General features: G+C 43.9%; 1 protein-coding gene across 3 annotated transcripts; it reads left to right on the top strand.

Annotated features, from left to right (window-relative positions):
* The first annotated feature begins 13,928 nt into the window (after window positions 1-13,928).
* On the top strand, window positions 13,929-69,777 carry SNRPB2 (small nuclear ribonucleoprotein polypeptide B2). Of its 3 annotated transcripts, XM_069234092.1 has the most exons (8): window positions 13,929-14,205; window positions 14,691-14,832; window positions 37,734-37,821; window positions 40,185-40,357; window positions 66,358-66,486; window positions 67,458-67,514; window positions 67,793-67,881; window positions 69,413-69,777. In XM_069234092.1, exons 3-8 carry the CDS (start codon window positions 37,758-37,760, stop codon window positions 69,570-69,572), a joined length of 672 nt encoding a protein of 223 aa, XP_069090193.1. In that variant the 5' UTR covers window positions 13,929-14,205; window positions 14,691-14,832; window positions 37,734-37,757; the 3' UTR covers window positions 69,573-69,777. The 3 variants fall into 3 exon arrangements, with proteins under 3 accessions (XP_069090193.1, XP_069090192.1, XP_069090191.1); XM_069234091.1 differs by lacking the exon at window positions 14,691-14,832; XM_069234090.1 differs by lacking the exons at window positions 13,929-14,205; window positions 14,691-14,832 and adding an exon at window positions 14,307-14,443.
* The last annotated feature ends 2,312 nt before the right edge of the window (window positions 69,778-72,089 follow it).

Below are 72,089 nucleotides of genomic sequence, written 5' to 3'. Positions count from 1 at the left end.
GACAGGGTGACAGAGTGGGACACAAGGGTGACAATCAGGAGAGTCTTATTTCCTGGCAGGGGTCTTGGCAACAGTCTCTGGCTTCTGCCTGGATCGCAAGGAATGTTTGCGGGGTGGTTCTTCTTCTGCAGGGGAGGGGTGCTGGTGGTCTGTTGGTCCTGTGGCGGGCCTCCTGTCTACTAGCAGCAGCGGAGATGGAGGGAAGTTCAGTAGTCTGGCTAGTGGCAGGGGCCCACTGTTGTACGACTGCCTCCCTCATAATGTTGGCCATGTCTGCCAGCACCCCTGCAATGGAGACCACGGTGGTGTTAATGGCCTTCAGTCCTCCCTGATCCCCTGGTACTGTCCCTCCTGAAGCCGCCTGTTCTCCTGCACGTTGGCCAGGATCTGGTCCAGCGTATCCTGGGAATGTTGGTATGCTCCCAGGATCTCAGTGAGTGCCCCCTGGAGAGTCGGTTCCCTGGGCCTGTCCTCCCCCTGATGCACAGGAGTCCTCCTAGCTTTCCTGTTGTCCTGTGCCTCTGTCCCCTGAACTGTGTGCCCACTGCCACTGATCTCAGGTCCCTGATTGTCTTAGGTATGGGGTGTGCCCTGGGGTCCCTGTAGTGGTGGACACACTGCTGATTGACGTGTCCTGGGGACAGAGGTATGGGTCCGCTGGGTGGGTGCTGTGGTAGTGTTTCCTGAGGGGGGAGGCTCTGTGGTGGTGTGTGACTGTGGCTGGGTAACCGACTGTCCGGAGGTCCCTGATGGACCAGGATGGTCATCCAGATTCAGGCGAGCAGATTCGCTGTCATCACTGTGGGTCTCTTCTGTGGGGGGACTGGATAGTGCTGCACCTCATCTCCGGTGACATCGGCTGGGATACCTGTGGGGATGTAAATGCAGTGTCATTGTTTCTGTGTGTGACATTTTGTGCATGGGTGGCTTACTCTCTATGGTTGCAATTGCCCTGGCAGCTTTACCTTGTCTGAGTTGTTTTGTGGTGGGCTCACCGATTATCTCTATTGTGCATGCTTTAGTGATAGGTGTTCATGCAGGTCTGTGAGTGGTGTCCATGCATTGGTAGTGCGTGTAGGGCTTGGCATTGGATTGAGTGGGATGTGATGGTGGGGTGTGTGGGAGGTGGTGGGGTGATGGGGGTGAGGGTATGTCATGGCATGCAGGTAGGGGGCTGATAGTAGTAAAGAGTTGACTTACCAGAGTCCAGTCCTCCTCCAACTCCGGCCAGGCCCTCAGGATGCATGATTGCCAAGACGTGCTCCTCCCATGTTTTTAGTTTTGGGGGAGGAGGCGGGGGTCCACCGCCAGTCCTCTGTACTGTGAGGTGGTGTCTTGCAGCAATGGAACGCACCTTCCCCCGTAGGTCGTTCCACCTCTTCCTGATGTCATCCTTTGTTCTGGGGTGCTGCCCCACGGCGTTGACCCTGTCCATGATCCTCCGCCATAGCTCCATCTTCTTAGCAATGGATATCTGCTGCACCTGTGCTCCAAATAACTGTAGCTCTACCCGGATGATTTCCTCCACCATGACCCTTAGCTCCTTCTCAGCGAATCTGAAGTGTTGTTGTGGTGCCATGGGAGTTGTGTGAGTAGTGTGGGTGAGGGTGTGTAGGGTCATGTGTTGGGGTGTGGGTTGTGAGGTGCGTAGGTGGTGTATAGGTGATGGTGGTGTGTGTCTCTGATCTTGTCTGTGGTTGTGGTGTCTGTCTCGTGCCAATGGTTTCTAATGGTAAAGGGTTGTGGGCAATGTGGGTGTGTGTTTTATGGTGTGTGGGTGTGGTGTGTGTATGAGTGTCAGGTGTGTGTAGTTTGAATTGTCCAATGTGGTGTTGTTTTGTTTGAGTGTGTGTATTTTGAGCACAGCGGTATGCACTGCCAATGGTTTACCGCTATTGAATGTCCACCGTGGTGATTCGTGGGTCATAATGTGATGGGCATAGTTCTCTTGGCATAACGGTGTGGGTTTTGATACTGCCAGTTTATCACTGACCTTTGGTGTGGCGGACTTGTGTGTGTGGCTGAATAGTGACGGATTGGTGTGTGTGTGTCATAATATGGTGAACAGATATCCGCGGCGGCATGTTGATGGCAGTCACATGACGGTAAGTGGGATTTACCGCCAGTGTCATAATGAGGGCCTTCATCTTTTCTGCCTTTTGTTTACTCAAAATCAAACCAGGAAATTACTTTTACTCCCAAGATTCCTTTCACCCACTGTAGGATAGTACCATCTTGCCTGGCATGTTACCCCCATTTTTACTGTATGTATGTTTGTATTTGCCTATGTGTCACTGGGATCCTGCTAGTCAGAACCCCAGTGCTCATAAAGTATGCCCTGTATGTGTTCCCTGTGTAGTCCCTAACTGTATCACTGAGGCTCTGCAAACCAGAACCTCAGTGTTTATGCTCTCTCTGCTTTTAAAATTGTCACTGCAGGCTAGTGACTAATTTTACCAATTCTGATTGGCACACTGGAACACCCTTATAATTCCCTAGTATATGGTACCTAAGTACCCAGGGTATTGGGGTTCCAGGAGATCCCTATGGCCTGCAGCATTTCTTTTGACAGCCATAGGGAGCTCAGACAATTCTTACATAGGACTGCCACTGCAGCCTGAGTGAAATAACGTCCACGTTATTTCACAGCCATTTTACACTGCACTTAAGTAACTTATAAGTCACCTCTATGTCTAACTCTCACTTAGTGAAGGTTAGGTGCAAAGGTACTTAGTGTGTGGGCACCCTGGCACTAGCCAAGGTGCCCCCACATTGTTTAGGGCAAATTCCCCGGACTTTGTGAGTGCGGGGACACCATTAGACGCGTGCACTACATATAGGTCAACACCTATATGTTGCACATAATGGTAACTCTGAACATGGCCATGTAACATGTCTAAGATCATGGAATTGTCACCCCAGTACTATTCTGGTATTGGGGGGACAATTCCATGCAACCACGGGTCTCCAGCATAGAACCCGGGTACTGCCAAACTAACTTTCCGGGGTCTCCTCTGAAGCTACCGCTGCTGCCAACCCCTCGGACAGGTTTCTGCCCCCCTGGGGCCTGGGCAGCCAAGTCCCAGGAAGGCAGAACAAAGGATTTCCTCTAAGAGACGGTTTTACACCCTCTCCCTTTGAAAATAGGCGTGGTGCCCTCCTTGCATAAGCCAGTCTACACCGGTTCAGGGATCCCCCCAGCCCTGCTCTGGTGCGAAACTGGACACAGGAAAGGGGAGTGACCACTCCCATGACCAGAACCTCCCAGGGGAGGTGCCCAGAGCTCTTCCAGTGTGTCCCAGACCCCTTCCAATGTATCCCAGACTTCTTCCATCTTGGATGCAGAGTTGTAAGGGCACAATAGACACCTCTGAGTGGCCAGTACCAGAAGGTGACGTCAGAGACCCCTCCTGATAGGTGCTTACCTTTCTCTGTAGCCAATCCTCCTCTGAGGGATATTTAGGGTCTCTCCTGTGGGTATCTCACCAGATAACGAATGCAAGAGCTCACCAGAGTTCCTCTGCACTTCCCTCTTTGACTCCTGCCAAGGATCGACCGCTGACTGCTCCAGGATGCCTGCATAACCGCAACAAAGTAGCAAGAAGACTACCAGCAACATTGTAGCGCCTCATCCTGCCGGATTTCTCGACTGTTTCCTGGTGGTGCATGCTCTGAGCGCTGTCTGCCTTCACTCTGCACTGGAAGCCAAGAAGAAATCTCCCGTGGGTCGACGGAATCTTCCCCCTGCCAACGCAGGCACCAAACTTCTGCATCACTGGTCCTCATCCTGATGAGCATGGTCCCTGGGACACAGGAGCTGGGTCCAAGTGTCTTCAACAGTCCAGTGGCCCTTTTGCCCAAATTTGGTGGAGGTAAGTCCTTGCCTCCGCACGCCAGACAGTGTACTGCGTGAACTGCAGCTGCTCGGGCTTCTGTGCACTTTTGCAAGACTTCCTATGTGCACAGCCTAGCCCAGGTCCCCAGCACTCCGTCCTGCATTGCCCAACTCGCTGAGTTGGACACCGACGTCGTGGGACCCTCTTTTATTGTTCTGAGTAGACCGTCGTCCTCAGATCTTCTAAGTGCCTGCTCAGGTACTTCTGCGGGTGCTACCTGCTTCTGCGTGGGCTCTCCGTGTTGCTGGGCGCCACCTCTGTCTCCTCCTCCATGGGGCGACCTCCTGGTCCTTCCTGGGCCCTGGCAGCACCCAAAATCCTCAACCGCAACTCTTGCAGCTAGCAAGGCTTGTTTGCAGTCTTTTTGCGTGGAAACAACACTGCATCCAAAACCATGTAATGCACAGGGTCCCTAGACCAATACGGAGAGAGATTTAGGGAAAAGTACCACAAGTAAGAAGTATATCGCTCTCCTGAACCTTAAGAAAATCAGCTCAATCGAGGAAGGACAGAGACTGATAGCTTTTTTCTTCTTTTATAACAGTCAAAATGTATTCACAATATATATATATCTTCAAAATCATATATACTAATTTGATCATTAATCAATTAACCCCCCTTCCCCAGAACTTGTTAAAACAATACAAACAAGACCATAAACAATTCACTATACACAACACCACATATCACATACAAATACAACATTACATCAAATAACACTAAAATCACCAATATTGTCCATGTGTATATACAACTCGTGACTGAGTGAAATCAAAAAAGATCTCCCAATGATTATCAGTAGATCGAAAAGTTCCTTATTGAAATGAATGTCACATAGATCAGTGCTGGTAATGTCAGTTCACGTGTTCACTGGCACTACTCAATCCAGTTAATCTTTGGAATATAGTCCATTTCCAGGACATTTCATTCACTTCAATTATGTGCCATCAAACTTGCCGATGCGCGTTTCGGTGGACTTATGCGTCAGAGTCAATACCCCTTATTCACAGCCACCTTCATCAGGGCAGTTCATCCTTAGTGATGCACAAAGTCTTCTCTTCAAATTGAGTATCAAATGCCCAACATTACTAAACTCTTCCCCTATTTAATCAAGAGGGGCTGCAGCTTGTCGTCCTGATAGCGGGGGCCAACCAAATTGAGAAACTGTCTCGGCATCCTCCAGCACGCCGTGGGACATCTTCTGACCAAAGAAGAAGTTCCTGGCAACTTCCGTTGTTGCAGAATCTTCGGCTTCTTCCACCCGGAGGCAGCCCTTTTGCACCTTCATCCGGGGTTTAGTGGGCTCCTGCCCACCCTGGACACTTGCGTGACTCTTGGACTTGGTCCCCTTCCTTTACAGGTCCAAGAATCAGTCTTCAGTGTTTTGTAGTCAGTTGTTGTCCTTGCAGAATCCCCTAACTCGACTTTACTGTCTTTCTGGGGTAGTAGGGTAACTTTACTCCTACTTTTCAGGGTCTTGGGGTGGGGTATCTTGGACACCCTTAGTGTTTTCTTACACTCCCAGCGACCCTCTACACACTACACTACACTAGGCCTGGGGTCCATTTGTGGTTCGCATTCCACTTTTGGAGTATATGGTTTGTGTTGCCCTTAGGCCTATTTCTCCCTATTGCATTCTATTGTATGCTACAGTGTTTGACCTACTTCTCTAACTGTTACTTACCTGATTTTGTTTGTGTGTATATATTTTGTGTATATTACTTACCTCCTAAGGGAGTATATCCTCTGAGATACTTTTGGCATATTGTCACTAAAATAAAGTACCTTTATTTTTAGCAACTCTGAGTATTGTGTTTTCTTATGATATAGTACTAAGTGATATAAGTGGTATAGTAGGAGCTTTGCATGACTCCTAGTTTAGCCTAAGCTGCTCTGTAACAGCTACCTCTATCAGCCTAAGCTGCTAGAACACCTCTAATGTACTAATAAGGGATAACTGGACCTGGCACAGGGTGTAAGTACCACAAGGTACCCACTATAAGCCAAGCCAGCCTCCTACACCCACGTTCTCAACCAATTACCTCTCACGGACGGCTGCCAATCCGTGCTCGACTCTTCTCACTAACCAACTGTAGAGAAAATAGGTAGGTTTGACCACTGACTTTGTGTTTTACCACTGTACATATTAGTTGCTCAATGTTCACCAGTTGCAGATTACATTTTATATTCAGTTTAAGCTGCCTATTGGCTTTATCGTGGTGTTAGACATTACATTTTGTATTCAGTTTAGCTGCCTATTGGCTTTATCGTGGTGTTAGACATTGCAGTTGAGACACTGCAGATGAGCTGTGTTTTTCCACATGGTAAACTAAACTTGTGTTCTTTGTATATTCTCTTACCGAACACAATAGCATGATAAGGAAGCGCATATTTTTTGTTTTTCTTCAGAGCAGGGAACAGATTGGCCTTGGAAGAGGGAGCCTTGAAATGTTGGCCAATTTTCGACATTTTTCTTCCAACTCTGACCTACGGTAGCCAGCATGTTTTGAATATTTACATCTGACAGGGAATGGCCTTTCAGAAGGCTTTTTCCATGATTGTTTAGGATATAAAAAGGTGGCTCTGGTCAGTAGCGAGGGGAATTTCCGAGACTTCGGTCAGGATTGGACGTCAAATGCCTAACACAGACACTTGTCCAGTGAGGGTGGATATCTCTTTCTCGCAGTTGAACAGGGGTCATCAACTTGCTGACATGAGAAAGATGAAGAGCCTTGGCACAGGCCCTACGGTGATTAATTTTGACTTTATCCTTTGTTTTGCATCTATGCTATAATATAATCACATATATTTGCTGTGTACATTGCAGTTGAGAATCACTTTGATATATTTTCATTTCATTGCTGTGACTATTTTTAAACGTGTGCCTCCAACCTACTAATCCCTTTTTAGGTACCTGGTGGTGAAATAATGATAAATGTCTTCTTTAAACTAAGAAGTGCATTCCAGAGATTTTTGTCAGCTCGGTCATTAGTGAAAGCAAAACTCCAACCTATCCCAGCGCGACTCCAATGACGTCACACTCACAGGTACTACGGCTGACAAAGTCTTGCAGCTCGTCCTCCAAAACTTCAATTCACACTAAAACTAATGCAAATATTGCGAGCACTAACCAAAAACCAATAACCAAAAACAAATCTGCTGGTTTACTACAGGAAGGTAACACAATCGCTTCAGAAACCTTACGGATTTTCACTGATGGCCCTTTTCGCTCATGCAGCTATTCCTCTTTCTCAGTCTCCCAGATTCGCAAGCAAAATTCGACCTACAAATTTTACTCTCAACTGATCAATGGGTCTGTCCTGGTGCACAAAGGACTCGCCAAATCTCAGTCTAAATTTTCTCTCATCCACTTTACTCACACCCTCACCACGTTGACCACACCCGATCAACCTACTAAACCAGACAGATTACAACATATAACCAAGTGTCTTGTACACTTTTCCAATATACTCCAGAGTCTTAGACCACGCAGGGTCCGTACATCAACAACCACGTGGACAAATTATTTGCACAAAGCACCACACACATATGAAGTTCGACGACTTCCCTACTCTCATACTGCGGAGAACACACACTCCAACTAAAACTTCATTTGGAGTACGCAAACTCCCTAAATCCTCCCATAAGTCACAATTCACCTGCGATTTGCATAAACTGTGCAAGCGCAACCTATCTCTCTCACTCTATCACTGGAACGTTGGGAACATACCCAACACTACTAACAGGATACAGGATCTGGGAAAAGTCATTTCTGGGCTCAAGGGAACATCATTCTCTCCACAAATGCCATTTTGAAAAACAAAATCCAGATTTCAATAAAACCCGGACACCTATGACAAGCCTGCGAAGAGACTTACCATCGGTCTCCTCACCGTAATTATTAACACCTGCCACTCTGTACCAAACACCTATGGCAAGCCCTTAAAGAGACAAACCATCAGTCTGCTACCATAACTGTTAGCACGTAGGTCCTTAATAAGTAAACTTACACGGGTACGAGTATAGGTCGATGAACCTTTTGATTCGTTTAAGGTGTTCTTACCATGGTTCCAGTACAGAGACAATAATCAATGCACAATAATCAATAATCATTAGTCAATTCAATAATCAACGGAGTCAGTAATTTTCAGACACCATGACTTCATAGCCATGAATAAACCACACCTTTAATTATAAGTTTAGTAAGTTTTATTTCCCTTATATTAACAATACTAAAGTCATGAAATCTTAATCATCAACTTAAATCAAACTAATTTAATAATGCTTGTTAATCCACAAGTCGCAAGAAACATGATCTAATCAAAGCTTGAATCAAAAGACATTCCAACGTAGCAGCACAAAACATTAGTAAAACCCATTTAAGCAGGGCTAAGATGGCCATAAAGTTCAACAAAATAGTCTGTTAACCACTTGTCTTTTGTAATTGGTCATGTGAATAACCTCAACTAACCCAGATTAGCATCAGCATGTGGGGCTTCATGCAAAACAATTTAGAACACAAATTTGGAAAACATCTACGTAAATAAAGTATTAAGACAGCGCAGTTGATACCTAGAAAGAAAAGGCATAAAAATGCAATTCAGTCATTGTCATATCTACCTCTCCACGGTAGAGGTCAGCAAGCAGAATCAGTCTTCTTCCTCAGGTCATCAATCGATCAGCAAAACATCAGGCTCTCAGTCAGAGTGTATGAGCCCAATAACAGAATCTCAAATCTCTTCTAAGTCTCTTCTCCTTGACAGCGGTCTGCCTAAAACTCTCCTCAAATCTGAATCTGGTCTCCTCTGTCACATTGTTATATCAAAGTCACCCAAACTATCCCCTAATTTCCAATTGGTCAATTAATCATACGTTATTACTATGTCCAATAGTGTCCATATACCAAATCTATGAATTCTAATATTTCACACTTCACACGTCGTTGATTGGTCTGCCTTACGATGTTCTCATCATCCGGCTCATCAGGTATTAAATTTGTTGCATCTTCGTCTCCAGTCAGTGTCTTCATTTTTTGTGTCCTGGGAAAGAACCCTTTGCACATCTTACACAAAACTGGTTACTTTGCGAGAGTCCTCATCTCCTGTCTGTCGGTTCCCATAGAAAGCTTCTGCTAAGCATTTTATTAAAACAATGAGCATTTCACAGTTAGTTCATTCTGTCAGCATTTTCCATTAAACGCTAAGAAATACAGCCTCTTCATGAGGCCTGGCACCTAGGCCAAGACATTCACTAAGTTAAGGCCTACAATTAATAAGCAAAACATAATTCATAACCCTTAATACGACATATTACTACATTAATCTAATAGATTTTTCAATATTTTATATGGATTTATAAATTAGTACATTTCACGAACATTGGTGGCCATTCTTCGAGGTCACATTTTCAAACGTGCACATTATTTTTCTACGTTATTCATTTTTCTACCTAAGTCATTATTCAAAATACGTAAACATTCATTAATAATCTCTAATTAAGACATCTGCTTCAGCACTAGATAAAAATCATACCCAGCTTTCACGCCCCACCACTGTCAAATTTCACCAGCTGCCACTGCTTATCAGGTGGAGAAAGTCAGCAGAGATGGGAGTGCGGAGAAATTGCAGAATGGGCAATGGCGAAATGGTGCACGATTGGTGATAGTGAGAGGGCCTGTGAGTGCACACACAAATCCCTCAAAGGAAAAGACAAATGTAATGGTTTCTTCAAGAAAATGTATGTGTAAAAGGTCTGGAGGATTCAAAGATTTTATTGTCGAGCCTGCTGTTGTTTTACATTTCTAGGTCTAATGTTAAAAGCATGTTAGCTGTATTGTGTGTATTTGCTATGTGCTGGGGGCTCACATTGTAATTGTAAATTGTAATTGTAATTGTATTGTAATCGTATTTATATAGCGCTTACTACCCCTGATGAGGCGTCGAAGCGCTTTTCGATGAGTAGCACGCTACTCCGGTACCCAACAAGAATTAGTGATGGATTAGTATAATTTAATAAGGAGTACAGTTTTAGTATTATTATGAGTTAATTTGAGTTGCGGATATGAGAGTTTGTTAGTTAGATTGACTGGAGTAATGGAGGGGTGGAGGAGGAATGAAATCCAGAAGTGTTAATTGGGAGTTTATCCTTCATTTACTCAATCCAAAGGTTTGAGATGAATAAAAGGGGAGCGGAGGGGAAAGAGGATGTGGAAGGGTTAGGGAGAGCATAGTAGCAGGGTGAGATGAATGCAGGAAAATTTAGTAGGGTTGTGTGGGAGGTCACAGAGGTAGAGTGAGGTTTGGTGAGTTAGATGTGGAGGTGGAGGGAAGAGCTTAGGTAGAGATATTTAGGAGATGAAAGTGGTCGAAGGGATTTGGGATGAGTCCGAGTGAGAATGGAGGATAGTTTGATAGAGACATGACATACGAGTGATGAGTAGATAAGTGTGATAAAAAGAGAGCAGAAATTCATAGATATCTAGTATAACAACCCAAAAATAAAAAAAAAAACAGGAGCCATTCAATGATCCGCAAACATGCCAGGCACAGAAACAACATATACACATACATACACATATATATATATATTTATACACACACACACACATGAATACACACACATATGCACATACAATACATAATTAGAATCATGGGTAAAAAATACTTAGTCAGACAGGTTTAAAAGAGTGTGTGTGTATTTTATTGTTATTGGTTTAGTTTCTGTAAAATGAGCATCGTGGCCTACCCAACTGGAGTATTTTCTACGAGTATGTCAGTAAGCGTTACCTAGCATGTTTTATACGCCCCGTTTATATTGTACACTAAGGGTACGTGATGGGCCACGGGGTAAACGTCTCCAGCAACCTTGTGTGCCTTTGGCAATGTGATTGTTACTAGTGCGTCTTTGTGGAGATGTCCTTGTGCTTCTGAGCATCAACAACGCACCACCGGAATCGGCGGTAAACGCATTGGGGTCGTTTTGGAAAGCTGTCCATCATTCTGGTAAAAGGCGGGAATTCCTTTACCTACTTCGAGGGTGGACGGGGCGTGGCTCAGCGGGCGGAGCTTACAGGTGCTTTATAAAGGGAGAACCTTCTACTCTGTGTCTCCAGCAGAGGAAGATAGAACCCGGGCGTCTCAGTCAGATACAGATTACGCTCCAGTACATCATCAGTTCACCTCCCGGATGGATTCTAGATCTTTTTCTGCTATGGGATCTCTGAGCGCACAGGCTTGCTTTATCTTTGCCAAGCCCAAGAGTTAGGGTGGCTTGTCCTTTCCAGAAGCTGAGCTTCAACTGCGGCACCTGCTACGATTATATTTGTAAGTGCTTCCTTTGAGGTTTAGTTTCTGTAAAATGAGCATTGTGGTCTACCCAACCAGAGTATTTTCTACGAGTATGTCAGTAAGCGTAACCTAGCATGTTTTATACGCCCCGTTTATATTGTACACTAAGGGTACGTGATGGGCCACGGGGTAAAAACGTCTCCAGCAACCTTGTGTGCCTTTGGCAATGTGATTGTTACTAGTGCGTCTTTGTGGAGATGTCCTTGTGCTTCTGAGCATCAACAACGCACCACCGGAATCGGTGGTAAACGCATTGGGGTCGTTTTGGAAAGCTGTCCATCATCCTGGTAAAAGGCGGGAATTCCTTTACCTACTTCGAGGGTGGACGGGGCGTGGCTCAGCGGGCGGAGCTTACAGGTGCTTTATAAAGGGAGAACCTTCTACTCTGTGTCTCCAGCAGAGGAAGATAGAACCCGCGCGTCACAGTCAGATACAGATTACGCTCCAGTACATAATCAGTTCACCTCCAGGAAGGATTCTAGATCTTTTTCTGCTATGGGATCTCTGAGCGCACAGGCTTGCTTTATCTTTGCCAAGCCCAAGAGTTAGGGTGGCTTGTCCTTTCCAGAAGCTGAGCTTCAACTGCGGCACCTGCTACGTTTATATTTCTAAGTGCTTCCTTTGAGGTTTAGTTTCTGTAAAATGAGCATCGTGGTCTACCCAACCGGAGTATTTTCTACGAGTATGTCAGTAGCCGTTACCTAGCATGTTTTATACGCCCCGTTTATATTGTACACTAAGGGTACGTGATGGGCCACGGGGTAAAAATGTCTCCAGCAACCTTGTGTGCCTTTGGCAATGTGATTGTTACTAGTGCGTCTTTGTGGAGATGTCCTCGTGCTTCTGCGCAACAACAACGCACCACCTGAATCGGCGGTAAACGCAGTGGGGTCGTTTTGGAAAGCTGTCCATCATCGTGGTAAAAGGCGGGAATTCCTTTACCTACTTCGAGGGTGGACGGGGCGTGGCTCAGCGGGCGGAGCTTACAGGTGCTTTATAAAGGGAGAACCTTCTACTCTGTGTCTCCAGCAGAGGAAGATAGAACCCGCGCGTCACAGTCAGATACAGATTACGCTCCAGTACATCATCAGTTCACCTCCAGGATGGATTCTAGATCTTTTTCTGCTATGGGATCTCTGAGCGCACAGCCTTGCTTTATCTTTGCCAAGCCCAAGAGTTAGGGTGGCTTGTCCTTTCCAGAAGCTGAGCTTCAACTGCGGCACCTGCTACGATTATATTTGTAAGTGCTTCCTTTGAGGTTTAGTTTCTGTAAAAAGAGCATCGTGGCCTACCCAACCGGAGTATTTTCTACGAGTATGTCAGTAAGCGTAACCTAGCATGTTTTATACGCCCCGTTTATATTGTACACTAAGGGTAGGTGATGGGCCACGGGGTAAACGTCTCCAGCAACCTTGTGTTCCTTTGGCAATATGATTGTTACTAGTGCGTCTTTGTGGAGATGTCCTCGTGCTTCTGAGCATCAACAACGCACCACCGGAATCGGCGGTAAACGCATTGGGGTCGTTTTGAAAAGCTGTCCATCATCCTGGTAAAAGGCGGGAATTCCTTTACCTACTTCGAGGGTGGACGGGGCGTGGCTCAGCAGGCGGAGCTTACAGGGGCTTTATAAAGGGAGAACCTTCTACTCTGTGTCTCCAGCAGAGGAAGATAGAACCCGAGCGTCGCAGTCAGATACAGATTACGCTCCAGTACATCATCAGTTCACCTCCAGGAAGGATTCTAGATCTTTTTCTGCTATGGGATCTCTGAGCGCACAGCCTTGCTTTATCTTTGCCAAGCCCAAGAGTTAGGGTGGCTTGTCCTTTCCAGAAGCTGAGCTTCAACTGCGGCACCTGCTACGTTTATATTTCTAAGTGCTTTCTGTTGAGGTTTAGTTTCTGTAAAATGAGCATCGTGGTCTACCCAACCGGAGTATTTTCTACGAGTATGTCAGTAAGCGTTACCTATCATGTTTTATACGCCCTGTTTATATTGTACTCTAGGGGTACGTGATGGGCCACGGGGTAAACGTCTCCAGCAACCTTGTGTGCCTTTGGCAATGTTATTGTTACTAGTGCGTCTTTGTGGAGATGTCCTCATGCGTCTGCGCATCAACAACGCACCACCTGAATCGGCGGTAAACGCAGTGGGGTCGTTTTGGAAAGCTGTCCATCATCCTGGTAAGAGGCGGGAATTCCTTTACCTACTTCGAGGGTGGACGGGGCGTGGCTCAGCGGGCGGAGCTTACAGGTGCTTTATGAAGGGAGAACCTTCTATTCTGTGTCTCCAGGAGACATTGGTGTTATCTATTCTGTATGACATATTTTTTCAATACATACTCTCTGGCATTTTGTTGTAAAAGGTGAAAATGTGAGAGAGTTATTCCTTACGAAGCTGAGGTAAGTGCAAGCAGCTATCAGCACACACCAACGGCTCAGCACCACTCACAATGGTTGTCTGCCCGCTACCTTTCTAAAACGTTGGTATCAACATTTCATAAAGGCACAGAAGCCACGAGCACTGCCTTGCTACATTGCACTCATATTTCGATGCTGGGACGCTCTCTCACAGACTGGAGGGCGAACCCACTTGTCCCTCCTACACGAGGCTACGTAAACAGCTCCGCACAACGAGTCAACTTCAGCAGCAGGAGCGCCGGCTCTCGTGCGACTGGGCCAGAATTTCCGGGGCAATGTAGATGTGTTTCCGGCACAGCTTCCTGGGCAATTTCTCGGACGACTTGTGGGCCGTCTTGTTTGAGGCGGGCCGTTCTTTTTTTAACCAATCTCTGGGTTTCCTGGGAAGTACAGACGCGAAGGTTTTCGTAGCAAGGCTGATTCCCTTGTCAATCACTTTTGATTCCGGCATTCTGGTTCCTTTCCTTCTTTTTCGCAGTTTGGAAGTAGTGATATCGAAGTGAAGTAAAGGAAAGCTGATGTTTGCGTTCTGCATGAAGACGGAAGGTAAGGTCAACTATCGGAAATCTCCTGCTTAATTCTAGAGAAGCGGGAAGCATGCTGAACCGCCTTCAGTGTCTGGCACAGCCATGGGGGTGCTTTAAAGCCATGTGCAGATTTTCCTCGCAAATTTCAAACAGAGCCTGTAATCTAAGGATTGGAATTGATGTTACTGTGTAGAGGGAGGACATTAGTTTTTTTGATAGCCCACGACATCTGGTTAGAAACGAAGCTGGAGTTACAGGTAAGGCATTGTTTCGAATTTGCCAGTGGAGTCTCTCTTTTTTGTAATTTTTTTTTTGCTTTTCGTGATGCCAATTTTCTCTACATTAAATACGTTAATCACGACATCGGAGACGGGTTTGCTAATAAAAAACCTTCTTGTTTTTGTTTGGCATGTAGTAGGGGCTGGTACAATTTTAATGTCTTGATTTCTTACCAGTAAACTTCACTACCTTTTGGCAATAATTGTTTTTCTTTGTATTTGTAAGAGATCAGGGTGGAATCAGATTCTGGATCTGGAAGGAAACATTTTCTAGTTGTTTGCTCCAGGTATGAGCATTAGAAAACGACATGTGAAGATCACAATGATGCATAAACGGTGCAATAACGGAACAGAATATCCTTTCTAAGGTACTTAGACAAACACCCCGACGCCCGCATATTATTGCCGCAGCGACTTTTGCTAACCTCTTACACCTATGATTGGAGAGAACATACCGCCAGACATGTCATGTAGGATGTCCAAAAAGTCTGATGGATTCGGAATGGTGTCACCTACAGAGGACAGGTTGGTCAATTTCTCCTGGCAGTTTTGTTTAAAACCAGCACATCCCCAAACGATGTTGACAAGATTGCAGCCAGACAGTTAATTGCACCAGCATGCGACGGAGCAAGAACTGAGGTCTTTGTTACTTTAGGAGGTAATTATAGAACACAGATGGGTGGGACAATCTTTCAGACTTCTCTTCCAGTAGAGCGTATAAGACCACTGTGCATCTTACAGCTTCCCAAAACTTATCTTCCTTTTTAGGTCGAGCTTGGCAGCGAGTAGAACCGTCTGCAAGATTTGTTGTATTCATTATGGGTTTTTAGCCATGCCCACTCTTGCCATTCGTGCATTGTTGTGTTTATCTCAAGTGCTTCACTTTTGCCACCACGCCCGGTCCTTGGTAAGTAAACTTACAAGGGGATGTGAATAGGCCGATGAGCCTTTTGATTCGCCTAGAGTATTTTAGCTATGTAGTAACCAACGTCCATCAATAAACAATACACAAATCAATAATCATTAAGCAAGTCATTAATCGGCAGTTAATAGCATCACAGCATGACATTTCAGTCATGAATAAACACAACTCAATGTACGTTTTAACAGTTTTATTTCCCTATTAGTTACAATACTAAATCATGAGATTCATTAAATTTTTATTCAGTAAACTTCAGATTAATTCATTAGTGACTACCAATAACACGATCAAATCAGAATTTGAGGAAAACATACATGCTACTGCTTCAGCATAAGCCAACATATGAATCACAGAAAAGTACATCAGCAGAGTTCAGTAAACCAGCCCGTCAGTCATTTGTTACTGTATATGTCAATGTCCTAGAATAGGAACCTCATCTAACCCAGATTAGCATGAGCATGTGGGACTTCATGCGAAAACAATTTAGGACACTGATTTGAAAAATCTAGCTAAAAGGAAAACTATTTAAACAGCGCAGTTGGTACCTAGAAAGGAAAGGCACAAAAGGTAATTCAGTCACATTGTCGTATCTACCTATCCTCGGTATGGATCAGCAACTAAGTCAGTCTTCGTCTTCAAGTCATCAATCGATGAGCATTACATCAGGGTCTCAAGAGCATGAGCCCAATGACAGAATCTCTCCATCAGTTCTTCGCCTAGCATCTCCCTCCGTCCATCTCCCTAACATCTGAACTCTCCCTTTCTGTCACGTCATTATATCAAAGCCACCCAGACTATCCCCCAATTGCTAATTGGTCAGTTAATCATTAGCTATGACTCCATCCAATAAATGTAAGTTTTCGAATCTATGAATTCTAATATTACACCGTTAGCAATGTGTTGATTGGTTCACTGTACGATGTCCTCATCATTCGGCTCATCAGGTTTCGAAAATGTTGCATCTTCTCCTCCAGTCAGTGGCTCTATTGTTTGAGTCCTGGGAAAGTACATACAGTCTCCCTTACACAGTCCTTGTTACAATTTTGATTCCATCATCTCCTGTCCGTTGGTTCATCGCAGAGAATGCTAGCAAAGCAGACTTAATTAAACAATAAGCATTAGCTCCTCTGCATTGCATGTTAATAATTCAGCTTCTGCATGAGACCTGGCAACTAGGTCACAACTTCGACTAAGTTAAATCTATAATATAATGCAAAACATGTTATATATCTCAATATGACGTATTACATCGTTATTATACATTCTCAACATTTCACATTTTTAGTCACTTTTTAATATAATTCGTGAATCTTGATGACCACTCTCCGTGGGCACATTTTCAAACGTGCACATTAATTTTCCCTGTTAATTGGATTTCTAAACATTTTCTTTATTCAAATACATAAACATTCATTAATAATTTTTAATTAATATATTTGCTTCAGCACTTTTAATGGTGTATTGTGCTGAATGTTCCTCCTTTGGTGTGCTAAGTTCCTGTCAAGGGAGTTCTACCACTAAGAGAACATTTTTGTTGGCCATCCCTCTACATCACACTTCCTCCTGTTCCAGCGTATGATGGCCCCTCCTCCCATCTGGTTTCGGTTTTCCCTTTAATCTGAGCCGTGATCCTTTCTCCTTGCGGCTCAGCGCCATGCTTTTATTATTTTACTGTGAGTTGTAGAGTCTTTATTTTTTATTTTTTTAAATTATTTCCGTTCTAAATGTGGTACCAAAATTAACCGAAAACGTAGGAGAAGGAAATTGGAGACTAGCACCAGGCGTGGGTGAGTGGGAGTTCAGTGCAAGTACAGCTCTGTATTTCATTGATTGGGCCATAATAAGCTGCATAGTACTCAGTGCCCACAGTCTAGGTTTTTTTTTTTTTGCAATTGGCAGTACAGTATCGTTCACTACTGGATCTTCAATTTTTCTCATTGTAAATTGCTCCAATACCTTTGGGTCTTCTACGCACTATGTGTAATTAAAAATAAAAGTAAATAGCCCTGTGCCGTGCCACTGTCCTGTTAGGCTTGGCTTCCAAGATGTGTTTTGCCTTCCCCCTGTAAGCATAACAGGCCATATGCCACCACGAGAGGTGGGTGAGGTGGCAGTTAGTTTCGGCTAGAGATGACCCTCTTGTCAAAGTGGTCAGCAGATGTGTTCAAATGCGACTTTGCCCTACAGAATAACTTAATCTGACCCATTGAGTCAGTTCTTATATGTCCTGTACACACCCCCACCGCCAACCCCTCCTTACTGTTGGTGTGAGTGAACCTTGACTGTCGGACTTTGTAGACTTGCTATTTAAGTGTTCATTAAATTGTGGTACTTGAAAAATATTTTTGTAGGCAGCATTTGGCTTTACTGGGTTCCACAGAATTCTGGTTGATTGTCAGAGGGTTAGGCACATTTTTTATTTATGTAGGGAGAGCATTTACTTTTCGTCACTTGATTTTTTTTTTTTTTGTCCTTTACAAAGTCACGACCCTGTATACCTAGCACCACCACCACCTGCTTTGACACAAAACTCAAAGCTGCATTTGACGCTTTAATAACTTGCCTGTGCTCCGGGCTTCCCTTTCTAAGTGCGGATGTGACTGACTCCCAGTTTAATGGTGAAGGATGAAAGGGTGAGTCAGCTGTGCATGGATGGAATTGAACTTGTGACCTTCAGATCAGCGAATGTTCTCAAGACTCTGAACGCTTGTGTGTTCTTCAGGCATCACAACATGCCTATTGTGCCACATGCGTGTGTGTGTGTGTTCTAGGGCTGTTCGAACTGCTAACACGTCCCTTTTATGACTAATTTACTCACTTTGGGACTCGTTTTAGGCCAATGAATCTTTTGACCCTGATTGAAGACACCTTAGGACGAGATAGCTAATCAGCATGTCAATCAATATGACAATAATGTCATCAGAGTTCACAGTAATGCATCAATTCAAATTAATCAAAGACATTTATTAAACTCGGAAACAACCATGACCTTGCTGTCATGAATAACCACACCAGTTTTAGTATGATTTTGTGAAGTTTATTCCCTATTGACTACAATTCTACTAGCAAGTTTATTAGTCTCAAAACCAAGAAACACATTAGCATAGTCACAATATGGCAACTCTGATAAGATTTCATCAAAGCAAGAATCACAAACATTAGAATATAACACGGCGTCAGCATAGGTAATCTTTAACAGAGTATCATCATCACGTTATTTAACAAAGCATAGATTTGGTCATTTGTCTATTTGCGTCAGTTTAGTGAACCCCTTAACTAACCACGAATTAGCATTGGCATGTTGGGCTTCATGCAAAACAATTTAGTAACACCAATTTAGAAAAAATCTAGCTATGGTCTCTGTCAAAAGAAGCAGTTGGTACCTAGAAAGGAAAAGCAAACAGACAATTACAATTTCATTGTCATATAGTTACCCTCCGTATTGGGTCAGCACTCAGGTTCGGCCTTCATCCTCAGGACATCAGTTGATTCGCCATCAGGAATTCAGCAATCTGGTAAAAAGGGGCACTTCCCTCATAAGGAGGTAAAGTGTAAACAGGCAATATAAGGCAAGAATGGTTTTAAGAACCAAACAGCAAAGTCTCTATGCAAAGTGACAAAGTGTGTGGGTCATAGCAAATCGTATCAGCATCTCCCTAAATCTTTCCTAGTCTCCTAATCTCTCCTGTTCTCATTTACTTCCTGGTGTCAAGGGTTTTTATCCCATTTTTGTTGTACATTCCCCTAAAATTTGGTTGGATAAGGGGTTGCACCCCACTATCTCCCTCCAATAGAATTTTAATTATCTCATCAAATTTGTCACCCCATAACAGTTCTCACGTAGTTTATTGCTCCTTATGATTGACGTCTTTAGCGGGTGGAATGTCTGGTATGATTTCATACTCTCGTGGTCCTTTGCGCATCTTCAGTCAGTGGCTCCATTGTCTGTACCGGTTCAGGCGACCTTGTACCTGCAAGTGGTTTACACTGTTGCAATCAGCTAAAATGTTTCTACAAGCAAGTCGAATTTCATGAGAACGGATCTACTACAGTTACATTCATCTTCTAGTTTGGAAAAACAAAAGTTCATGTCCTTCAGCAAGTCAGCACACTGCACGTTAGAAAAACACATTTAATATGACAGCCAGGCAGCTAGGCCTCAACTTATGCCAACTAAGGCCTAATGATTTATTAGCAAAACTTTACATATAACCTATTATTATTAGTGCAAAATCGTATCATAATATAACATTTCAACATTATTAGTCAGTTTCATTAGTCCCCGTATATATTGGCGGCCACTCCCCGTGGGCACATTTCAAGCGCACGTTTTAGCAAGATACATTAATACATTTTCTTTGCGGCATTATTACACATTAGTTCATAAGCATTTCATGTTAATATAGAATATATAAGCTACGCTCTCTCAGTCCATCCTCTGATGACACTTGTCCTCACACAAAACCTTAACCTTTCATTTTTCTCAATATACGCATTTCAACATCATCCCCGTGTGATTTTTCCCATATTTCTTTGAACATTTTCTCTTTTTCTTCATTTCTTTTGTTTTGTTTTGCCAAATTTCTTTTGATTCTTTCATTAACTTTGCATGATAACCATAATCCCAATAAACATATCCGGACAATCAATAGACCCCCTAATATTTTTGCAAGAACCCCATTCCAAATACTACTAAACCAGTTCCCTACTTTTGTAATCCGTTTCCCAACTCTTTCCCAAACTCCAGGTTCCTTCAAATCTGCACTATCTCTTGTTAGGTTAGTAAGCATACCTCTAATCTTTTTACTATTGTCAGGAATGAACGCACAGCAATGGCGCTCATTAAGCATTTTACAGACTCCGCCACTCTTCGCTAAAAGAATGTCTAAAGCAAGCCGGTTTTGAAGAGTCGTAGCTCTTTCCGCAGCAAGTTCAGTATCGGGAGTATAGCCCCTGTGAAGTTTGTCAGCATGTTATCCACAATAGTAGACAACTTTCGAATCTTTATGGAGTTTAAGATAACCCCTACTGAAGGAATTATGGCTCCAAATATGTCACCAACGACAGCAGCCGCTGTCTTTCTCTTTTGTCTAGTATGTTGTAATTCAGACATTTTAGGAATTTGCTTTAAGTCATCAATCTGGTAGATCTTTGGGAAAACTATTCCCAAATAACATGTCCCATACCATCCCTTTGGAAGACGGTAATAAGCATTAAGCCCACATATATAATAGATCCCAGGGATCGCTGGATCCTGTCTAATTAACATGAATGTCCATTTACTCTGAAAGAAAAACACATGCCTGCACTCACTCGTTCCCACAAATAAAGTGTCATGCTCAGATTTCGGCCTATATATACACAGTCTACCTACATGTAATGCATCTATAGCTAATTTGCCCTGTGTCTTTATAGCAGTGTAAGCATAATCATTTGCAAACGTGCGTTTTTCTAATCCTCTTTCTAGCCTTTCTTTAATTGCTTTTCGTCTCATCAGTGTGATCTAAGAAGCCCTTTTCTACAGGTGTTAGTAAGCAGGTTATATTATTGCGGTGCGCATAAGCTGTCCCAAATGTCAGTGTCGGCTCAAAGAAACCCCTAACTAATTTTATGCTATGTTCTTTAGCTAGTTTATTTAGAAACTCAATCACAGGCACAAAGGAAAACACTACATCTAAGTTAGAGTAGAAGTATTGCACATGTTCTTGATCATAGAATCTAGTTAACAGCAAACTACAACTTATCTCGTACGTTAATGGCAGACTATGATAAGTAACCCCTTCTTGTACTGATGAAGGAATCTTCGTGCACACATAGCAATTCTTTGCCTCCATTGTGTCAACGTACTAATTCAGCAAGCGATAGAAGACATTAGTAGATCGTACCCCTTTTGGAAGTGTTCACTCATGCAAGTATTTTGCATCCTCCTCAAACTTCTCCCATGGTGTTAGTGGAGCAGTTTCAGGATTTGAAGCATTGTTAGTCACTTTCTTATCCACCAATGGCATTCCCACAATCACGCCTATAATTATTATTGCACACACAATAGCCAGAATAGCACTCAACCAACCACACAACCTACCCCTATTACTATTACCTCTAGTGTAACTCATGATCTGTAAAGGATCAGATAGCAGAATAATACAACGCAAACAATCAACTTGAGGACGATATAAAAGCTTGTTTCTTTTTTTTTTTCTCGTGCAAAGTCTCTCTCTCTCTCTCTCTCTCTCTCTCTCTCTCTCTCTCTCTCTCTCTCTGCGAGTATTTTCAGCGTTTCACTCACTCCAGGACACTTTTGTCAAATCAGGTTAACAGTTTGTCATAACCGGTTTTTCAGTGTCAATTCAGGTTATCAGTGTCACATCCGGTAATTTATCAGTCTCTTTTTTCAGCTTCTCAGCTTTCGATTTTAATTTCAACTTAACACAGTCTCTTTCTAGAGTTGAATTCAGGTGCCGTAGTATTGATCTGGTACCTCTTGATCAAAACATAACGCCAAGAATTCTTGTTGCCATTCAGCTGATGTCGCATACGCCCATTCAGGACCTGCGTAACTTCTGTTTGCAACTTTTTCTTTTCAATTTACGTTCACTTTGCAACTCTCCTTCACTGAGATGAACTGGGTGTGTCAACTTCTTCTATTGTTTCACTAGGGACCACTTTCTCTCCTGCAGCGTGTGGCTTTGGCCAGTTATCTCCTTTATGTGTTTTCTTCCTGCTTATCCTTTTAAAATGTTGAACAGCGCCCTCCTCTTGTGCTATGGTGTTTTCTCTTGATGGCTCTGCAAGTGGCTCAGGAAGAGTCAGAACACCTTGACTTCCCTCTGCCTCTTCCCCCTCGCCTTCTGGGTCTGTTACGGGCTCAACTTCAAACCAGTATCCGTCTGCTTCTGGGAGATCCTCTCTTTGCGTCGGTTCCCCTGTTACCTCAGCTGAGATAGGCTCATTGTCACTCCTCTGGAACTTGCTTTGAGTGACTAAGCCGTCCTCAGCATACTCTCCTTCAGTCTCAGTTCCCCTTTGAATACTCTCCGTCCCGGAGACTTCCTTCTCTGCAGCTGTTGTGCTGGACACTTCAAGTTCCTCATCAGTAGGACACGTCGCCTTCTTTGTGTGACTGGCATGTATCCAATTCGGAAGGCCTGCACATTTCACAGCAGTAGTTGTTGTCAGTATTACTTGATATAGTCTCTTCCAACACGGCTCCAAACACTATTTCCTCACGTGTTTCTTGACAACCACCCACTCACCGGCTTTCAGGGTGTGACCTGGATCGCTTATCGGTGGCAATGTGGTAGCCTCCATCTGGTGAGAAAAAGAGCGGACCACATCAGCCAGACACTTGCAGTAGTCCAACACATATCATCCATGATATTCACAAGAGCATTTGCAGGCAATCGCATAGCTCGACCCATTAGAATCTCGTGTGGAGATAGTCCTGTTTTCTTGTCAGGTGTGTTTCTCATTGACATCCGTACTAAGGGCAATGTATCTGGCCACTTCAAATTGGTAACTGCGCACATTTTTGCCATTCTCGACTTCAAAGTACCATTCATCTGTTCCACTAGTCCTGATGCTTCAGGGCGATAGCTACAATGCAGCTTCTGCTCAATGTTCAATGCAGCACACAAGAGCTTAATCACCTCATTGTCGAAGTGTCTGCCCCTATCTGATTCTAAAGAGATCGGGAATCCGAAGCGGGGTATTAACTCTAAGCAACAGCTTTGCTACTGTGAGACTGTCATTCTTACGTGTAGGGTAAGCTTCAATCTAGTGGCTGAAAATGCACACAATCACCAACACGTACCTCAGACCTCCACACATGAGCATCTCGATAAAATCCATCTGCATTCTGCTGAACGAACCACCAGCTCTCCCAACATGGCTCATATTCACCACAGTCCCTTTTCCTGCATTTATCTGCTGACAGATAATACACCTGTGACAGATAACCTCTGCAGCTTGTCTGAATTTTGGATTGAACCAATCGATTTTGAACAATCTGATCATTGCATCTCTCCCTGCATGTGCTTGCCCATAGTAAAACCTCGCAAACTGTGACAGAAGACTGTTTGGCAAAACCAATTTTCCCTCCTCTGAGACCTATAAGTCGTCAGACCTCTGTACGCATTGCATCCTCTGCCAGGAGCGTTTCTCCTCTTTGCTGGCATGTCCCTGCAGTGATTTGAGCTCCTCTAACGTGTCAACCACCCTTAACGCAAAGTTTAAGCATGTCTCATTTTCAATTTCAGGTAACAATTCCCACTGATCTCGAAACGATATACAGTTCAATGCACAAAATCCTGCGACTTGATCTGCATATCCATTTCCCATTGACACAAAGTCTTGTGACTTAACATGAGCATTGTATTTCACCACGGCAATTTCAAGAGGTAACTGAATCGCGTGCAACAAATCCTTAATCTTTTCGCCATTTTCCCCTGGTGAACCAGAAAACGTCATGAAACCCCTTTGTGACCATAACTGGCCAAAGTCATGTACAATTCCAAATCCGTATCCGCTGTCAGTGTAGATAGTGTCTTTCAAGTTTTCAGCTGGGTGGCATGCCTTGGTAAGGGCAATTAATTCAGCCACTTGAGCAGAGTACACTCTTTCGAGCCAGGAAGCTTCTAAAATACTGGTGATTGTACACACGGCATATCCAGCTCTCAGTATTCCTACTGAGTCTCTCAAGCATGAACCATCAACAAACATAATGTAATCATTTTCTTCCAATTGGGTATCTTTAATGTCAGGTCTCGGTTTGGTGCATAGTTCTGTTACCTCAAGACCATCATGTTCTACTTCCTCGGTATTGTCAATGTCTGCATTATCAATAGGAAGTAAAGTTGCCGGGTTCAATACAGTACATCTCTTAAGGGAAACATTAGGAGACCCCAGTATAATGGTCTCATATTTTGTCAACTGCGCATTTGTCATGTGCTGCGTTTTAGTTCGGGTCAACAGAATTTCAACTGAATGGGGGACCATTACTGTTAAAGGATGTCCCATCACTATGCCCTCACATTGGATGAGGCTTTGACCAACTTCTGTAACTGCACGCAAACAACCCGGTAAGGCTGCTGCGACTGGGTCCAAAGTAGCTGAAAAAAATGCTACTGGGCGGTTTGCACCTCCATTGACCTGTGTTAAAACTGACAAAGAAGAAGCATCACGTTCATGACAAAACAGTAGGAAAGGCTTCGTTTAATCAGGCATACCTAAAGCTGGTGCCCTGCACATGCTTTCCCTCAATTCCATGAATGCCTCCATCTCTTTCTCGGGCATGGTTATGGTACCCGGGTCCTTAACTGTCAGTTTCACCAATGGTTTTGAGATAATCGAGAAGTTGGGAATCCACTGACGACAGTAGCCCATCATTCCCAAAAACATTCTGACATCTCTCTTGGTTGTCGGGGGATTCATCTGCAGTATGGCTGTCAATCTTTCTTTGGATATTTTTCTCGATCCCTTTTCAATTAGGTGACCTAAGTAATTCACCTCTCTCTGACAGTATTGTAGCTTCTTTGGGGACACTTTATGTCCATTCTTTCCCAAATGGTTCAGTAAGGCAATGGTGTCATACCTGCAGTCGTCTTTTGTTCTGGACACAATCAACAAATCATCAATATACTGTACTAGATTCGAACTGAAACGCAGTTCTAATGACTCCAAATTCTTCTTCAATATCTGATTGAAGATGACTCAGAAAACCCTTGAGGAATTCTACACCAACTGTACACCTTATCCAAGAATTTGAAACTGAAGAGAAATTGTCTGTCCTCATGAAGAGGCACTGAAAAGAATGCTTGAGACAGGTCCACAACTGTGAACCACTCTGCATCACACGGAACCTGAAACATGATCACAGCTGGGTTTGGCACTATGGGGCAGCATTTTACCACAATTTCGTTTATTTTCCTCAAGTCCTGCACAATTCGAACTTTCCCACAAGGCTTTTTCAAACCCATTATTGGTGAATTACACGGGCTACTCATCACTTCCTTCAGAACCCCTTGCTTCACAAAGTCCGCAATTATCTGTGCTACCTGAATGAGGACATCATGTGCCATGTGGTACTGCGGTACCTTAGGAACACTGCATTCGGCTTTACCTGTACCTTAACCGGTTCTACTCCCTTTATCAATCCCACTTCTTTTCCTGTCCGGTCCCACACTTTCTCTGTCACTGTTCCCTGCTACTCAGGTGGCAAGTCTGTTACTGTAAGCATTGGGAATAAGGTTATCAAAGGATATTCCTCATTTGCAGTATCCATCTCCAACTCTGGAAACTGAGCATCGTCCCCTTCATCATCACTGTTTGTCTGCACCTCAATCCCTTCATTGGAACAGGTAATCGAACACCTCGTTTTACATAGTAAGTCTCTTCCCAGTAGGGATACAGGACTAGAATCACAGACTACAAATTTGTGTAGTCCCTGGAAGTTGCCAATCTCAACTTGGACCGGATCTGTAATTGGATTTGTCAGTAAATGATTTGTTACTCCTACCCCTCTTATGGTACGCCCTGAAAGTGGCAATTTCGGAACCTCTGCACTTCTGACTGTAGAGCGTGTAGCTCCTGTATCAACTAGGAACTAAACCTTATGACCCATCACCTTCCCCTCTACATAGGGGCCCCTCTGATCTACTTCTAGGGACGCTGCAAGCCTGCACTCCTCACTGTCTGAACAATCATCCGACCATTAACCGTTTATTCCATCCTCACCACGCAATGGGAACTGTTGTACTGTGTTATTTTGACTCATTGTTTGGCCTGTGACCTGTTGAGGAAGCATCACCTGTTGCTGTCCCATTGGAGCCAACGGTATTTGTATTTGCTGTCTAGGTACCATGGGAACCTGCTGTTGTACCTGCTGCATTTGTGCTGTTTGAACACGCGGCATTTGCTGCATGGGCTGTAACCCCTGCATCTGAACCATGTTACTCTGGAAGTTCTGATTTTGGCCCCTCATCTTTGGACCCCTCACATTTTGGAATGTACCGACGACATTGCTTTGTTGAACAAAACCATCCTGCACCACCATTGGCTATTCCCGCTTCCAATGCCCACGCCCCCGCAAGCGTGACATGGTGACACCTTTTTCATCCCCTGCACATCATTTTGAACCACAACAGTGTTCAAGTCTGGGCCACAGTTCACAAAACCTCCTCGACCTCTCGGTTGTGCCTGAAAAATGCCATTCCGTTGCGGTTGCTGTTGTACCACCTGTTGTATTCCATTCCCCTGCATTCCTGCATGTGCTGCCTTAATCTGCATCACCATCACTTTCTCTTTCAACTTTCTCTGCTTCAACTCAATCTCATCACTACAGTATTTAGCATACTGCAATACCTCCTCAATCGGCTTTGCTTGCCAACAGATCAAATGATTCTTAATCATCTGGCTAATCTCTGGTCTCAGCCCTTCAACAAACCTGAACACAAGGTGATTTATGTCTTTCGGCTCAATGACCTCGCTGCCACTGTAATGTTTGAATGCTTTCAACAATCTCTCATAGTAAGCATGAATTGACTCTTTGGCTTCCTGTGAGGTTCGATCAATTTTCTGCCAATCAGTCACTTTCGGCGACACTTTCTGCTTCAAAAACTCAATCACTTTATGATAATATTTCATCACCTCTTCAGACGGTGCTCCGGTAACTTTATCCCTAGCCAGCTCCTCTGTTGGCCAGTCTATGCCCCTCTTGCACTCAAGCCATAAGTCAGGTGGAACTATAATTTCAAACAGGGTATTCAAGTCCTCCCAGAGACATTTTGCAAGCTTCACAAACCTGTCCGTCTGCTGATACCATTCAATCTGCTTCTCCATCAACCTGGGATAGTCATTTGTGAATGACAGAATGTCACCCCTAGAGCACGGTACATGGACTAGAACCCCTCCGGCTGTTTCTTTCATTGGTAACATTTTTATTGTCCCCGTGTCCGGTGCGGCTTTAGCCTGTTTTGGTTCCGGACTTTCGCCTTTCTCTTTATCTCTCCTTCGCCCATCTGCTTTCCCATTTCTCTAAGGCTCCCCAAATTTGAACACTCTGCAGTATTTCTTTAAGATGCGCTTTCATCCCAGTAGATATCATAAGCTCGAAGTCTTTAGACTCAAATTCTAATCTGTAGCTTCTTTTCAAATGTTTAGTATTTTCAATGTCTATGCCGTATTTATCTGCCAGGTTTTCCAACCTCTGAAGCACCTTGCCCACTTCTTTAGTGATCTTGGGGCACAGATACCTCAATTCTGCTTCTGTGTACGACTCTAGTCTCTTAACCCCCATTGTTCCTTCCACTAGTTCCATGGCTTCTACACCCAGTCTCACAAAATTCAGGTATTCTTCCCTTTCTGACCTCTCTGCGGTCACTGCAGTAGTTTGCGGAGTGTTGAGTTTGTCTAACCACTCGTTCAATTGTTGCGCTGTTAAGCCCTGCACCAAAATATTTTCCAGACTGCACCATTGGTGTCTGTGTCGTATTGGTACTCATTACCTGTGGGGTTAGTGTTCCCAACCCTGCTTGCCTCATTGTCTCCAAAGGAACCCCAATCGGTCTAAAGTCTAACAAGGATCTAGTCCTTTCGACTCTCTGTTCTCCCTGCAGGTGTCCTATGGACCCTCCTCTTATCGCCTCTTGGGTCATTTTTCCCTGATCACATACGCCAGGCTTACCCTGCGCGTACAGCGGTACTGGTGGACCAACAGTAATTGGTAATGATATGGCAGCTGGTGTCTGACCTGGTCCCAAACTCTGGGGAGCATTAACTCCCATAGCTTGATTCATCATTGGTGCTGTAGCTACTGACTGCGGTCCTGCAACTGAAGTGTAACTCAGAACCAGCTGTTGCTGGGGCAGCAATTGCGGAGTTGGCTCACTCTGCACTAATTTTTATCTCGTATATATCTGATCAGGCGGCACCATCAGACTCGTATTTGTCTCCAGTACTGGCACATCTGGAGAAATCATTTGAATCTGTGGTGGCTGCAACTGTATCTGTGTCTCTGGCGCAGTGGGTACACTGACACCATTCTGTATCAGAACTGTATCACTTGTCTGCACTGTACTTTAGACCCCCTTACTCTGTGCTGGTACTTCAGAACTCACACTAGTGCTCTGCGTGTTATCATTTATAGCATATGGTGGCGTGCGATCATAAAACAACTGGTTAAGAAACTCTTCATTGTCTGAATCATCTTCATCTACCCAAGATCTCTGAGTCTCTTTTGGCCTACTAGAGCCTTTGTCTGTCTTACAAGTGGCTTTGTTTCCCTGTGTCTCATCTTCTTGTGTTATTGCCGGGAACAATTTAAGTCCATCAACTATTCCCCTTCTACACGTCTTGGTCTCATTGTCCCATCTAGCTTCAGCTAAAGTCTTATCCGCTTTTTTCATTCTCCTTTACAATTTCTGCTGTCTCTGTTGTATGGCCATCAAATCCCAAATTGCTAATGCCTCATACTGAGCTGGTCTCGGAGGTGGGTTTGCACACTTAACATCCACCTCAAGTTCTCTAAAATTCTTGTATTAAACGTTCCGTACTCTGGAAACGCTAAACATCCCTCCTTCTCTGTTAATTTTTGCCTCTGCTTCATCCAAAGACATGGCGCGACTCCCTTTTCCTCCATTACGATATAAGCTGGAGTACCCTCAGGCGGTGTAGGCTCCCCTTCACTCGCCATAATATATGTATCTCCCTTCCAAGCACTCTTTATAGCCTTGAAAAACTTCATTGTTGCGTCTTTTATTTTGTTTAGAATTTGATAAGAAAGTGACTTTAATTCCCAGAACACTCTTCACCCACCTTTCTTAACCAATTGCCTCTCACGGACGGCTGCCAATCCGTGTGCGACCCCTATCAGCAACTGACCTATCCCAGCGCGGCGCTACTGACGTCATACTCACACACACTGAAGCTGACAAAGCTTTGCGGCTTGTGCTCCTCACACAAACTAATGCGATATATTGCGAGCACCTTTTGACTACAAAAACCCAAATTTGCTGGTTTACTTCAGGAAGGGTAACACATTCGCTTCAGAACTTTACACAGATTTCACTTGAAGCCTCTGTCGCTACTCTCTCCTTCTCAGCTCCCGCACTCGCAAGCAGAATTCAACCTGCAAATCCTACTCTCGACTTGTCAATGGTTCGTTCTAGTGCACTTTAGAACTTGCCAAATCTCCATCGAAGGTTTCATTCACACAATTTGACTCAAACTCGACTTGTCAACCACGCCCGATTGACCTACTAAACCGCACAAATTACAACACAAACCCATGTGTCTCCTACACTTGTCAATATACTCTGGAGTCTTAGACCATGACGGGTCCGTACATCACCAACAGCCACGTGGATAATTTTTTGAGCACAAAGCGCCACACTCACATGAAGTTCGCCGACTTCCCTACTCTCATACTGCGGAGTACACCCACTCCTACTAAAACAACATTACCTGGCCTAAATTCACACAAACTTCACAAAACACCTGCAATATGCATAAGCTGAGCAAGCGCAAATTTTACACCACACATGCTAAAACGCCGAGAACATACCCAACTCACTTAAGCGAGCTCCGAGATTCCGGGAAAGTCATGGGGAATTTAGAAACTCATCATACCTCCAATTTGCATTATCTCGAAAAACTATTTAAACAATAGTCCTCCGTCCTAGGGCCCTAAAGGGCCTAAACCGTCGCTCTGCTACCAGAACTGCTAACGCGTCCCTTTTATGACTAATTTACTCACTTTGGGACTCGTTTTAGGCCAATGAATCTTTTGACCTTGATTGAAGACACCTTAGGACGAGATAGCTAATCAGCATGTCAATCAATATGTCAATAATGTCATCAGAGTTCACAGTAATGCATCAATTCAAATTAATCAAAGACATTTAATAAACTCGGAAACCACCATGACCTTGCAGTCATGAATAACCACACCAGTTTTAGTATGATTTTGTGAAGTTTATTCCCTATTAATTACAATTCTACTAGCAAGTTTATTAGTCTCAAAACCAAGAAACACATTAGCATAGTCACAATATGGCAACTCTGATAAGATTTCATCAAAGCAAGAATCACAAACATTAGAATATAACACGGCGTCAGCATAGGTAATCTTTAGCAGAGTATCATCATCACGTTATTTAACAAAGCATAGATTTGGTCATTTGTCTATATGCGTCAGTTTAGTGAACCCCTTAACTAACCACGAATTAGCATTGGCATGTTGGGCTTCATGCAAAACAATTTAGTAACACCAATTTAGAAAAAATCTAGCTATGGTCTCAGTCAAAAGAAGCAGTTGGTACCTAGAAAGGAAAAGCAAACGGACAATTACAATTTCATTGTCATATAGTTACCCTCCGTATTGGGTCAGCACTCGGGTTCGGCCTTCGTCCTCAGGACATCAGTTGATTCGCCATCAGGAATTCAGCAATCTGGTAAAAAGGGGCACTTCCCTCATAAGGAGGTAAAGTGTAAACAGGCAATATAAGGCAAGAATGGTTTTAAGAACCAAACAGCAAAGTCTCTATGCAAAGTGACAAAGTGTCTGGGTCATAGCAAATCGCATCAGCACCTCCCTAACTCTTTCCTAGTCTCCTATTCTCTCCTGTTCTCATTTACTTCCTGGTGTCAAGGGTTTTTATCCCATTTTTGTTGTACATTCCCTTAAAATTTGGTTGGATAAGGGGTTGCACCCCACTATCTCCCTCCAATAGAATTTTTATTATCTCATCAAATTTGTCACCCCATAACAGTTCTCACGTAGTTTATTGTTCCTTATGATTGACGTATTTAGCGGGTGGAATATCTGGTATGATTTTATACTCTCGTGGTCCTTTGCGCATCTTCAGTCAGTGGCTCCATTGTCTGTACTGGTTCAGGCGACCTTGTACCTGCAAGTGGTTTACACTGTTGCATTCAGCTAAAATGTTTCTACAAGCAAGTCGAATTTCATGAGAACGGATCTACTACAGTTACATTCATCTTCTAGTTTGGAAAAACAAAAGTTCATGTCCTTCAGCAAGTCAGCACACTGCACGTTAGAAAAACACATTTAATATGAAAGGCAGGCAGCTAGACCTCAACTTATGCCAACTAAGGCCTAATGATTTATTAGCAAAACTTTACATATAACCTATTATTATTAGTGCAAAATCGTATCATAATATAACATTTCAACATTATTAGTCAGCTTCATTAGTCCCCGTATATATTGGCGGCACTCCCCATGGGCACTTTTCAAGTGCACGTTTTAGCAAGATACATTAATACATTTTCTATGCGCATTATTACACATTAGTTCATAAACATTTCATGTTAATATAGAATATATAAGCTACGCTTTCTCAATGCCACTCTGCTGCGCCCAGAGGCCTGCGGCTGTGAAGGCACTGGGCCAAGGAGGAGACCAGTCTTGATGTTCCGGACTTCTTGGCACATTGAGACTCTGCTATCTGCAACTGTCACCCCGATTCCAGTTGGCCCGGAGGTGGCTGAGATATTGCTCACCCTGATACATCAATATGAACTTACTGGGCGCAACAAATGGCACCAAATACTATTGTTACCCAAAAGTGTGGCACAGCATGCATATTTAGGTGCTTTCCACATTAAAAACCGCATGTCTAAAATGTACTGGCTATGTTCTCCCTTGCTAAGTTTCAGGAGGTCTGACCTGCCCAAATTTACTTTAGGAAACTGAGGTAGGTGCGGTTCATACTACACAAATTTTTATTCAGTATTTACCATAACTATAGTTATAGCACGTGTACGGGAAACAACCCAGCCTTCAGTTACCTGGGATTATACATCTTAAGCTTCTATAAATTAATCTGCCTGGGTCCAGCATTAATTTGTTGTCCAAGAACTTTCTGTGCCTCTGTCTTGATTGAAGTCTTTTCACCCCAGAATCAAAGTGTGACAGAAGCTGAGTGCACCCAGGATTTCACTAGGATACTCTCCCTTTAGCCTTTCAGGGCTTTGGGACGGGATCTAGTGGACATCATCTCCCAGTAAAGCAGTGAGCTGTTCCTGACAAGAAGTCGCGTCTGACAGCCAGCAGTCTGGCTGCGGTGTTGAACGTCGGCCCCAATGCATCACCACCTGACGCTTCGCTAGTAAAAAGAGGGGGGCTGCCACTTTATGCATGTCTAGTGGGATAGCCTAGTAACGCAATAAGTGGTGATTGTTCTAGTGCATACCCAGTGATTTCCTCCACTGCGTCCAATGCTTCCATGCCAGGGCAATGCCACGCAAGATGCAGGTGGTCGGACGCAACTCAGTTCCTTGATTAGTCCTATTCTGTGCATCCTTTCTGGGGTACAGTATAGTTTATGCAAGTATTTAAAGTGCACCAGTCACATTCTATAGTTAGGGGATAGCGCTTGGGACTGTGTGCAACAATATTTTAACTTGCCCTCTGTAAGGGGGGGGTTGTCAAATCTTCGTTTCATTCCTGCCTGCTGCTGGGGGTATGTACCAGTACGGTCTCCTGCATCCCAGCAAAAAGTCTAGTGGCTAGCTTGCATGAAGAAATATTTGTAAGGGGTGCCTCAAGCACACAAAATGCACAGGGCGCCAGGAAGCATTACTGGGCAGTGCGGTTGGCTGCTTGAGGTTGATGGTAGGTGAATGTGTCCAGTTGAGTCGCATTTTGGCCTTGAAATGCCTTAAGCGATGTAAAAAGCTGCCGCCGTGGTAGACTGCACCCCTGGTAGTTAGCTCCAAGCCATTTAGCCATGCATGGGTGCCAGAGTCCATGGTAATTGGAAGGGCAGGGTGCCCTAAAATTGGTACTGAAGAGGCAAATAGCCCAGCCCGGCTCACTGTCTGAGTTCATTCCATGTCCACACTGTTCATGCCATGGTGCCATCTGTGCTCATGGGTTCTTGGGAGCCAGCTATAACGCTTGAGGGGGGGGGGGCATGGCATGATCATATTCCGGTACCGTGTGTTCCTGAAATTGCGTAGGGCAAAGCCAATAATATACAAACTGCGCCTGAGAGCCATAATAGTATAAGTCCATATCCGGAGCGCGCAGTCTACCCGCTAACGCAAGAGATACAAGACGCAAGCAGAGCTGTTTGCAGAAGTGCAGCAGCAGTGGGAGCAGCAAGTCAATGAATACATAAAGGAATTTGGCAAGGATCACCATCTAAGCGATGGCCAGCCTCCCAGTTCAGGAAAGTGAGAGCTTTAGCCAACTTTCCATCCGCTTGTCTAGCCAGGTCAGCAAGTGCCCATAGTTAGCTTTCTACAGTTTGTCCTGGTCTCTGCTTATCCACATCTCCAGATACCGCACCTACTCTCTCGCCCACTGTAGCGGGAGTTCTGAGATTAATTCCTTTGTCATGTTTGTCAGTGGGAATATAGGCTATACTTCCCTTTTGCATGTGCATTGGCACTTGGAGATGGCAGTCTGGTGTGACGGAACTCTAATTACGCTATTCAGGAAACCTCGTGTCTTTGAGGCACATGTATCAAGTGGCTCGATGCGGCCCATTGTTGGAGGTTTTTGGGCCCAGGAACACTTAGCGAAATTGCATCCTTTTTGGCTACTAAGGCGACTTTAAAAATTTGATTCATATGCATTTTTGTCAACATGTTAAACGAACTGATGGCAGGAGGTGAAATGTGATCTGAATATTCAGCGTGAGCGGGAAGAAAAGGTGAGGTGGTTTTTGTCAACAATACTGAAACATGTGAAGCACTGAGCTGTATTAATATGCAGACTTTGAAAGATAACTAATTGGTGCACTTTTCACGCTGATTTATAACACCTTTAATCTGTCGTAATGCATATGCAACATCATCTCCCAGAATGCATTGTCACAGGTGGAGAATATAAATTGCCTAATTAAGAGAAGGAATGCATTCGCCATGAACAAAACAATCTGTCGAAACGCATCAGGGATGCTGTTCGTTTGTTTAACATGGATGCAATTCGGTATTAAAAGTTTGGAAATGCAAGTTCCTTGAGAGTTATAGAGCTGGTCAATCCCTGTACGTCTACACCAGCAGTTGAGTGTGCTGCAATTCCTTGACAAAGTGTTGTGGATAAATATATAAAATATATTCACTTAAAGAACAAAGGTTACAGGGCCGTTATAGTTAGGATCACATTTAAAATGTACGAAACCATATAAATTCACCAGTTACAGTTAGTTACCTCAAGTAACTATAACTCATGCCCTAAGGTATCTATAACTCACGCCCCTGCCATGCAGTTTTTGTTTTTTTTGCACAAAAATTTTACTACAAATAATAAATTGATAATATCAAAGATGGTCATGAGTGCCATAATTTTTTTTTTTTAATCTTACAGTAGTTTTCATTATTTTACGTTAATCCAACCACCGCCTCTGAAAATGAAGCGGTTTCAGGAAGTACAGATCCAGTCTTAAAGTCCTTTAGGTACTCTATCATGTCTCCTTTCTTGAGCTGTATGGGACTCCAAACAGAAGGGTGTTCTCGTTGAACAGTCCTCCATGTCTTTAAATTTGCACCTCCGGTGCCTAGTTTTTTTTTACCTAGTCCGGTTGAGAAAGCTTTTGTTTTTCAGCGTCTTGCAGGCTCTTGTCTGTGGATTCCAAACATTTGTGCACGGATGCAAAATCATCTGTCATGGATTTAATCTCTGTGGAAACCTCAGCTATTGTGGTGTTGAACAAGTCTATCTTGTTTCATGTGGCTGAGCTCTCCTTCATGACTGTTGAGTGTCCCCTCAGGCATTTTGGAAGAGGCCTGCTTACCACTACATAAAACCTCTAATAAGAGAAGTTGTCTGGCTGTCTTTGAATACAACATAAGTGAGCAAAAATGTAACAGTTCAGACATAGGAGAGCTGGCTTGGTAGGATTCTGTTTGCAGTGCATAGGAACATTTGCCAGGCATCAGTAAGTAATGCAGTGCCTGAGAGGATAGGACCTTCTCAGCTGTACCAGACAGCAGCTTAGGTAGTCAACAAACCTCATCTCTGAACAATTACTCACAAGTGGAATCTTCGCTGTCTAAGAACCACTCTTAGTTAACCAGTGGGAATGGAAAGCCAGTTCCACATGATAGCAGACACAGTACCGACAGGTGTTAGATGTAGGACCTGATTTAGATCTTGGCGGTGGGAATACTCGGTCACAAATGTGACCAGTATCCCATCCGCCATATTACGATCTTCCTAGGCTATAATGAGATCGTAATATGGCGGACGGGGTATCCGTCACATGTGTGACAGAGGATTCCCTCTGCCAAGGCCCATAGTTTGTGGGAAAGATCCTATAACATCGTACAGCCTCCCCAGGTGCCCTGTTGGAGACTAAGTCAGAATGAGATTACAGTGATGGCTGACGTCTCTCTCTACACCAAGACGTCCTCACCTAATAAAGTGGTGAGTTTCTGAATCTTTGGATATGAAATGCCGATCACACCCGAGCCAGTGAAGGTGTCCAGTGAGCAAATGGGCACAGTTGATAGACTGGAAGCCCTCTTGAGTGCCTATCTGCACAGTTCTCTGGAAGTTTGTGTCACCACATGTGGGCAACACCCCAGCACCCTTACATCTAGCTTAGTTATGAAAGACCCATTATTTAGGCACCAGCAGGATGGCATGAGGAGCAGTTTCCATTGCTCTTCTCTGGTGTTGGGATCAGGTCAGCACGCCCCCATGGTACAGTACAGAATCCCCTGGAGTGTCCCCTAACCATCAGAGAGATTTTACATAGTGGCCATCTTGCTCTGTTGCTGGTTGCACCCTCCTACTCTTCAATACTCAGTCCTACTTCTCATCCTTTATGAGGTAAATCTCACATCCAGACACGTATACAATCTTCAGGAAATAATTGCCAATACAAACTCCTGCCTCCCTTATCTGGGTGTTATAAAGCGGCTTGCTTTTCTGCCTTGTCCTGTCACTAACCAGCATTTGTCAAGAAAATGATACTGAGGGAGGATGGGTGAGGCATTAAGACTGGGATGAGGGTGAGAAAGACTACGAGTATTGAAGATTACCTGTAAATATCTTGACATTACTTAGATCCTACATCTTAGCCGTTACTTAATGAGATACACTAAAACCTGCAGACCTTGATAATCAGTATATTGAAAGGACACCTCATGAAGTAATGACTGGGACACTGACGTAGCGGTCATGCAAATAATACAAATTCACGAGCACCTCTTGACCACCTCCCTTCTGCTTCACTGGAATATTTTAGTCCTACTTAAGTGTTTATGTCCTTTTCACGGTTTTTTGGAGTTGAAAATCTGGTCGTCCTAGTTAATGTGGGAGTGGAGCCTAGTTTTATTATGGAAGACTGATGATTCAGGTTCTTTTCTTTATGTTCAGAGCATGTACTATCAAGTCAAATGTAGAAGGAATCGCTGTAGTCTTCTGTTACGTAGCAACTGCCTAACCACCCCTTTATCATGTTGCTCAATTTACACCTTGTCTGGTGCGTGTACGTTTCCACCCTGCACAAAAAGATATCTATTTCCACTATGATGGAACATCCTACCCTAAAAACCCGAAATGTGAGAGCAAGGCAAACCATTTCAGCACTGTTTGACTAGCGTAGTTCATGCTGTGTACTTAAGAATGCTCCTGTATAGGCATGGGATTTCACAGGTGGAAAGATTCTGCAAGAATGCTGATGTCCATATGGTGACTGCAGCCACGTGAAGATAGAATCATTGCTAATTAGATTGGTATTTGGGGGAAGTAGAGTGCAGCATGGTGCAACAATTCTTGTTGGGTTGTGGCATTTGAAGTTTGGTACTTCCACTGACTGAAAGACACTTGGAGCAGACAGCATTTCTGGGTTTCATGGTTACAGATTAGAATTGTTGGAGCACCAATGTGCAAAGTCGGGTATTGACATAAGTGAGGGAGCAGGGCCTTGTGTTGTGTGGCTATAGACTGGGTGGGTTCAGCTTCTACTCTGTGGCATAGCCAAGCACTCTTGCTTAGTGGAGTTTGGGGGGATTGTTTTTGTAAATTATTATGATATTACTATCCTTTAATGCATTGAAGAGGAACATTGTTCATTGACAGTAGAGCAGAACATCGTCTACTTAGACTATTTTGAAAATGTTATAAAGTGCATGGTAAAGGTCTGTTTACTGTCTCATGAAAATTGCCTATGCTTGATTCATATCTTTCCACAATGCATATAGGTTTCCCCAATGGTGATTTACAAAGAAATGGGTGAGGCTGTTTTGTCGATCATTCTGACATAACTGCCTCGAAAGCTTGAGTCTTATGGTGAAGCACTGACATTTCCCAGTCATTAAAGACATGTTACCTGTCACTGTCAATGCTTACTAATATTTGTTTCTCTCTTTCAGACAATTAAAGAAGCGAATTACACCATGGACATCCGGCCGAATCACACAGTGTACATCAATAACATCAATGATAAGATCAAGAAAGAAGGTGTGTTTTTGGTCAGGGTCAGTTGTTAACTAATTATGAACTAAGGATGTAGAGCTTGTGTGTGCTTTGCAGTGTAATAATGAGATGGGGGTGCAGTTTATAATATTTAGGGTGCCTTTTGTGCTATGTTCAAGGATGTGATTAACATCTGTTTTTGGTTTTAAAGGAGGAGAATTGTAAAGTGTATCAGAGAAGAACATCACCAGAGATGGCCTTTGGCTTTACCCATATGTTGTGAACCAGTAGTACATGTTTTGTATACTTGTCCTCCATACAGCTGTGATCATCTTGTTTATCCAGCTGTCTGTATTTGAACTTTCAAGAACATACACATAACACTGTAATGCTATCAGGTATCTTAGGAATCTAGATAATTTATGGTTGTCTCCGTCAACAGCACAGATAGGAGGAGGGCGGTCATTAACCCACATGGATGTTTAGGCCTGGCTTGACAGTCTGTCCCTTGACTTTTTAACCTACATGTGTATTAGTCTACAGTTTTTTGCCTCCACGCAAATATATATCCATTACCATGCCATTTACTTGTAATGCTTGACATTACCATACAATATTAATTGTTGAAAGACTTGTAAGAGTCTTCAACCATAGCCTTTCCTTGTCCCCAAGAGCTTTTCGAAAGTAGTGAGGCTTCAAGGGCAGCTCTTACTTGTTTCTTTTGTTACATGCAAATGCTTTTCTGTTTTGGGGAAAGTCTTATGAGGCCTCTTGGTTTAGGGCGTGGGAGTATTTAATCTGTGTGGCTGTCTGTAGTGATACCATAGAGGCTGTTGTTTCCATTTCTCCTGAGTAGACCTTTTTGCAGAATCCATGTAGAGCTCTGCAGCCCATCTTACTTGTAAACAGCAATATCTAATATTGTGTAGCCCCTCACACAACCTCTGTTCATATAAAATAGAGGTGCTGGAATGGGGAGTTCTCAAGATATACATAAAAACTCAGTTGGATTCCGCAGAGCCCCGTCAACGGGCAGAAATAAGCATATTATGCTGCTTGCGCTGTGATTTAGCGCCAGAAGCACATTCTGCACTGACAATTAAGCTCGAACAGCACCACGCAGCGCTAGAGGGTGCAACTACAAGAGTTGATTTTGCTGCCCCTCTAGTAGATTTTCTACTCTAGCAACAGCCTTCTGACTGTGCTTGGTTGTGACCGCCCATGTTGGTAAAATCTTTAGGCATGTCCTAGCAACCAAAAATCACACTAGGGGATGCCAAATCTCACTCATCGGCTTACAGTTTTGTAGCTGGGTGCAAGAAAAAAATCAGCCACGCAGCAATTGGCAGACACTTTCCAGAACTCTGTGCCACAGACGTAAAAGGTAGTCAGCAAAATTCTGCCAATTCTGCCACCGGACAGAATATTTCGCTCACCCCTAGTATACTCACAACACAAAATCTCGTTTCCTTCCCAAACATGCAGCAATTAACCATAAACAAATTCTGTGCACTCTGTTTGCCCTGAAGTTGCAATAATGAAAGACCTGCTTTGCTTGTGCTCAACTGTGCTCCTTTTCCATACTAACATCAGTTATTTTCATTGCCATGGAACTGCCACTCAACAGTAGACAGTACTATAGAATACATATATTGTTCTTGGGAGATGAGTATAGCTAGTGATTAGAGAGCTTCCTCCAGCTAATCCGTTCACAGCATAGTTTTTTGTTCTTTGCTAGTTTATATGTGTTGCTGTTTTTAGTGCAGATGGCTGACAGTATCTCCTACAGCTGTTCCAATATGACAACTTCACCTACTTATAGAAAAGTCTTCTGGACACAAGTAAGAAATAATACTGGAGCACGTGAGTTATTTCACTCGAATAGCCAATTTAGAGCTCTCCACTGACACTATATGTTCTGCCTATGGATATTCCTGTAAGGTCAGTAAGAATAAAGCTAGCACAGTCTCTATAAAGGAGGGATGTGAATTGAAGGGTCACTATTTCTTTTAATTTATCATGAGGCACCTGGGAGGACTAGTGCTTATTTGCTGGCACCCTGATCGCGCCCCCTGTAATTGATTTTTATAATGGAGTCCCAGGAAAGTATAACAACGACTGCCATATTTAGCAGTATGTTGTTACAAAGCATAAGCTGCTTAAATGTACAATCTGACTTTACAGTATATGCATTTTTTGTTATTGTGAAGAATTGTCATATTTTCTTGTGGTGTCCATGACAGATCATTGAGCTATATCAAAAGGCAGCATTTCTAGAAAGTATTTTAGGTTTGACTAATTTGTCTGGTTTGTTTTAATTGAATGATCACAATATGTTTTAGACTACTTTGCAGTTTTACTTCACAGAAGAATGTCCAGGATGCTTTAATATGTTTTTTTCCCCACAGAATTGAAGAGGTCATTGTATGCACTTTTTTCCCAGTTTGGTCATGTGGTTGACATAGTGGCTTTGAAGACAATGAAGATGAGAGGACAGGCTTTTGTTGTATATAAAGAACTGAGCTCAGCCACAAGTGCGTTAAGGCAGTTGCAAGGATTTCCCTTTTATAGTAAACCAATGGTAAGTATTACCTTAATTTTTTTAACTGTTTTCTGCTCATGAAAATGTTGTGGAAGTTTGAATTTGTTGAGGCACAAATCATAGCTCACCATCCGATGAAGTTCTGTACATACATATTTATAGCCCTTGTTGTCCTAATTAAGAATAGGACTGATTCCAAGCACAGTATCTGGGGCAACAGGAGTGTTCTTAATAATTTATAGTTGCATTACCCCTTACGTTATTCTGGAGAGTGGCCCTTTATGCAGGGTCATCCCCAGATGCTTTGCCTTTTCCCTCCACTTTTTGCTGAGTTCATTTTTGTTGGCTCTAGGACTCTGGGCACTTTACCACTGTTAACCCGTGCTAAAGGGCCTGTGCTTTCTGCTTAAAACAAGGTAACACTGGCTTAATCACAGTTGGCATATTTAATTTACTTGTAGGTTCCTAGCAAAGTGCACTTCATGTGCCCAGGGCCTGTAAATTAAATGCTACCAGTGGGCCTGCAGCACGGATTGTGCCATTGCTGTCGTAACACTTTAAAAATGACTCTGGCCTGCCACTGCGTAGCCTTTGTGTGAAGTTTTGAACTGCCATTTCGACCTGGTAAGTGCGGCCATTTGCCAGGCCCAAACATTGCTTTTTATCATATGTAACTCACCCCTAATGTAGGCATAGTTAGCCCCAAGGGCATGGTGAAGTGCATTTAAAATATTGGAGATGTAAGTTTAAGTTTAACATGTCAAGGTAGTGAAAAACTGTTACATTCGTTTTTCACTATTGCAAGGCCTATCTCTCCCATAGTATAACAGTGAGGCTACCTTAAAATATCTTTTAAGTGTAGCTCCCATTTGGGAAAATATAGAAATGTGGAGGTTGGTGTCTCTGTACTCAAAATGTAAAATTACCACTTATTGTGAAGTCAGATTTTAAATTACAAGTCTGAAAATGCCACTTTTAGAAAGTTGGAATTTTCTTACCTGCCTTAGAATACTCACCTGGGTTGGGTGACTGCTGGGCTTTGTGCAGTCTGTCTAGACAGCCACACACAATAGTTTAGGTGTGACTTGATGGGCCTTACCACCGCCTCACTCACACCTGAATAGACTTGTCCTGTCAACCCAAAATAGGCCTTAACAACCCTGTATTGTCTGTATTGTCACTCCAGCAAGCTTGGAGCCAGAAAAGGGGAGGCAGGGCATCTGTACATTTCAAAGCAAGGTCTGAAAGTTTCTCCCACCTTCCAGACCCAAACCCCAGTCACAACACAACCTAAATTATCCTGTGCTCACCCTCCAGTAGCTTGGCACAGAGCAGACAGGCTTAACTTAGAATACAATGTGTAAAGTATTTGTGCAGTAACTCATACAGGAACACAGTGAAAACACCACAAAACGTACCCCACACCAGTTTAGGAAAATGGATATTATTTATCTGACAAAAATAATACCAGAATGACAAAAATTCAGTATGCGCAAGTCAAGATATCAATTTCTAGAGGTGTATGTAAGTTTTAATCCATAGGAATTAATGGATGTAGCTCTTTAACACAAAGTACCTGGGATGTGTCAAAAATAACGTCACTGTGGGCCGCAGAGGAGGTGAGGCATCGGAAAGGAAAGCGATTTATTGATTTTTTCCAGCGCGGCGGCGATGATGCATTGATTCTTTCCTTGCATGCAAGGTGATGGGTCAGTTTCTTGGCACGCAGCCTTGGTTCCTCACTGCACTGTGGGACAAACTGACCCCCAGGGACGATGCGTGGAAAATCCAAATGTGCTGTGATGGTGAAACAGGTGCTGCGTTGATTCTGCAGGCGCTGCATCGCTTTCCATCCGCGAGACAGACGCTCTGATTCTGCTGAAGTTGTGCCGATGTTACCGGCGCCATGTATTTTTCTCTCTTAGGTGAAGTTTGTGATGGCCCTAGGACTTCTTAATAGGAGGAAAGCTGACAAGCCCTTGGAGATCACTTGTGGTGAGAAGACTAAGTCCTTCCAGCAGAGTTGGGGAGCAGCAGGCAGCAGTGCAACAAGCAGGAGAGCAGTCCATCCAGAAAAGCAGTCCAGATGAGTCCTTTGGGTAGCACAGCAGTCCTTCTGACAGAGTCCATTTGTAGGTCCAGAAGTGTCTGATTTGAGGGGTTCGCAGACCCAGTATATATACCCAAATGTGCCTTTGAAGTGGAGGAGACTACAAAGAGTGGATTTGAAGCGCACTAGTTCCCCTTTCAACCCAGTCCTGTCTGCCAAGAGATCTGCGGGGGTTATCAGTCCTTTGTGTGGGGTCAGGCCACAAGCCTTTGAAGTGTAGGTGAGAGTCCCTCCACCCTTCCTGCCCAGGAAGACCCATCAGTATACAGATAAAAACAGATGGAACTGAGTCGCCTGTGTTTATGGCTGTCTGGGTGAAATGCACAAGGGGATCCGTCAACCAGCAAAGAGCAGACATGGATAAGAGACAGGCTGTATGGCACAGAAAGCAGTAAGTGTAGAGAAATGCCTACTTTCTTAAAGTGGCATTTGTAAAATAGTAATGTTGAATCCAACCTCACCAGTAAGTAGGATTTCTCTCATCCATTCCAACCATACCAAACATGACAATGCAACTCCTTTCAGATCAGAAATTACCACTTAAAGGTGCATATAAGGGAATTTCCAATGTGGGCCTATGAGAGGAGCAGGCTTCACAATAGTGAAAACAACTTTGGGAGTTTTTCACTACCAGGACATGTAAAACTTACAAGTACATGTCCTGCCTTTTACTTACATAGCACCTTACACTATGGACTACCTTGGGCCTACCTTAGGGGTGACTTATATACAATAAAAGGGGAGTTTAAGGCTTGGCAAGTAATTTTAAATGCCAGGTCGAAGTGGCAATGTATCTGCACACACATGCCTTGCAATGGCACGCCTGAGACATGATTAAGGGAATACTTATGTGGGTGGCACAATCAGTGCTGCGGGCCCACTACTGGCATTTAATTTACAGGCCCTGGACACATGTTGTACACTTTACTAGGGACTTACAAGTAAATTAAATATGCCAATTGGGTATGAGCCAATGTTACCATGTTTTAGGGAGAGAGCACATGCACTATTACACTGATTAGCAGTGGTAAAGTACCCAGGGTCCTAAAGCCAACAAAAATGAGGTTAGAAAAAGAGGAGGAGGAAGGCAAAAAAGTTTAAGGTGACCCTTCAGAGAGGGCCTTTTTTTCAAAATTGGTGATCAAAGTGGGGCTCTCTTTTGTCCTCTTCATCACATAGATGACCATGTCAGTTTGAAGCAGATGTTTGAACAGGCAAGGGGGTACAAAGTTGAGGGTGCTCTCCCAAGAGCCTCAGGCGATCCGGCACCCGATGCTTGCAAGAGCAGTTCGACAAACAGCAGTGTGTCTTCCAGACTGCAGACTGTGACAGCATACAGATAAAGTAATTCTTTTTTAGAATAAAACCAGTGGGTTATAAACAACAAATTGTTGGCAGGCATCTTCCCATCTCGGGCATCCAGAAATAAACTTGTTGCTACTGACAAAAACACACAAAGTACCTTGTTTATGCCTCTGTGTTGTATGAATATCAGCCCCGAAGGAATGCACTTTGGATAAGGAGAGGAATTCTGCATGCCTTTCTCTGCTGCATTTTCTTCTCACGGCGATCATCAACTTCAGACTCCTCAATCTGAACATAATATTTGTTGCCCCGAATTAACCTTGCTAGTAGTGGTACCTGGACCTTTTTCAGATGTCCATTCCGCCACACATTGGACTTAAGTTGAGGTCATATCTGCAGTCCAGCTCCTGAACTCCTACAGTGTGGACACTTGAAGTTGCCTGATGACTGAATGATCATTCTGAGAAAGGCAGTGCACCCTTCTACACGGTGTTAATATACCTTTAAATGCATGAGGATCTGCATTAACAAGCAAGTACATCCACAAACATGCCAAAGTCTAGCTTTCAGTTTTCTTCTATTAGAGTACATTTTCCTGCTGCCACTGCTTATTGTGAGTCTCCTGCTTGGGCATCTTTTGTCACTATTCTATTGATAACTTTCTAAGACCTTCCAGGAATTTTTTTTTCCCCCAGTTAGAATTCCTCCTCCTCTATGGTTATAGAATGTGGTCTCTCCAGATTGATCAGACTTCCCTTTGAACCAAAGCTTAAGGCTGATCCATTTGAGATGGCTTTTTCTAGTGGTGGTTGCCTAAAGGGAGCATGAACTTCAAGATCTCTGTACTAATGAACCATACTTTTTTTTTTTTTTTTTTTTTAACCATAAGTGTCATTAGGAACTCATTCATGAGTTTTTAATGACAATGTGTTTCGGATTGCCACATAAATCAGACTGTCAGAAGTTATTATATAACCTTTATGTTAAAAGGGCATTATGATATTATTTGGACAAGGCCAGAGAGTTCTGTAAGGTCAAGGAACTGTAATAATGGTGTTGCCATCATAACACTTGCCTCCTGGAACACTTCATAGTTAGGTTGATTCTTCGTTGCATTTTTATTGTTACGAGAAAGCTAATTGATCCTTACTTGGTAAGCCTGTGACCCATTCCACAAGGGGAAAGGCCACTACTGTGGATCACATGAGAAATGACCCTTTTATTGACACATGTATGGTGGCCACTTGGAAGTCTGTCTATATTTTTGATATTGTCAGGACCTCTGATTCCAGGATGGATGCTTTGGTGGGTAAGGCTTCTTGTTACTTATTTGCTTTAAGGTTAAATTCTTTGGCCCTGGTCATGCTTTCAAGGTTGGGTTAGTTTGCTATCCTGTTTTACCTTTTTGACTATCGAAGCGACTCACATAGTGAAGAAGAAAATGGTTATTTAAGTTGGGCATTTCCCCTTGAAGTCATTAAAGTCCAACCCACCTTCCTCCTTTTGGTGCCATGGATGTTGAACAGGTTACAGTACATCTTTCCAATGCTCGCAAAAAGAAACCACCTAACTGATGCACTGCAGGGCATGATGCAGTCTTTCAAGGTTCTTGAAGGAACCTGGTTGAATATTACTATGTGTATTGCTTTACGATGGGATACCATTTTCTGTTTTTATTTAATGTGGTTTGCACTATTGGAAGTGGTATTTTCAGCCACAAGTACTTCTGATTTAACATTTGAGTTAATTAATAAACAAAAAAAAATATTTTATTTTTTTAGCATGTTTTCTATTGTTTGATTGGTTTAGGAAGACATGAACATTTTTCAAGATTTGAACCGCTCACATGCCCAGAAAAATCCTACCTTTATTGAATTCTTAGGGAATAGCCATGGCGAAGAGCTAGAATTACAAGTTGTAGGAAATGGGCTACTGGTTGAGGGTTGAAACCCTACTCCAGCAGCAACCAAAATTCTTGTCAGGGTGAAGTCACAAGCAAACCCCAAATTTACCTGTGCTTAACTCCCTGGCACAAAAGCAGTCAGGGTTAACTTAGAGGCAATGTGTAAAGTATTTATGAATCACTTCAAACAGTAATGAAGTGGAAACGCAACACAAAAAAATCCCACAGCAAGGTAGAAACTTTTAGGTTAAAATAGTGCTTAGAAGCACAAAAACTGTGGTTATATGGTCTTGCTGGTCTGGGGCAGAGTCACAAGTTCAAGCAGATCACGGTGGAGTGTGGGTCGGGTACAGGGACCAAGTTAGGACCGCTGAACAAAGTTCCTTAAATCCCGGTTATGGAGCCTTGAGGCCCATTTCCAAGGATCCAGGACTAGGTTGGCAACACTTGGGGGCAAGAGCCACAGAATGCAGAACCTAGTGCAGGGTTCAAAGTGGTTGGAGGATTTTTTTGTCCATGATACTCTGATATGGAGACCAGCCAGTTAGCCCTTGGGGTCACTCTGGTGGGCCTGAAGCGTTAGGTTTGAGGTTCCCAGATTTATAATTGGTGCCATCTTTGAATTAGGAAAAGGTTCTGGAGGTTTCCACCACCTGAAGTGTTTGACATTTCCTGCCTCTGTGCCCTGGCCCTATCTTGACTAGGGTCAGAAAAGGCTAGTGTGAAATCCTTGGTGAGTGTGCTGAGGCAGAGCCTTTGTGATGTGCAAGTGTGGTTGGTGACTGCTGCCCCCCCTTCCCTAATCAAGTCGGGGATGGCCCATCCTGCTGACACCTATCCCCTTTTGCCTCACTGTCTTAAGAGCATTACACAAAGACCAACTGCATCTAGCCATGTTACCCATGTCAACTTCCTACAAATTGAATTTTCAGAATTGTGATTTAAAATCCGACTCTACCATTAAGGAGGTTTTTAAATTACAATTCTTTCAACACCAAACTCAACCTCTCCACCTGCTCCAGTTTAAAAGTTGTAACTTATTAAATACAGTAGGGTACCCTAATGTTATCTGATAGGAGAGACAGGCCTTGCAGTAGTAAAAAAGTAAAGGTTTACACTACTAGGATATTTAAAAGTTAAAATAACTTGTCCATCTTTTACATACTCTGCTCTATGGTCTGTTTAGGTTCTACCCTATGGTTTACCTGTATGTATTAAAAAGGAAAGTTTTTTTTAGGCCTGGAAAAAGGTGAATTTTGACCGTTGAGAATGGCAGTTCAAAACTGCCCACGCAGGCTGCAATGGCAAACCTGAGACATGTTTAAAGGGCTTCTTAGGTGGGTGGCATAATAAGTGCTGCAGGCCCACTAATAGCATTTAATTTACGATCGCTGGGTACAGATAGTACCACTTTACTAGGGACTTACAAGCAACTTAGATGTGCGAATTGGGTGTTAGCCAGTGTTGGCACGATTCATGGCATGAGCACATGCAATTTGGCACTGCTCAGGAGTGGTAAAGTGCAGACTCCTAAGGCCAACAAAAACTAAATCAGCAAAAATGGAGGAGTAAGGCAAAGAGTTGGGGGAAGACAACCCCAAGGCTGACAGCTCTGACACAATTAAATATTTTTTCCTTGAAAAGGAACTGAACTTTGCGGAGGCAATGGCATATTGTCTGTTGGCAACACTATGCTCTTCTAATTGGCGCAGGTTCCCTCTGCCCCTACACCGTATCTTAATCTTTCCCCAACCTGATTACTTGGGCAGTGAAAATCTCTGGTTTGGATGAGGGACTCTCGCGCAGTTAATTGAGCAAATGGAATAACCTCTTGCAAAAGATATAGATATGCTCTGTGTTAAGGTCTCTTTTTTTTGTGTGTGTATTAACCCAATGTATGTTTATGTTCATCTCTATCTTCTGTTGATCCCTTCTCTTCACTCATCTGGTCGTTTTCAGTGTTTGTTTGAATGTAATTGATGATTATGTAGAATTACAAACAAAATGCTGCAGAATTGAACAAAAGATTATAGAGTGTGTCAGACAAAATTGTGTGTTTAATTAAATGTTGTGCTTTTAAAGTCATATTAGTAAGGTATGACTTGCTGTCTTGGGAACACTTTCTCACACAGTAGCCTCTCATTTCAGTCATAATCTATTAAGAGAAGAAACATGGCAAGTAGCTTTTTTTTTAACAAGTGTTTTTATTGGGTTTTTCAACAAATGACAATAAACACATTGTCTGGTGAAGGGTTACATGGTGTCTACTCAAGGGTCTATGAGTCTGTTGCGTTGTACAGAAGGATGAAAAGTCCAGGATGTGGGCATCTGCGTGCAACAGATGGCCTGAGGATGCCATTTTGCTATGTGGGTGGCTCGTTTGATGCATGCAGACCTTGTGTCTATGGGGAGATGTGTTTGGTAAAGGGCTGTAAAGGCAGTTGGAGGTCAGGGCCCTTCTCACTGAGAGGTGTAGCTGGTGCTCAGGGGTGTACTTGTTGCGTGGGCTCTCATTATTCTAAATGAGACTACTGGATTTCTAGGTAGCAGGATCGTTCACGGTGTGGGGGACTGAGTCGGACCCATTTGGAAGGACCTCTGTCACCCTAAATCCGGTTTTGCTCCGGCTAACTAGCAGTGCCTCATTTCTCCAAAAGGGAAGAGATGATTAGGCAGCCGAGCGCATGACATCTTTGGAACTTCTCAGGGAAGTCGTGGTCACTCAGATCCAAACCATCTCTCTCATTTACAGTATGATCTCATATACAAATGACAAAGGCAGTATAAGTTTTATATAATGTTTTAATAAAACAACTGTATTTTAGATAGTAAGGCGTGAGCCGCAATAACCAGAACCATATACAACTCAGTAGGATTGAAATAGTTACCAGGAGAGTAAAACATAAGAACAAAGCTATCATTGTGTCTATTAGTTTCTACTCTCCCTCTGCTTGATCTATTTCGAGCACAGCATGTTAAGCTTCTAGCTTGCCTTTCTGAATCACTGGGGAGACATCATCAGTCCTCATACCTGAGCAAAGGCCTGTGATCTGGTTCAGCATCTGCAACGAGGCAGTCGGCGTCTAGTTGTGGTTCCCTGGTCGGAATCTCCCTCTTGCGTGTATTGGGACAAGGAAGTGATTTTATAACTAACATGTCAGCGTGATCACAAAATGTCCCTATGCAGGAATGCCAAATCTAAACTCCTACCACGTCTATCAGCAATGTACCAGACTGTATCCTTGACTGAAGCACAGAGTGAGAACTCCAGTGCTGAAGTAGGCTAAACAGTGTGATATAAATAAATAACAAAACCGTAGAACTGGCTATTTGAAAAATAACAGTACGAAGCCTAATAAAATGCATTCAAAGCAAAGTGCACAGAGGCTCTAAGCTGCAAGCAAATGAATAAAATACATCCAGGGCAAAGTGCACAAAGGCCTAAAGCCTGAAGCTAACGCGCAAAGGATACGTAAAACTAACCACACTACACCCTCCCCTTGTCGGTAGCAAGTGGTTCCAATAATATAAAAATGTGCCCCAGATATAAACAACACCTAAAATTATATACATATTTGGACAAGGTCAGAAGACAACAAAGTCATAAATTTAGGAAACATGTGACGATAAAGCCAAATTCAATATAAAGTCAATTTTACAGGAGAGGAAAAAAATCCAATTGTTAAACAGAAGCAATAGAAAGTAGGAGCTCCTCCACTTCGATATATGTCAATATCGGAAGATCCACGCCACAAAGTACCATGGAGCAGGTGTGTTCCAAAGCCCCAAAACCATTCAGGGCGGCACCCTGTGCAGGGCCTATGAATGAGACAAAACCATCTTCCTCCAGGAAGGGAATCTCATAAACTGCCTCACGAAGCAAACGCAACCGTAGTGCACAAGTCTGGAAATGAGCCCTAAGCGGGAACATCAACAGATCAGGATCAACCACTGGAGGGCGCTGCAGTGAGAGTCAGAGAGCCAGTGCATGTTCAAACGAGCACCAAAGGCACCGAAACACGGGTTGCACACAATCCAAAACCGGTCGGAATGACAGAGACCAGTCACACTCCAAATGGCCCAGGAGTGTTGCTTCCAAATGCTGCATCATGCGTTCACGATACAGCTGCGCTGACGGGAGCAGCAATATAGGATCTCGTCGTAGCGGGACAGCCATTGCGAAAAAATAGCAACAACAGCAAGACTCCAGCCAATAAAGCCAAAGTAATCGGGAAGCCCCCAAAAATGCTTCCGAAAATAGAGTGTATAACCGAAGGTATCAAACCGAATATGGAAGAGAAGGTGTGAGCAAAACCAACACCAACGGCTTTGAAAAAATGTGCAATACCAGCAGTGCTGGATGCATTAAATATACGTCCCACAAGTTCACCAAAGTGATTCGGAAAGTTAGTATTCAAAAGGGACTGTATTTCCGCCGATGACCTTGCCACCTGAAGTGCGTAGGTCTCGCTCGCAGATGTAAGGGCCACATGCTTTTGAAACAATAAAGCCTTTAGTCGACTCAACTTGTCGAAATTAACCTTGGAAGTAGCAATATGAGGCCAGATGTCCGCTACCTCCCTAATTTGAGTGGGGGGGAAACAACACATTCCCGCAGCACGTAACGGCCTTGTTGACAACGACAACGTAAACTATTCCGGCACGCATGCCACAGCAGCGTTCGCTGTTAAGAACAATGTAACTGCCGTTAGAAAGCACCTGGAAAGTGTTCTTAATAACCGGGACTGGAACTCCCTTCAGATAACAAGCTAAGTTAGCAATCGAAGCGTTACACGCTCCGTGCAAGGACAGCTGTTTACAAACCATAGAATGGCTGACCGAAGTTTCGCATTCACTACCGCTAAGAAAAACCTCCCTCAAACCATTAATACATCTGTATTGAAAGGGAAGCTCCCACACCTCGTGTATGTAACTGTCTCCCAATAGTTCATATCTACCCACCGGAATGTGCTTCAAACAAGAAGTAAATTGCAGAGTGGAGATAGGCAGATTAATAACCCCATGAATCAACCACTCAGCTGACGGAATCTCAGCAACCGTGAAAGGCAGTTTCTCCAATTTTTCAATATTCAACATGACATACGTCGCTTCCTTTTTAGCCATCAGCTGTTGTTGACGAGTCAAATTAAAGGAGACAAAGATCTCTCTGGCACGAATGTGCTGCCATGGAACGCGACCTGCCTTCAAGGTCTGAAGAGTCCAACCCAGCTGCATGATGGACCGCGTCTGACTCTGCCCATGATATAAAGAAGACATGTCTGATTTAATAATGTCAATAGCAGAGGAAACAATGCTGTCAATCGTGTAAACATGGTCAGAAAGGGTATGCATGCCATTATCAACAACAGACAAAGTCTGCATCAGGTTTTCCTGATCAATCTGCCTCAACCGGGCTGCAGCCTCCTGTTGTGAAAGCTTCCAAATCTCATTATAAACTTCGTATAAAAATCTTTTCTTCCGTGGTACCTTGGGACCTGACAAAAAAATCTTGTAAATCAGTATCATTAGACAGTAACGTGAGATGTGACTTAACTGCATCCAGCGTGGATGACTTCAACCATTGTTGACAAAGCTTCCCCACCCTGTATGTAGTTATAATATCAGCATGTTCTGGTGAAATGTAACAAGGGTCTGCCCTACTAGTCCTGAACCCCCCTGAAGAGGTGACAAAACGTTGATGACACTTATTAGCGTCTACAGGCCATAATAGCCACCCGCCCGGATGTATCGATGAAGTGTTAAGCGTACCATTCTGGACCCAATGTGTAAATTCACTAAAAGTAGCATTCACATAGTCCTTCCAGTTGTTTAATTTGGAAGGGACAGGTATACTAGGCAAATTTAACTCTCTAATTGTTGCCAAACCCAAACAGCTAGTCTGTTGTACTGTGTCATTGAGGAAAATCATCTGCACAGGGATAATACATGCTCTAAATAATGTGTCCCTGCCTTGCATCTGCCAATTTTACGTACCCCAAACACTTTTCAAGTCAACAGTCTTAAACCAGTATTCATACCCCTCGACCGAAAGTTTAGATACAAACAAATTTGAATACAGTAATTTAGTATCGGTCAATAACATTTGCTTATTAGAATACGGAGCAACTTTAAAATAGTAAGACTTAGCATTTCGTTGATCATGCCCAGAAAAATATGCAAATTTATCAGAATACGTTTTCGATCTCCCTTGTGGAGGAGTCGAGCAATGTTCCCATTGCACATAATTAAACATGGACTTATGGCTACTAGCTTTATGAATAAAGTGGTGTCCATAATAGTTGTAGCAAAACATGTCACCATGATTATCTCTAAATTGGTAAGCATCTTCATCGTCATAGACAGTATAATATTGCAAATCTGTCAGCATAGAATCTACTGTCTTCACATCCCAATCATCAGAAACAATGCCTGGTATAACAATATCATTCATTGATAACTTGAGGACATACGGTATTTGAATCAATTCAGTGGGACCATATATATCAAACATTACTTTATCCCACACAATCCCATCCGGAATCGGTATTGCAGAAATGTTTACATTGGACAAGTCTCTTCGAACCATATGAGACGAAAAATGTGGTTTTAACACAGTCTCCACGTGCTCAATCTCGGATCGATCAGGAAGAAAATGACCATGTATTACTAGAAAAAAAGTAACCACAAATCCCAACCACAAAAAGAGTCATTACAGCCATAAAAAGCCACAAATAGTTCCAAGGAAAAACAAAATATGTGCGTTTAAGCCAACACAGCAGCTTACGTGGACCACGGATTGAAGACATCGAGGGCCAGGAGCTGGACACTGCATCATCAGTGTCGTTGAAGCAGCCAGAGGCAGTTCTTGCAAAAGGTGCAACCGTGAACAAAGAAGCAGATGGAGGCTCTCGCCTAGGCACGCTATAAACCACATGTTCAGAAACATCAGTAGAACGTACAGCAACTTGATCAAAAGATTCCATATTAATAGTCGTCTGTGGAACAATCGCAAGATCATCTTCCACCCTCCCCAAGCTCGGAGCGGAAACAGCGTCGGTGTAAATCACACTGCAGCGGGACTTCTTCCCCAGTAGTGAGAGGGATTCCGGAACTACTGGGTGTCCCTCTTGGTCTGCTGTGCAGAATCGGCCACATGTTGTAACTTGACATTATCAATGGAAACAAAGCGATTTCCTTTGGCCCCTTGCAGCGGCGGTAAAATCACAGTTCTCGTGCCGCTAACCCCTAACACAGGGACAGGTGCTCGATCAGAAGGACCAAATTCTTTCTTTACTGCGACCTTTTCACGCACTAGATCCCCAATCCTGGGTATCCAACCAGTAGGTGTTACTGGTTCATCCTTAATTTCTTAGGAGGCAGCACTTGCAGAAGAGTTATCTTCACGGAATTGTTGTAAATCCTGCAAAACAGTGACACGATCATTTATGTCAAAGGGTGTATCTGCCGCCTCCACACCAGGACCATCTAGATCAGGAACATACATTCGTGTTCCAAACAGGCACTCATATGAAGTACGACCCCCCAGTGACCATCTAGGCAAGTTATTAAGTGCTCTCTGTACTCCATACAGGTGGGCTAGCCAACCACGACCCGTACCTATAACTCTGGCCGTTAAGGATTGCTTTAAATCACGATTCAAACGCTCCACAACAGAATTTCCCTCGGGATGAAATGGAGACGAGAATTGGAGTTGGACCCCCAACGAAGCCATGGTGTCCCTGAATGCCTTAGAGGCAAAAGCAGGGCCCTGGTGCGAATGAAAAGCCGCAACCGCAAATGTATCGACAAAGATGCACAAATCTTTAATAACAGTCTGAGCGTCAGCCGAGCGTTGAGGCCAGACCCACACAAATCTGGAGCACGAATCTACAGCAACCAAAGTATATTTGTATGCACTATCTGGAGTCAGTGGACCGCAATGATCCAAGTACACACACTGTAAAGGTTTATTTGAAATCAGAAGGGGCGTCTGCTGCGGGCGTCTAGCCGACGAAGCCTTAATTTGTTGACAAACGTCACAACAAAGGACATATTGCTTCGTCTCTTTATAGAGACCAGGCCACCAATAACGAGCCTGTAAAAGCGAAATAGTGGCAGCCACACCAGCATGTGCAGATGCCACCCCCTCATGTGCTGCAGAAATTAATCGAGGTCTCTCAATTTTATTTGGTAAATCACGTACACCAATGCCTGGAATATTAACAACAGCATTTAGCGCACTACTCAAGCAGTAACTATATTTAGAAGGAAATCCTTTAGGAAATGGCGTGCCATCAGCTGTAGCTTTTATGGCAGCCGAAATCTCTGTGTCTGGTTTGGAACTCGAACGAGTCACTGCGGCCACAGTGGCGACAGCCACTGCTGACTTTGCGGCTTCATCAGCCAAAGTATTCCCAGCAACGTGTATTCCAACGCGCTGGTCTCCAAGTGTATGCACAACATGGACCTTAGGAAGCGTCCCTTTCAGATCCGCAACCTTTCCCCACAACAATTTATGTTTAATGGTGTTGCCTTTAGAATCTCTGAACCCATTCAACTTCCAATAGTGTAGATATTCATTGAAAGACTGTACACAGTAGTAGGAGTCACAGACCAGCAAGGTTAAAATCGCCGGATCCGCGTGCTCCTACGCTAACAATAGGGCTTTGAGCTCAGCCAGCTGTGCCGTGCAATCTCCCATGGTTTTAGTATAAGTATGTCGGGGGCAGAACACTTCCATCTCCATAGTGGCGCTCACCACCACACATGCAGCAGAATACTGATGTTTAGTCCCAACTGCTGGTTGCGCAGAGCCATCGGTATACATCACCACCTGATATTGGTCAATAGGCAATGTGCCAGCAGGGACTGGGTACTCCATTTCATATTGAAGAAATTCTTGAGTCTGCAGTTTAGGGTCAAATATGTAATCTACATCAGTGGCTGTCAAAGACGTAGCCCATTGTATCCATCGCGGGTGTAAAGCTTTCGAATTAGGGACCCTCGCTTTTGTAACAGCCTCTAAGGCCGGAATCGGGGAAACTACAATAATGCGTTGGCCCTGGGCAAGCAGTCTTTCTTTAATCACAGCCATCTGTACGGCAGTGAGTATTTTCTCAGTTTGCGCAAATCGTTGTTCTGCAGCAGAATACAAATGGGACTTGTATGCAATCGGGACAGTCTCACCCTCATTAAAGGTGACATATGTAAACCCAACAGTCCCAGGTATCACCCTGATGACTAAATGCGTTTTATTGTCCCGTGTGTGTAAATGTTTAACTGCTAAGAGATCAGTTTGCAAATCTCGTAGTATATGTGTATGCTCAATCGTCCAAAATCTACTCGAAAAATTCGGACGAATCAACTTGTATAAAGGTTTTATACGCGTAGCATAATCAGGAATGTAAGTTCTGCCAAAATTCAGAAACCCCAACAATGACTGGAGCTTCCGAACCGTATTAGGAGGCTGCAATAAAGCACATTTCTCCAAAAAATGTGGCGCTAAGCTCTTGCCCTCACTCGGCAACTCATATTCCAGGAAAATGACGCTGAGGAAGGCAATCTTCGATTTCTTAAAATTAAACTTATAGCCAATATCAGCAAACCCCACAACAATGCGCGATACACGCCTTAGATGTTGCAGAATCTCATTGTCTGTCAGATATATATCATCAACATATGACAACGCTTCAGGGTCCAACTCGTGCAGAATTTCAGTTACACGAGCCGAAAACAGTCCTGGGCTATTCTTATACCCCTGAGGCAAACAACAAAACTTTTTCTGAGAGCCAAACGCACTGAAACTGGTATAGTCCCGACTTTCGGGCGCTATATTTTGGCAGAAAAATCCATTCGAGATATCTAACATTGTTTTGTATTTTTTACGCACTATATTATTCATAAGCGCTGCGCTATGTGAATTCTGTATTGCATATGTGCGTGTATGACTACTTAAATGTCTGTAATCCACCACAATCCTATAGGAATGATCCGGTTTAGCAGCTGGAAATAAGGGATTATTCATCGGCGAGACACAGGGCTCAACAACACCCTGGTACTCCAATTGTGTAAGAATTTTCCTAACCGATGCCCTTGCTTCAAATTTGATAGGATACTGCGGCTGCGGCTGAGGTTCGCCCTTTATTGGAATTACATGATAAGGTGATTGTCTATCCCACCCCACATTATTTCTATATAGAGCGGGGCCTGTGTAAGAGCCCATAATTTACAATAGGACTCCGCTAGTTCTCTCGGAACAAGTGGTGAGAAGGAAGGTGCAATAACCTCTTCCCCCACTGGACAGTCGCGAACAAAGTCAGGTGGCCAATCTTGTTCGGCCAGCAGAACATCATATGATTTTACCACATGGTCCCAAAAGATGGCGTGTACAATGCGGTCAATGTCCCCTTCTAATTGCAGAGTCACTTGATAAACTCTATCAGGATCAGAGACTCGCATGTCCTCCGTTTCAACTTGTATGAAGTCATCAGTTGCTTTCACCTCCAGATGCTCTAGAAGACTCCGGCGAACTATTGTGACCTCTGCCGCGCTGCCTAACAGTGCCAACGCCCATGTCTTGTTCGTCAAGAGAACTCTCTTCTTGAGCGGCATGTCTAACTGAGACTGCTGCCACTTTCTTCTTTCTAAATTGTTGCTTTTGTTGGAGCGGTTTCTCTTCCTGTTTGACAGAAACCTCAGTTGAGCGTTGTGAATCCTGTCTTGGTTTTACGTACTCCGTTCTCCGCTCTGACCGCCCACCTCTCTCACTTCTCATCTCTGAGGAGTCCTGAAAGGAACGAGATTGGCGTGTATCAGCATACTGATATCTTTCAGGCGTCTTCAAATTATCCCTATTCCTGAGATTATACCTAGTCTGCGGGGTCTCCGGTTGCGGAGACTGTCCCCCATCTTTCTTAGGTGTTTGCTGTTTCTTTTCCCAGCGCTTTTTAGTACCCTCACGTTGCTGTTGTTTAGCATTATCTTTATTATTTTTACCCTGTAATTGGGGTTTTTGTGGTCTAGCCCCTAGGCTATCGCGACCAATGCTGGAATATGTTTCCGCTATTATTCTCGGGAGTTCACGCTCTTGATTAATCTGCGGAACTTCCCGAAGACGCATTCGCACTGCTAGTGCTACTGCCTCTCCCTTGAGATTACTCAAATAATAGAAGAAACTGTGGCAAAATTGCCCATTAACTGCATGCCCAAATCTAAGGCAGGGTCAGCCCCATATTCATCTTGAATTTGTTTAAGCACTTCCGGTAAATTAGCTAATGTCGGTGTATCGTGTGCCGTAGTGTAGAGCGTGGCAAACACCGTGCCCCAGGTATTACAAAGGTCCACTGGAGGAACCATCCCATACGGCAAACACATCGTCAATATTCTATGTTTATCCTGAGGTCCCGTATGGGGAAACACTGCTTCCAGCGTATTAATTTTTTGCGCCAGCCAAAATGGAGTTTCCTCACGTTTAGCCGGTACCTTACCCATAACTGAGTGTACAGTGGCCGGATTGATACCCGGAACCACCGCCTGTGGGTGCGCCGGAGCAGCACGTGCTGCGTTTGTATTTAGTGTCTGCATGACAAACTGAACTAATCGTCTATATGTAGCCGTTAAGTCTGTATATAAACGACGAACTTCAACCACTGTCAATTGAGCAGCCGCAGGAAGAGGTGTATATGTAGCCAATAAAGGCCAGGTAGGACCATCATTACTTAGTGGACCTAACCTAACTTGTGCTACTGTGTGTGGGAGGGCGCCATCAAGCCAATTATGGTGTTCTTGATAAGATAAAGGTATCTCTAAGTATGCACAAGCCCTGTATTATCCAGTGACATTCGCAACAGCGTATTCGTGAAAAGTGTTTGTACCCCAATCAACTGCTGGAAATACGACCCAAGAATAAAAAAGTTCTGTTCTATAGGCTGCATGGGCGTCCACCACAAAAGTGACCGGACCCCCCTGGACCGTCAGGCCATGTGCTAACAGATGTCCTGTGAGCGGTTGTCGCATATTGATTGCTATATTCACTACATTAGGATTTGCCATTTGTAAAAAATAGCACTAGGTCAGAGAAGGCACACCAATATCGGGGTTTTCCTATTTAAAGTTCAAGCTTGAACAACCAACCGCTATTAATAGGATCTACCTATATTGCCGTGGCGGAAGTCCTCAGTGCCACCGACGTCTCCGTATACGGAACCGAGGAGTCAATATATACATGAGACCGAGAGAGTCAGCCGGACCCGAAAATTAGAGCCAGACCAATCGTTGGCGGCGCCATGTCGCGTGGGCTCTCATTATTCTAAATGAGACTACTGGATTTCTAGGTAGCAGGATCATTCACGATGTGGGGGACTGAGTCGGACCCACTTGGAAGGACCTCTGTCACCCTAAATCCGGTTTTGCTCCGGCTAACTAGCAGTGCCTCATTTCTCCAAAAGGAAAGAGATGATTAGGCAGCCGAGCGCATGACATCTTTGGAACTTCTCAGGGAAGTCGTGGTCACTCAGATCCAAACCAACTCTCTCATTTACAGTATGATCTCATATACAAATGACAAAGGCAGTATAAGTTTTATATAATGTTTTAATAAAACAACTGTATTTTAGATAATAAGGCGTGAGCCGCAATAACCAGAACCATACAACACAGTAGGATTGAAATAGTCACCAGGAGAGTAAAACATAAGAACAAATCATTGTGTCTATTAGTTTCTACTCTCCCTCTGCTTGATCTATTTCGAGCACAGCATGTTAAGCTTCTAGCTTGCCTTTCTGAATCACTGGGGAGACATCAGTCCTCATACCTGAGCAAAGGCCTGTGATCTGGTTCAGCATCTGCAACGAGGCAGTCAGCGTCTAGTTGTGGTTCCCTGGTCGGAATCTCCCTCTTGCGTGTATTGGGACAAGGAAGTGATTTTATAACTAACATGTCAGCGTGATCCCAAAATGTCCCTACGCAGGAATGCCAAATCTAAACTCCTACCACGTCTATCGGCAATGTACCAGACTGTATCGTTGACTGAAGCACAGCGTGAGAACTCCAGTGCTGAAGTAGGCTAAACAGTGTGATATGAATAAATAACAAAACCGTAGAACTGGCTATTTGAAAAATAACAGTACGAAGCCTAATAAAAAGCATTCAGAGCAAAGTGCACAGAGGTTCTAAGCTGCAAGCAAATGAATAAAATACATCCAGGGCAAAGTGCACCAAGGCCTAAAGCCTGAAGCTAACGCGCAAAGGATACGTAAAACTAACCACACTACATACTCATGCGGACAGTGGCGTGGCTGGGGGAGAGAGAGTCCCCGAGGTACGTGTTGTGGGAGTCTGAAGATGAGGATGTCTCACTATTAAGGGGCTATGTCTCAGGATTCCTCTGGCCAATTTGTCATCTTAGGTGATTCGGAGGAAGTAGTCGAGAAGGGCATTCCACGCAGGGCAATTGCAGTGCCTGTGGATACGCTGGACCTCCTCAGAGTGTAGAGTCTTGCTTTCAGCCCTCCCCCACCTATGTCCCGCTCCATGTAAACCTCCCGCCTCAATGGCTGAGGCGAGCGCCAGTGGAGGGTGATAGCGTTCTTAGCAAGTAGTAATGTGAGGGGAACAAAGCGTGCCCTGACCGCTGTACACTGCCCTTGTTTGATTATGCCCAAGAGGCAGGCCTTCCAAGTACCTATATTCAGGAGCTCTTTTACAACATGGAGTTCCTCATGAATTGCCTATCAATATACGGAAATTGTAGGACAGGACCATAACATATCTTGGAGATCAGCCAAGAACTCCTTGCATTGTGGACAGCCAAGGCGGACCGTGGAGAACAAGTGGTTCACTGACGCAGCGTGAGGTTAGGCCCTGTGGAGTATGATAAATTGAATATTCTTAAATTGGGTGTTGCTAGAGACTTGGTGTGGAAATTCAAGGACAGTATCCCATTCAGAGTCATGGAGTGCCCACTTAAAATCCGCATCCCATTTGTCTCTAAGTGAAGTGAGCGGGTTCCTGTATGTTCCCTCATAGCCCTTTAAAGCCATCTTACAGGCTGTGTCCTTTTCCCGTGGTTAGCAGGGACTATACAACTGAAGGAGTGGGAGGTTTGGTATCCCCTATGGACCATTTGGCGAGGAGTATGTACTGCATCTGTGAAAATGCAGGTATTGACCCTAGGGAGGGCAAAATCATTGATTTAAGTGGTCAATGGTGAGGAGTTGGCTGTCTTGGAATGAATTGGCCACGGTAGGAGCAGAGCGGTCATGCCAGGGCATAAGGTCTCTGGATGAGTAACAGTTGGGAGAGTGTGGGAAATCCTACAGAGGGAAAGCGGGAGCATATGGTACGACATGTTGAGTAAGGGTTAGTGCCTGCCAAAGGTATTTGTATGCAAAAGCCACTAATTGTGGTGATGACGGCTAAGGGGGCCGCTTTGGATAACCAGAGACTGTGGAGAGCTGTGAGGGAGCCCATGTCCATGTTAGCCAGATTGCGCTGCACTAGCCACCAAAAAAACCATTGAAGTTGTTCTGCCAGCCAGAAAGCCTTGAACGAGGCCTTGCTTTTCCACAGGTTAGCTGTAGTTTCTGTAGTGCTATGCAATGGCTCTTGTTTCCTCAGATAAGCTCTCTAAGCAGTGCATCCATGTCCTCAAAGAAACTGAGGGGGGACAATAGGAAGTTTGGTGAAATAATGGCGAAGGCTTGGAAGTATAATAATTTTGGAAATAACTATTTTGCCTGTTATGGCCAACTGGAGTGTTTTCTAAACTTGGACCTGGGATTTCAGAGCTGTGAAGGTTCTCTGGAGGCTGCCCTCAAAGAGGTATCAAACTATATCAGCCTTCCACTCCAGTTGCTGCCTACTCAGTTGAGCAAAGAGCCACCTAAGGGGGTGCCTGCAGGATTATGCCCAGTTAACCCATAGTCTGGCTATGTGAGCAGATGTATGTACTGTGGCATAGATTGGGGAGTAGGGGGAGGAGGCGTCCGTATGGATGTCCGAAATGTAGTGGAGTAGGTGGTCTGCGTAGAAGGAGACGGCATGAGTTGTGCCATCTATAGGTATCCCCCAGGCCTCCCCCTCCTACCGTAGCCTAGCTGTCTACAGCTCAATTGGAAGAGCAAATAGTAGAAGAGGGGCAAGCCCTGTATGGTCCCCCTCTCCACTGGGAACACTGAGGAGACCCGCTAGCCCAGCCACACCGTGGATTTGGGAGTTGTATACAACAGCTGCATTTATACGTGGAGGTGTTTGCCGAACCCCATGGTAGCCAGGATCTTGAAGAGGTAGTCTCACTCCTTGGTATCGAAAGCCTTTTCTACGTCCAGAATAAGGCATACTGCATAGGAGAAGTGGCTGGGGGCTGGTCCATCAGATGAAAGCGCTGCCTATAGTTTGGGAAGTATGCCGCCTGTAGGTGAAGCTATTTTGATCAAGGTGGACTAGGGACAACAGAATCTGGGCATATCATGTGGCCAGTATTTTCCCCAGCTTTTTTTAACCTGTACCCAGTATAGAAGTGGGGCGGTAGGACACAAGGAGCGTCCAGTCCCAATCTGGGTTTGGGAGTGATGTCATTACAGATTCCCATAAGGAGAGCGAGCGAGGGAGGAAGGTACTTAGCACGCAGAGCCTCCTCGGTTAGACGAGGGGCGAAAAGGGAACCAAAGGTGCTATAATAGTCAATTGGGAGACCATCCAGGCTGAGGGTTTTATTCTTGGCCAGAGTATGTATAGACTGATTGATCTCTTGAGAGGGCAAGGGTTCGTTTAGTTGGTTGTTACAGACCGGTGTGACCCTTAGAAGGTGGGTGCGGAATTACTGTATAGATCAAGGAGTAATAAGCTAAGAGGGTCCCTAGGCCAGCCTTTTGGGTGTGGAGGGTGACCCCTAAGGTGGAGGTAATCTCGAGGATGGACCTGGAACGGGAGTCCTGGCAAACCAGCTAAGCTAGAAGCCTGCCCAACTTGTGTCCCTCTCGGTGTGTTCTTGCTTCATAGACTTTAAAGTTTAAGCAGCGCATTTGATTCAGGGATCTAGTATTGCCACCTTGTTGAGGTCGGTGATCAAGTGTTCTGCCTATGTTATCTCCCAGTAAAGCGTCTTGCAGACCCTTGATATTTCTTGTATGGAGTGCCCGCATGTAACCACTTCGAGGACGTCCCTCTCAACTGCACAAGAGGAGACCGAGCTGCTGTTGTCAGAGAAGTATTGCGTGATGTGCTGGGCCTGTGCGACTTGAAACGAAGGACCTTTTAGTGTGTCTTTGTGCAGTCATCATGTGGGCCCTAGGGGGGTATTGGGCGTTCCAAGATAGACTATATGCGCATCGTGACCTCAGAGTATACGTACCAGATAGTCTGCCTAATGTATGGAATCTAGAAGAGTGGGTGGCAGGAAGACTGACGCGCGTCGATCAATGTCCAATGTAAAGCCCATTTCTGAAGGTGCACCGCATGCGTGTGGTGGGGAGTACGCAGGGAAGCGGGGCACGGGTGCGGTCGAAGAAAACATCAAACTGACAATTACAGTCTCTTTCCTGGATTGATGGGATTCTTTATTTATGCACAAATATTTGTGATACTGTGGCCCAAAAGCTTCCTGCTCTGTGTAGTGGCATGGGTGCTGCCCAGGAGGACCCAGGAGCCCTCGAGGTGGCACTCTACTATAGCAAAGTGACCCTCCCTATCCAGTATTGTATCAGTGGCTTGGAAGGGGACTCCAGGGCGGATCTAGATGAGGACGCTGCATGCATATGCAGACTAGGTAGTGGCTATTATGTATCCCCTCCAACGCTTTCGCAAACGTTGCAGTTCTCGCAGTGTGATGTGCGTTTCTGGGAGGAAAATGATTTTGGCATTTTCGCACTTTGCAGGAGAGTAGATGGCGTAGAGTTTTTTTCTCTGTGTGCAGCTCTTGTTGGTCCAGCCAGTCTCGTACATCAGTGGGATCTATGAAGAATAGAAATTTGCCCTCTGAGAACAACTTGAGGCGGGCTGCGAACAATAGAGAGTATTGTATTTCAAGCTGGCAGAGCCTTTTTTTGGCACTCGGGAAGGAGGACCTCTGATGCTGCATGCAGGGTAAGAGTGTAATCTGGGTATAGCAAGACAGTTCCATTGTCCGCTTTCAAGGGGCCAGCCTTTCATGCAGCACATAAGATGGCATCTCAGTCCCTGTAATAGAGCAGTTTGGCAAGCATGGGGCACGCCCGGTATTGGTGGTCTTATAGTGACCTTGTGCGCTCTTTCCAGAGAGAAAAATGCAGTAAGGTCCAAAGCTGGGACGAAGGAGCAGAACCAGTTGTCCAAGAATGTCAGTGTGTCTTAAACATCCAGCCCGCTGGGAGTCCCATAGGGCGAACATTACTCCTCCAGGAACGACCCTAGGTGGTTTCTGCCTGCTCCTCCAGGCTCTACACTTGGGTCTGAACGTCCGACAATGTCAGCTGAGACTCCGCCATCAGGGGTTGTGGTGTTGCCACCTCCCTTCTAGGTTTACTGCGCAAGTGCTCTGACCTGTTGTAAGTCTTGTGGGCTTTTAACCACGCCCACAGCACTCCCATCACTATCCCACGTTCATGGGCTTACCTTTTCAAAAATCCTTTATCATCATTGGTAAATGTTTTACGTTTGTCCCTCCTTCAGGCAGTTTTGTTACTGCCTTGGCCATCGACCCTGTTACGTGGATAATTGCACCTTTGCCAATACATTTGACTGCAAACAAACTTCTTTTTCCTTTTGTGTCCCTCCTTTGCCCTCATGCTCATGGCTGCTGTGTCGCTTTGAATCGGCTTGCTCATGTCAACTGTTTTACTTCTCATTTTCAATTTATGTGGCAAGAAAAGTCCAGTTAGGAATTTACAACGCTAATAGCTCTAACTCGACTAAACGTGAAACCCATTGCATTGCAGATGCTTGTTGCCCTTTGCCTTGAGGTCTCTAAGGAATCTTGAGTGTGGTCACCAATGTACCCATGGTTGACTTCATAGATAGGTGGGAGCTCTCCTCTCAGGAGTGCGGGAATGAGCGGTGGAGGGGGGTGGTGGTTTGTCCATTGGGTTGTCTGGGAGAGGAATTTCCGGCACAGGTGCCTATTGCCCAGTGGCTGGGTGTGACAGTGCGGGTCCTGCGCCTGCCTATTGTGTCTAGCAACAGGTGATCTGAGGTCCACCACCCTCCCTATGAATTCCCTTAAGGCGAGAGCAGAGCAGCAGCTAACCCACTAGGAGGTTGAGTAGTGCATGGATGAGACAATAGTCAGTGAGGGGCCACTCAGTGGAGGTGGCTGGAGTCGAGGCCGTTGCGTCCGAGGGGCGGGGCTGCAAATTGATTAGGGCACCCAACAGGCTGTAACTATTCTGGGGAGTGTGAGCTAAGTGCTGTACAAGATGGCCCTTGAAAGTTCAGGTTGCTCCGCGGGTCTCTACTGCTGGAGGCAGGTGATGTCCCAGGTCGGAGGCAGAGTGCAGGACTCCAGCGGGGAGTTCCCGGGGAGCTGGCAAGAGTCTCCCATTCCCCCACAGAGTTTGGGGGCTCTCACCCCAGCATCCACACACCTACGTAGGGAAGGCGGCAGCACCCCTCTCTGGAGCAAGTTGCTGCTGTCGAGTGGTGGGGGCAAAGGAGGGATCTGTGGCAGTCCATGCAGTCTGAGAGGGGACCCGGGGAGTGCCAGGGGGGAGCCTCTCCAGGGGATGAGCTGCTAACAGGCCCACTAGTTCGCTACTGAGGGGCCCATCTCCTCACTTAATGTCCGGGTGGTTGTGGCAGCCAGATTGAGGGGGCAGATAACAGGGTGCGGATCCCCATCCCCAACCCAGACACATCCAGCTGGGTAAAGTGAATGGTCATGTCTGCTGACTCCTCTAACGTCCACTGATAAGGGGTGGGAGGATTTTGCCAGTGCGCTTCCCCATCGGCCCTCCAGAGATGGTGCGCCGTTTTTTGCTCCCTGCGGAGTTGCTGGGCAGGCAGGAGTTGGATAGCTCCCACTCTGAGGAGCTCAGGCCCCCACAAGGCCTTGTAGTCAAGGGTCTGGTGGAGAGTGGAGCTGGAGTTAGGCCTCAGGCAGAGGGGGTGGCCGCCACACACCTGTGACTTGGTGCCCCCTTGCTTGCTGACTCACAGCCTTTAACCCCAGGTATCACCTCAGTGCAAATCTTCCCCCGATAGTGTAAAAGGGTTTCTTTTACTCCCTTTCCTTTACAGTGTAGTGTAAAGCTGCCCATCTCCTACTTTTATGGTAATATCAAGGGAATTAATGAAAGTACAGCTGTACTCATCTGTGAAATTAATATCCTGTGATCTTTCATTCAGCCAACTGTGAAACCCATAGAGATCATCTTCCCTTCCTGTCCAGATCAGGAGAACATCTCCAATATAACGCCTCCACAAAGAGATGTTATCAAAGTAAGGATTGTCAGCATTAAATAAAGGCCTTCATAGTACTCCATATATACAAAATGGCTAAATCAGGAACAAAGGCTGCTCCCGTTACGACCCCTTTTGTTTGATAGTACTAGTCACCTTGGAAAAAGGAAAGGAATTCTTGGGTATGGCAATCTCAAGGTCTACTAGAAATTTAGTCGTAACTTGCACGGGTTGAGGTCTTTAATCCATAATCGTCTCAAGTGCTGGTCTATGCAGGATGTTTGTAAATAGTAAGGTGATGTCCATGGTTACCAAATGTGACTTGGGCTAAAGGACAAATTGTCAATTATTTTAATAGATTACATAGTGTTCCTCAAGTATGCATAACTTGTCGTTCCTCTGATGTCAACTCATAGAAAGGTTCATAATCAGGCCAGAGGTGGAAGGCGTTACCATCTGTAGTACGGTCTCCATGTTTGTATTGCTGCATATTTCTCTTGTGAGAACAATACCTGTCTCCTGCCCCAGCTCCTGCCTCTTCCCCATCCTTGAACTCTGCCATGTTTCCTGTTTCATGATTGGCCCTTGCCCCTTCTCTTGTGGGGGACCCATTGGAAGTCCTCTAAAGAAAAGTCTTGTGTGTCTGAGCTTGATAATTGTAACCATGGTTGTGAATTCCTGTGCTCGTACTCTGTCGTTTTGCATGGGATATACACCTCTTAGACTGAAGGGGTAAAACGTTGATCTGATATGATTTTTACAAAACTAAACGCATTAATAGTGATAACCTGTCAGAATGCAGCAATAATAAAGAGGTGGATGGTTTGAATAATAACCTGTTAACATAATTGAGATGCGTATTGCCTCTCCAGTTCAAACCATGTGGCTTTCCAAGCGCTGCTTTCTGTTGTAATAAAGACCAAGCTCTCATGTCCTTGCCATCGGCTACCAGCATTAGGTAGCCCAACGAAATACTACTTGAAAACCATCTGGCAGATACCAGTTCTTCATGAACCCAGAAGACTAAAAAGTCATGAAGATTTGCCTTTTATTTAAAAGGTTTTGGTTGTAGCGCAGGAAGTCTATAAAACAAAAATTCCGATGGAGTTTTGCTGACTTATTATTGTCAGCCGAGCTAAAACCATGTATCCACGTTGGATCATTTTAACTAAATTGATAACAGGATAGACCAGTTTTTGGGGCACTTGTTTTTTTTTATACAAAGAACTAGAAATAACTTGTATGTGTAGTTGACGTGTAACTTAACAAAAACCAAATAAACCTTTTCAAATTTGATAGCCACAAAAGATATTAGAAGTCACTTAAACTTTCTTACTTGTTTTTAAACAGCGCATTCAGTATGCGAAAACGGACTCCGAGGCCCTTGCCAAAATGCGTGGTACCTTTGTCGACAAGGATAAAAAGAAAGATAAAAAGAAGGCCAAGGCCCAGGAACAGGCAAATAAAAAGCCTTCTCTGGTAAGTGAATTAAAAATATGATCTAGTGTGGCCTGCCTGCACTTGTTAGATCTAGCGTGTTGTAGTGCTTTAAAAGTCCTGGGACTGTTGTCTAATTTGAGAATTAAAGTTCTAGCCAATAAAGTGACTATGGGCAGAGCAAACTTGTCCTTAATCCCATTTAATTAACTGAGTTGAGAGCACTGTAACAGAGTTTATACTACCGGTAACACCCTGTCTAGTATCTCCAAAAATGTTAAAAGCTTATTTTGGTTTAACTATTTAAGCAAGCACCACATAAAAGCCTTCTCAGGGGTGCTCTGACAATATAGATTTATTTTGAAAAGTTACTGTCTGCCTCTAACGAGGAGTAATCTTGGCCACTACCAACATCACATCTCTAAAACAGCGCCTGATTGGATTGGAGAGCAGGCCTATACACCACTCTTGGGAATGGTCATAAAGACAGCCTGAATACCTTAGGAATGTGGTGTTGTAGAGTGAATACCTTCAGTCACCTTTTTACCATTGACAGTCGCTGGTTTGTTTTAATGACATTGATTTGGATTTTGTTGTACCTTTTTAAGACGAGGGATATTTGTCTTGTTGCTTTCCCTAGGATATATTGCTTTCAAAAGGCACCTGAATGCAGCACCAGTTGTGGTTTCCTGCGATGATGACCCCTAAACACCTCAGAAGGAGCCATACTTTAGGGACAGTCTAATAGCAGTATTGTAATCTCAAGGGTCTTAACACCACGCTTAAATCAGAATAGTTTAAACTTGCCTGATTTAATATAATTTGTTTTATTTTAAACTCCTGATCATAATGAAACTAATTTGAGTGACTGGATGTTTGGCTTTAAGAGACTAGAAGGTAAAAACTGCAGCACTTTGAAAATTGTTTGATCTCACTTGACCAACCCTGTTGCATTTTTTTGTAAATGCGTTTTATGTGTAGTCTGTATATCAACAATATGATTTATTTTCTAGGGCACACCAATGGATACCTCAACCAGCATTTTCCTGTCTGCATCTCAAAGTCTACAGGTGATGTTTACTAACCTAAGTGTAAAAAACACGTCTTTTTAATTTTCTATTCATGGGATAAATATAACCTGATAGGGCAGAGAATATTTTAAATGAATACTTTGCGGTTAATGTTGTGATGCATTTAGATGCAATTTGCTGCACTACACAAATGACGAGTACCCATGAAAATATAATTTCCATCTATTTAGAACCGTTTCAAAGGTATTTTCTTTGAGATCTAGGTGGAAGAACATACTTAATGTTGAGTAATGATATTGACTTTGGTTTTATTTCAGGTGCCAGACAATCCGCCGAACTATATCCTTTTCCTTAACAATTTGCCAGAAGAGACTAATGAGATGATGCTGTCTATGCTGTTTAACCAGTAAGTTTTGCCATGAATTAAATGTATCTTTATTTTAGAGCTGGCTCCTAGCTGTGTGGAGTGCATGCCTATTTTAAATGTGACGTAGGTTTACCTTCTAACCTGATTTAATACCTTTATTCTAGTGGTTCTTAAACTTTTGACCCCTTAATTTAATTATGTCTAGAAGCTGGGGACCCCCACTGAATCATTATTGAAATCTGGGGACCCCTAATGGGTCAGTCAGTACTGAAAGCCGGGGACACCGGCTGAAGCGTTTCCAAGTTTTATTATTATATAAATTAATTTATATTTGCTTTATTAATCTATTGATAATATTTAATTTCTTAAGCAGTCGCAAACCCCCTGAGTAAACTTTGCTGACTCCTGGGACCTCAGGTTGAGAATCGCTGCCTTATTCCGTTAATTGCAGCCATTTGAACTACTGGTAAATTCATACATGCTAAAGTTGAGTGGAATCCTGATGACGCACGAAATGTTGGGGTTTCTTTTTGTGTAGAAGCATGGTTATTCAACAACTATTTATTCTCCTGGTTGATGCAAGTGTTATTTAACAATAGAACAGCAGAATAAGAGACCAGAAGCTTAACTTTAAGAATGCTAGAGGCATAAGGGACACGTACTGCACGAGTCACAGTTTAAAGCTTTGAACAGTTTTCAAAGTTTGGTGGTTTTCAGCTTACATACTAATGTGCTGAATGGAGACATGAATTCTTAATCGTTACAGCAAACGTTGCTTTTTTCTAAAGGCACCACATTCAGTTATGTACCCAATAGGATTATAACTTCATTCTGAGTTAAGTTCCTTATATCAGACTGACACATAACATTTGTATACACTTCTTCCAAAGTCGTTTTTGCCGCTTGAATGTAAATGTAGTTTGTGCAACATAGCTTAACTGGAACATTTTGCATCCTCACTATCAACATTTTATAGAGTTGGTGTCACTTTATCACTACATTGTACAAGCGTATATATCAATGTAGCTGTCATTTGCTAGCTCCGAGTAACGCGAGTGTAATTTATGGTTTACACATTGACTTCGACCATGCAGGCTGATAATGATGAGTACTCAATCTAAGGGTGCCCCGGAAAGAGACAAATCTGTATGTGCCAACATGTGATGAGCAACGCAGTTCATAGACCTAATGTGTTTTTGTACAATCCATCATGTCAAGAATGTTGCGCACAATACCGCCAGTGTCGAATAACCTTTAAACAGTGCAGCAGAAAAGGGATTGCTTAATTTTTCTTGTTTCAAGCATCCTATTCTGTCAGCGGAATGTTATCACAACTGCAGGCATATGTCTTTCAGAAATTGTAATTAGTGATTAGGGTTCACTTCTGTGTAGTCTTAAAAGCACTTTGTTTCCTTGCTGAACTTCTATATGTGGGCGGATTTACACGCTTCCGTTTGGGTAGAAGGCCGACTGGTGGATTTGTGACAGGAAAAGGTCGAGATAAAATTAGTCATAATCCCCCAAAGTGTTCTGTATGAGTAATGCTTTTCTGTTTTGTCTTTTTCTCAAGATTTCCTGGTTTCAAAGAGGTTCGTTTGATACCTGGGAGACATGACATTGCATTTGTGGAGTTTGAAAGTGAAGGTCAAGCAGGAGCTGCGCGGGACGCTCTCCAAGGATTCAAGATCACACCACAGCATGCCATGAAAATAACATATGCCAAAAAATAACAAGAATGGAGCTTTTCCTGAAAGGACTTAAATGGACTTCGCCGTTTTGTTTTTCTTTCTTGCCTTCTCAAGAATCGGTTGCAAACTCCCATTCTTTGGTAAATTAGTTTTGCGTGAGATAGTTTGGTCCTGTTCTAAACTATGCCACTTCTGATGTTCTTACTATTGTTTGTAAATAAATGCAATCTGTTGAAGAGTTTTATAATCTTGAGTAGACGTTCACCTTATTGGCTAGAATGGTTTGAACAAAAGCCTTTTTGCAAAAGTTGCATTCATATTTTGATGAAATAGATGATATGATGTTATCCACTAGAATCAACACATCATAATTTTGCACAGTCTGATTCCAGTAGCAGGCCAACAGACTCTCTGTTATCAACAGTCGGCGGCACCTAAATGGGGAAATAGTGCAATACTACAGCCTCTTTAAAAGTGTGTGAGAGTTGAGAGTGGGTCGTTTTACAGGTTCTGATAGTGTCTCTGTGTAAGGATGTAAGATGGAGCTTGAAGTCAGTGTGCCTTTGCTTTGCTGATCTGTTTCGGATCTGCCCATTGGCTCTCATTTTGCTAGCGTTTCTTTAAGTCATGCAGTAAGTAGTTGAGAGAAAGCATTGATGGCACGGTGGATGTGTGAAGCTCTTCAGTCTGATGCATAGTTTGAGTGCAGAATGGGGTTCTTGACCAGCAACGTCCAATTTGCCAAAGTGTTCAGGCTTGTATGGATGTGGTAGTTATTCTGCAGCCAAAGACCTCCGAGTATTAAAATGTTAAGATTGGTCAAGGGAACTTTTTTTGTGTGGGTGCTTTAGATAGGAACCTGTTTGTTTTCAAAGTAGGTGGGGTTCAAATGTTCTCTGCAGTACAGAGGAAAATACATTTTAATACCATTGGAAGATAGGAATGAATTCTGTTCTTCTGGACAGTAAGTAGCATTTACATCTACCCTTGAGTGAACGCACAGAGCATAAATAAGTCCTAAAATGAACACATACTTGCTTCCACCTATCAAGAATATATTTGCAGAAGATCCCATCGACCTATAAACCTGGGAAGCATCCTGTCTAGTGCACCACTTACTGCATACTCAACACATCTTCTTTTTCTACAATATGCCTAAATACTCCAGACACCCTACTCTTTACTTAATGCTTACAGTCCCTACTGCAGATGTAGACCATTTTCCCTCAATTCTAGATACACTCTGTACAAAAATCATCCAGAAAAACAGGTGTCTTACTTACAAAACATCTTGCTCACTCTGACGCTTCCTTACAGTTCTTATTCAAATTGTTCCTATTGTCCATTAGATTATTTTATTCCAAGTAACTATGCTTTGATATGAGCTATATGTCATGATGACCTCAACAAAACTATTAACATTTTAATAACATTCTGCATTACCTCAAAGTTAAAGAACACGTCATGTAAGTTAAAGGGAGCTCTACCATGTAAGTTCAAACAGTTTGGAAGCCAGTAAGATACACGGGCAACTAAAACATAACCTATGGAGAAGCAGGCCAACAGTACGGCCAATAGCTATGCAGGAATCCTCTAGATCTACTGAGGACAGTTTCTCAGAGAAGTTATTTACAATTTTAATCATGTTTAGGATGATGGCCGCCTTGGCATGGTGTTATTACTAGCATAATGTAGTTACTACTGGCAGACTGCCATCACAGTCTACTGGCACAAAATCATGAACTGTAAGTAAGCAAAGGAATGCACTTGTGTCGTACCAAGAAGCGGTAATCAGCACATCAGTTGTTAGACAAGAGTGGGGTTAATTTGGAGTGTTTCAGTGATGACCATTTGTCTGGGTAGGAAACACACTTCTGCAGCCCTAAAGTGTGGAGAGTGAGATAAGCTATGAGTTCTACAATAGCAAGAGCACACTGAGGCTTAAGTCATAACATTAGACTTGCACCATGTTGCCAGTGGCTAAACACATTACATCAGTCCAGCAGTAATATAAATATGAACAGCTCATCCCAAGTCAAAGGTGTGAGAATTCTGGATTGGGGGAAAGTGAGGGGGGGAGAGGGTCACAGGGAAATTGGACGTTGCTCTGCCCCAATTGTGTCACTGAGAGACTTTCCCCTTTGGTATCCTGAGGTGCCTGTACTGTGGACCCTTAAACTCAGAGGACCAAGTACCCCTTTTTAGCAGGTGACTCTCATGATTATCTTGCACGGCAGAGAAACCCAAGTCAGACTCTGGGAGTTGTTGGGGTTGAAAACTCAGATCCGAGCAGCACTTAACTACAGCACACAATACATCGACTAATTTTGATCAAACAAGAAAAGTACAATAATTCGCGCTTAACTAAAGTATGCACGGGGGCGTGGCCAAGATGGCGACCGGAGCGGCAGCATAAACTGCAGCTCTGATCCCCGGCCCGCATAATCATCCTGCCAGAGGCACCTCAACTCCCCCTTCGCGGGGTACAGACGCCGTTCAAGGTGCCGCCGGGGGGCCGCATCGGCGCCCGGGACCGAGGATCCGGAGCAGCTCCAAAAC

The sequence above is a fragment of the Pleurodeles waltl genome, chromosome 5, assembly GCF_031143425.1.
Source record: "Pleurodeles waltl isolate 20211129_DDA chromosome 5, aPleWal1.hap1.20221129, whole genome shotgun sequence".
NCBI classification, from domain to species: domain Eukaryota; kingdom Metazoa; phylum Chordata; class Amphibia; order Caudata; family Salamandridae; genus Pleurodeles; species Pleurodeles waltl.
The sequence above is the reverse complement of the archived record's forward strand: the minus strand, read 5'-3'. Positions and strand labels throughout refer to the sequence as shown.

What these genes read in the sequence shown, in the direction of transcription:
- SNRPB2 (XM_069234090.1), top strand. Translation starts at nt 14,366, where the DNA reads ATGTTACTGTGTAGAGGGAGGACATTAGTTTTTTTGATAGCCCACGAC. An exon ending in TGATAAGATCAAGAAAGAAG is followed by an intron (nt 37,822 to 40,184) that starts GTGTGTTTTTGG and finishes TTTTCCCCACAG; the next exon opens with AATTGAAGAGGTCATTGTAT. An exon ending in CCTTTTATAGTAAACCAATG is followed by an intron (nt 40,358 to 66,357) that starts GTAAGTATTACC and finishes GTTTTTAAACAG; the next exon opens with CGCATTCAGTATGCGAAAAC.